At 45.0% G+C, this 70,394-nt stretch overlaps 6 protein-coding genes across 7 annotated transcripts in view; 3 read left to right on the forward strand and 3 right to left on the reverse strand.

The window, feature by feature from the left end:
- Positions 1 to 3,459: 3,459 nt before the first annotated feature.
- armc8 (armadillo repeat containing 8) lies at positions 3,460 to 20,969 on the reverse strand. Its single transcript, XM_039014243.1, has 15 exons — positions 20,738 to 20,969; positions 17,717 to 17,793; positions 16,514 to 16,585; positions 16,170 to 16,399; positions 12,373 to 12,470; positions 12,146 to 12,238; positions 11,967 to 12,047; positions 11,467 to 11,542; positions 11,124 to 11,214; positions 10,903 to 10,963; positions 10,277 to 10,477; positions 10,021 to 10,116; positions 9,841 to 9,923; positions 3,707 to 3,788; positions 3,460 to 3,576 (listed from the first exon to the last, which is right to left on the reverse strand). The coding sequence occupies exons 1-15, from the start codon at positions 20,780 to 20,782 to the stop codon at positions 3,460 to 3,462; spliced, it is 1,503 nt and encodes a 500-aa protein (XP_038870171.1). The 5' UTR covers positions 20,783 to 20,969.
- A 297-nt stretch (positions 20,970 to 21,266) lies between these two features.
- On the forward strand, positions 21,267 to 28,936 carry dbr1 (debranching RNA lariats 1). Of its 2 annotated transcripts, XM_039014658.1 has the most exons (9): positions 21,267 to 21,307; positions 21,640 to 21,888; positions 22,170 to 22,294; positions 22,455 to 22,535; positions 22,633 to 22,718; positions 22,805 to 23,029; positions 23,280 to 23,357; positions 23,644 to 23,789; positions 27,749 to 28,936. In XM_039014658.1, the coding sequence occupies exons 2-9, from the start codon at positions 21,692 to 21,694 to the stop codon at positions 28,467 to 28,469; spliced, it is 1,659 nt and encodes a 552-aa protein (XP_038870586.1). In that variant the 5' UTR covers positions 21,267 to 21,307; positions 21,640 to 21,691; the 3' UTR covers positions 28,470 to 28,936. The 2 variants fall into 2 exon arrangements, with proteins under 2 accessions (XP_038870586.1, XP_038870585.1); XM_039014657.1 differs by having other exon boundaries at positions 21,297 to 21,888.
- A 360-nt stretch (positions 28,937 to 29,296) lies between these two features.
- LOC120064233 (ras-related protein Rab-5B-like) lies at positions 29,297 to 37,403 on the reverse strand. Its single transcript, XM_039014666.1, has 6 exons — positions 37,277 to 37,403; positions 34,455 to 34,716; positions 34,109 to 34,260; positions 32,073 to 32,195; positions 31,847 to 31,940; positions 29,297 to 31,641 (listed from the first exon to the last, which is right to left on the reverse strand). The coding sequence occupies exons 2-6, from the start codon at positions 34,615 to 34,617 to the stop codon at positions 31,514 to 31,516; spliced, it is 660 nt and encodes a 219-aa protein (XP_038870594.1). The 5' UTR covers positions 34,618 to 34,716; positions 37,277 to 37,403; the 3' UTR covers positions 29,297 to 31,513.
- Positions 37,404 to 42,689: 5,286 nt separating this feature from the next.
- On the forward strand, positions 42,690 to 52,793 carry lcmt2 (leucine carboxyl methyltransferase 2). The gene is given in 12 exon segments (XM_039014244.1): positions 42,690 to 42,762; positions 48,531 to 48,624; positions 48,740 to 48,830; positions 48,909 to 49,089; positions 50,025 to 50,059; positions 50,061 to 50,224; positions 50,621 to 50,778; positions 50,875 to 50,954; positions 51,619 to 51,723; positions 52,299 to 52,356; positions 52,626 to 52,638; positions 52,640 to 52,793. Coding segments are annotated over 12 exon segments (1,206 nt in total).
- Positions 52,794 to 63,239: 10,446 nt separating this feature from the next.
- tbccd1 (TBCC domain containing 1) lies at positions 63,240 to 68,902 on the reverse strand. Its single transcript, XM_039014655.1, has 8 exons — positions 68,421 to 68,902; positions 67,526 to 67,860; positions 67,118 to 67,273; positions 66,446 to 66,583; positions 65,944 to 66,172; positions 65,544 to 65,730; positions 64,903 to 65,406; positions 63,240 to 64,681 (listed from the first exon to the last, which is right to left on the reverse strand). Exons 2-8 carry the CDS (start codon positions 67,856 to 67,858, stop codon positions 64,468 to 64,470), a joined length of 1,761 nt encoding a protein of 586 aa, XP_038870583.1. The 5' UTR covers positions 67,859 to 67,860; positions 68,421 to 68,902; the 3' UTR covers positions 63,240 to 64,467.
- An 85-nt stretch (positions 68,903 to 68,987) lies between these two features.
- The window catches only part of LOC120064229 (dnaJ homolog subfamily B member 11-like), a 12,243-nt gene continuing 10,836 nt past the window's right edge, over positions 68,988 to 70,394 (forward strand). The window contains exons 1-2 of the mRNA XM_039014660.1: positions 68,988 to 69,154; positions 69,698 to 69,854. Of these exons, the coding sequence (XP_038870588.1) occupies positions 69,081 to 69,154; positions 69,698 to 69,854 (231 nt within the window). The 5' untranslated portion in view covers positions 68,988 to 69,080. The remainder of the gene's footprint in view (positions 69,155 to 69,697; positions 69,855 to 70,394) is intronic.

Consider the following 70,394-nt stretch of genomic DNA (forward strand, 5'->3'; position numbering starts at 1 on the left):
GCCTGAAGGAGGTGGCGCTGTGTCGTTTCTATCCCTGTGCAACAGAGCCTGAAGGAGCGTGGCGCTGTGGTGTTCGTTCTACCCTGTGCAACAGAGCCTGAAGGAGCGTGGCGCTTGTCGTTTGTTCTATCCCTGTGCAACAGAGCCTGAAGGAGAGTTTAACACTAGTAGTGTTGTATTGCTGCCTGCCACTAGGTAACAGTAGTAGTGTTGTATTGCTGCCTGCCACTAGGTAACACTAGTAGTGTTGTATTGCTGCCTGCCACTAGGTAACACTAGTAGTGTTGTATTGCTGTCTGCCACTAGGTAACACTAGTAGTGTTGTATTGCTGCCTGCCACTAGGTAACACTAGTAGTGTTGTATTGCTGCCTGCCACTAGGTAACAGTAGTAGTGTTGTATTGCTGCCTGCCACTAGGTAACACTAGTAGTGTTGTATTGCTGCCTACCACTAGGTAACAGTAGTAGTGTTGTATTGCTGCCTGCCACTAGGTAACAGTAGTAGTGTTGTATTGCTGCCTGCCACTAGGTAACAGTAGTAGTGTTGTATTGCTGCCTGCCACTAGGTAACAGTAGTAGTGTTGTATTGCTGCCACTAGGTAACAGTAGTAGTGTTGTATTGCTGCCACTAGGTAACAGTAGTAGTGTTGTATTGCTGCCACTAGGTAACAGTAGTAGTGTTGTATTGCTGCCACTAGGTAACAGTAGTAGTGTTGTATTGCTGCCTGCCACTAGGTAACAGTAGTAGTGTTGTATTGCTGCCTGCCACTAGGTAACACTAGTAGTGTTGTATTGCTGCCTGCCACTAGGTAACACTAGTAGTGTTGTATTGCTGCCACTAGGTAACACTAGTAGTGTTGTATTGCTGCCACTAGGTAACAGTAGTAGTGTTGTATTGCTGCCTGCCACTAGGTAACAGTAGTAGTGTTGTATTGCTGCCTGCCACTAGGTAACACTAGTAGTGTTGTATTGCTGCCTGCCACTAGGTAACACTAGTAGTGATGTATTGCTGCCTGCCTCTAGGTAACAGTAGTAGTGTTGTATTGCTGCCTGCCTCTAGGTAACACTAGTAGTGTTGTATTGCTGCCTGCCACTAGGTAACACTAGTAGTGATGTATTGCTGCCTGCCTCTAGGTAACAGTAGTAGTGTTGTATTGCTGCCTGCCTCTAGGTAACACTAGTAGTGTTGTATTGCTGCCTGCCACTAGGTAACACTAGTAGTGATGTATTGCTGCCTGCCTCTAGGTAACAGTAGTAGTGTTGTATTGCTGCCACTAGGTAACAGTAGTAGTGTTGTATTGCTGCCACTAGGTAACAGTAGTAGTGTTGTATTGCTGCCACTAGGTAACACTAGTAGTGTTGTATTGCTGCCTACCACTAGGTAACAGTAGTAGTGTTGTATTGCTGTCTGCCTCTAGGTAACAGTAGTAGTGTTGTATTGCTGCCTGCCACTAGGTAACACTAGTAGTGTTGTATTGCTGTCTGCCACTAGGTAACAGTAGTAGTGTTGTATTGCTGCCACTAGGTAACAGTAGTAGTGTTGTATTGCTGTCTGCCACTAGGTAACAGTAGTAGTGTTGTATTGCTGCCTGCCACTAGGTAACAGTAGTAGTGTTGTATTGCTGCCTGCCACTAGGTAACAGTCGTAGTGTTGTATTGCTGTCTGCCACTAGGTAACAGTAGTAGTGTTGTATTGCTGCCTGCCACTAGGTAACAGTAGTAGTGTTGTATTGCTGCCTGCCACTAGGTAACAGTAGTAGTGTTGTATTGCTGCCACTAGGTAACAGTAGTAGTGTTGTATTGCTGCCTGCCACTAGGTAACAGTAGTAGTGTTGTATTGCTGCCACTAGGTAACACTAGTAGTGTTGTATTGCTGTCTGCCACTAGGTAACACTAGTAGTGTTGTATTGCTGCCTGCCACTAGGTAACACTAGTAGTGTTGTATTGCTGTCTGCCACTAGGTAACACTAGTAGTGTTGTATTGCTGCCTGCCACTAGGTAACACTAGTAGTGTTGTATTGCTGTCTGCCACTAGGTAACACTAGTAGTGTTGTATTGCTGCCTGCCACTAGGTAACACTAGTAGTGTTGTATTGGTGCCTGCCACTAGGTAACACTAGTAGTGTTGTATTGCTGCCTGCCACTAGGTAACAGTAGTAGTGTTGTATTGCTGCCTGCCACTAGGTAACACTAGTAGTGTTGTATTGCTGCCTACCACTAGGTAACAGTAGTAGTGTTGTATTGCTGCCTGCCACTAGGTAACAGTAGTAGTGTTGTATTGCTGCCTGCCTCTAGGTAACACTAGTAGTGTTGTATTGCTGCCTGCCACTAGGTAACACTAGTAGTGTTGTATTGCTGCCTGCCACAAGGTAACACTAGTAGTGTTATATTGCTGCCTGCCACTAGGTAACAGTAGTAGTGTTGTATTGCTGCCTGCCACTAGGTAACACTAGTAGTGTTGTATTGCTGCCTACCACTAGGTAACAGTAGTAGTGTTGTATTGCTGCCTGCCACTAGGTAACACTAGTAGTGTTGTATTGCTGCCACTAGGTAACAGTAGTAGTGTTGTATTGCTGCCTGCCACTAGGTAACACTAGTAGTGTTGTATTGCTGCCTGCCACTAGGTAACACTAGTAGTGTTGTATTGCTGCCTGCCACTAGGTAACACTAGTAGTGTTGTATTGCTGCCTGCCACTAGGTAACACTAGTAGTGTTGTATTGCTGCCTGCCACTAGGTAACACTAGTAGTGTTGTATTGCTGCCTGCCACTAGGTAACACTAGTAGTGTTGTATTGCTGCCTGCCTCTAGGTAACAGTAGTAGTGTTGTATTGCTGCCACTAGGTAACAGTAGTAGTGTTGTATTGCTGCCTGCCTCTAGGTAACAGTAGTAGTGTTGTATTGCTGCCTGCCACTAGGTAACAGTAGTAGTGTTGTATTGCTGTCTGCCACTAGGTAACAGTAGTAGTGTTGTATTGCTGCCTGCCACTAGGTAACACTAGTAGTGTTGTATTGCTGCCTGCCTCTAGGTAACAGTAGTAGTGTTGTATTGCTGCCACTAGGTAACAGTAGTAGTGTTGTATTGCTGCCACTAGGTAACAGTAGTAGTGTTGTATTGCTGTCTGCCACTAGGTAACAGTAGTAGTGTTGTATTGCTGCCTGCCACTAGGTAACAGTAGTAGTGTTGTATTGCTGCCTGCCTCTAGGTAACACTAGTAGTGTTGTATTGCTGCCTGCCTCTAGGTAACACTAGTAGTGATGTATTGCTGCCACTAGGTAACAGTAGTAGTGTTGTATTGCTGTCTGCCACTAGGTAACAGTAGTAGTGTTGTATTGCTGCCTGCCACTAGGTAACAGTAGTAGTGTTGTATTGCTGCCTGCCACTAGGTAACACTAGTAGTGTTGTATTGCTGCCACTAGGTAACACTAGTAGTGTTGTATTGCTGCCTGCCACTAGGTAACACTAGTAGTGTTGTATTGCTGCCAGTCTCACCTCTTTGCTGGGTGAGAACTCCAGCAGCAGGTTGCATAGTGTAGAAGAGGCCATGACCAGCACCTCTTCTGGAGCGTTCTGTAACAACTACACAAACAGAGAGAGAAGAGTCCATTCAGTCTTAATAATAGCCCCACATATTGGCCATTTCCTCTGCAGCTTACACAAACATGATGTGACTATATAGAGATGTAGAGGGTAATACTAGAGTACAGACCTTCATAAGGGGTTTCCATACTGCGTGGTCATGAAAACTAGTCCTCAACTGCTGGACTGACCGGGACAGACTGTGAAGACACCTGGACACATAGCGAGACAGAGGAAGAGTCAGATATCTTAGGTTCAAGGAGATCTTCATACGCTAAGAGGGAAACAGTTTCAATATATGTTCTATGACTCTATGGACCAACTGGACCCTGGTAGCTTCCTTGTACAAAATAGTTAGTTGGTTTTATAGTGGAAGGGCCTCTATACTACATTAGGCGTATTTTGTATTTTACAGACTACAACCACACATTTTGTGACAGTCAAATTAATAAAAGGCATGAAAGGAAAATAAAAATGGGTCGGGGTAATGAAAGAAAGACGGGCAGGGGTAATGAATGAAAAACGGGCAGGGGTAATGAATGAAAGACGGGCAGGTGTAATGAATGAAAGACGGGCAGGGGTAATGAATGAAAGACGGGCAGGGGTAATGAATGAAAGACGGGCAGGGGTAATGAATGAAAGACGGGCAGGGGTAATGAATGAAAGACGGGCAGGGGTAATGAATGAAAGACGGGCAGGGGTAATGAATGAAAGACGGGCAGGGTCAATGAATGAAAGACGGGCAGGGTCAATGAATGAAAGACGGGCAGGGGTAATGAATGAAAGACGGGCAGGGGTAATGAATGAAAGACGGGCAGGGTCAATGAATGAAAGACGGGCAGGGTCAATGAATGAAAGACGGGCAGGGTCAATGAATGAAAGACGGGCAGGGTCAATGAATGAAAGACGGGCAGGGGTAATGAATGAAAGACGGGCAGGGTCAATGAATGAAAGACGGGCAGGGGTAATGAATGAAAGACGGGCAGGGGTAATGAATGAAAGACGGGCAGGGTCAATGAATGAAAGACGGGCATGGGTAATGAATGAAAGACGGGCAGGGGTAATGAATGAAAGACGGGCAGGGTCAATGAATGAAAGACGGGCAGGGGTAATGAATGAAAGACGGCAGGGGTAATGAATGAAAGACAGGTAGGGGTAATGAATGAAAGACGGGCAGGGGTAATGAATGAAAGACGGGCAGGGGTAATGAATGAAAGACGGGCAGGGGTAATGAATGAAAGACGGGTAGGGGCAATGAATGAAAGACAGGTAGGGGAAATGAATGAAATACATGTGGGGGCAATGAATGAAAGACAGGTAGGGGTAATGAATGAAAGACAGGTGGGGGTAATGAATGAAATACAGGTGGGGGTAATGAATGAAATACAGGTAGGGGCAATGAATGAAAGACGGGCAGGGGCAATGAATGAAAGACAGGTAGGGGCAATGAATGAAAGACGGGCAGGGGCAATGAATGAAAGACGGGCAGGGGTAATGAATGAAAGACGGGCAGGGGTAATGAATGAAAGACGGGCAGGGGTAATGAATGAAAGACGGGCAGGGGTAATGAATAAAAGACGGGCAGGGGTAATGAATAAAAGACGGGCAGGGGTAATGAATGAAAGACGGGCAGGGGTAATGAATGAAAGACGGGCAGGGGTAATGAATGAAAGACGGGCAGGGGTAATGAATGAAAGACGGGCAGGGGTAATGAATGAAAGACAGGTGGGGGTAATGAATGAAAGACAGGTGGGGGTAATGAATGAAAGACAGGTGGGGGCAATGAATGAAAGACAGGTAGGGGCAATGAATGAAAGACAGGTAGGGGCAATGAATGAAAGACAGGTAGGGGCAATGAATGAAAGACAGGTAGGGGCAATGAATGAAAGACAGGTAGGGGTAATGAATGAAAGACAGGTGGGGGTAATGAATGAAAGACAGGTGGGGGTAATGAATGAAAGACAGGTAGGGGCAATGAATGAAAGACAGGTAGGGGCAATGAATGAAAGACGGGCAGGGGCAATGAATGAAAGAAAGGCGGGGGTAATGAATGAAAGACAGGTGGGGGTAATGAATGAAAGACAGGTGGGGGTAATGAATGAAAGACAGGTGGGGGTAATGAATGAAATACAGGTGGGGGTAATGAATGAAATACAGGTGGGGGTAATGAATGAAATACAGGTAGGGGTAATGAATGAAAGACATGTGGGGGTAATGAATGAAAGACAGGTGGGGGTAATGAATGAAAGACAGGTGGGGGTAATGAATGAAAGAAAGGTGGGGTAATGAATGAAAGACAGGTAGGGGCAATGAATGAAAGACAGGTAGGGGCAATGAATGAAAGACAGGTAGGGGCAATGAATGAAACACTGTCTAGAGGTAATGAAACATTAAGCACAGAGAACTGAAAGGCATAAATCTTATTGCTTATATATGTTTTTGTTTCCTGTCATTGTGTTGGTGTTTGTTGGTTATTACAATTAGAAATTCAGATACATGTACTATTTGTTTATGATGTTTACCTGAAAAAAGGAAATTATATAATTGAAAAATTATATATAAAAACACACACGTCAAAGGTTTGGACACACCTACTCATTCAAGGGTTTTTCTTTATTTTTACTATTTTTTACTTTGTATAATAAAAGAAGACATCAAAAATATACATATGGAATCACGTAGTAACAATGTTTTTTTTTAAGTGTTAAACAAATCAAAATATATTTTATATTTGAGATTCTTCAAAGTAGCCACCCTTTGCCATGATGACAGCTTTGCACACTTATGGCATTCTCTCAACCCGCTTCATGAGGTAGTCACCTGGAATGCTTTTCAATTAACAGGTGTGCCTTCTTAAAAGTTAATTTGTGAAATGTATTTCCTTCTTAATGTGTTTGAGTCAATCAGTTGTGTTGTGACAGGGGAGGGGTGGTATACAGGAGATAGCCCTATCTGGTAAAATACCAAGTCTATATAATGGCAAGAACAGCTCAAATAAGCAAAGAGAAATGACAGTCCATCATTACTTTTAAGACATGAAGGTCAGTCAATAGGGAAAATTTCAAGAACTTTGAAAGTTTCTTCAAGTGCAGTCGCAAAAAAACATCAAGCCTTATGATGAAACTGGCTCTCATGAGGACCACCACAGGAAAGGAAGACCCAGAGTTACCTCTGCTGCAGTGGATAAGTTCATTAGAGTTACCAGCCTCAGATTGCAGCCCAAATAAATGCTTCACAGAGTTCAAGTAACAGACAACTGTTCAGAGGAGACTGCGTGAATCAGGCCATCATGGTTGAATTGCTGCAAAGAAACCCCTACTAAAGGACACCAATAAGAAGAGACTTGCTTGAGCCAAGAAACACGAGCAATGGACATTAGACCGGTGGAAATCTGTCCTTTGGTCTGGAGTGCTAATTGTAGATCTTTGGTTCCAACCGCTGTGTCTTTGTGAGACGCAGAGTAAGTGAACGGATGATCTCTGCATGTGTGGTTCCCACCGTGAAGCATGGAGGTGGTGGTGTTATGGTGTGGGGGTGCTTTGCTGGTGACACCGTCAGTGATTAATTTAGAATTCAAGGCACACTTAACCAGCATGGCTACCACAGTATTCTGCAGCTATACACCATCGCATCTGGTTTGGGCTTAGTGGAACTATCATTTGTTTTTCAACAGGACAATGACCCATCACACCTCCAGGCTGTGTAAGGGCTATTTTACCAAGAAGGAGAGTGATGGAGTGCTGCATCCGATGACCTGGCCTCCACAATTACCCGACCTCAACCCAATTGAGATGACTTGGGATGAGTTGGACCGCAGACTGAAGGAAAAGCAGCCAACAAGTGCTCAGCATATGTGGGAACTCCTTCAAGACTGTTGGAAAAGCATTCCAGGTGAAGCAGGTTGAGAGAATGCCAAGCGTGTGCAAAGCTGTCATCAAGGCAAAGGCTGGCTATTTGAAGAATCTCACATTTATTTTAATTTGTTTTACACTTTTTTGGTTACTACATGAGTCCATATGTGTTATTTCATAGTTTTGATGTCTTCAATATTATTCTACAATGTAGAAAATAGTAAAAAATAAAGAAAAACCCTTGAATGACTAGGTGTCCAAACTTTTGACTGGTACTGTGTGCGTGTGTGTGTCTGTGTACACACACACACACAGTCAAAAAAACAGGCTCTAGCCAAAATAGAAAGAGGAATGGGAGGCCCCAGTGCACAACTGAGCAAGAGGACAAGTATATTAGGGTGTCTAGTTTGAGAAACAGACGCCTCACAAGTCCTCAACTGGCAGCTTCATTAAATAGTATCCCGCAAAACACCAGTCTCAACGTCAACAGTGAAGAGGCGACTCCGGGATGCTGGGCTTCCAGGCAGAGTTCCTCTGTTCAGTGTCTGTGTTCTTTTGCCCATCTTAATCTTTACTTTTTATTGGCCAGTCTGAGATATGGCTTTTTCTTTGTAACTCTGCCTAGAAGGCCTGGAACACGTCACCCTGCGACGAACCATCAAACAGGCAAAGCGTCAATACAGGGCTAAGATTGAACCATACTACACCGGCTCCGACGCTCGTCTTATGTGGCAGGGCTTGCAAACTATTACAGACTACAAAGGGAAGCACAGCCGCGAGCTGCCCAGTGATACGAGCCTACCAGACGAGCTCAATCACCTCTATGCTCGCTTCGAGGCAAGCAACACTGAGGCATGCATGAGAGCATCAGCGGTTCCGGACGACTGTGTGATCACGCTCTCCGTAGCCGACGTGAGTAAGACCTTTAAACAGGTCAACATACACAAGGCCGCAGGTCCAGACAGATTACCAGGACGTGTGCTCCGGGCATGTGCTGACCAACTGGCAGGTGTCTTCACTGACATTTTCAACATGTCCCTGATTGAGTCTGTAATACCAACATGTTTCAAGCAGACCACCATAGTTCCTGTGCCCAAGAACACAAAAGGAAACCTGCCTAAATGACTACAGACCCGTAGCACTCACATCCGTAGCCATGAAGTGCTTTGAAAGGTTGGTAATGGCTCACATCAACACCATTATCCCAGAAACCCTAGACCCACTCCAATTTGCATACCGCCCAAACAGATCCACAGATGATGCAATCTCTATTGCACTCCACACTTCCCTTTCTCACCTGGACAAAAGGAACACCTACGAGAGAATGCTATTCATTGACTACAGCTCAGCGTTCAACACCATAGTGCCCTCAAAGCTCATCACTAAGCTAAGGATCCTGGGACTAAACACCTCCCTCTGCAACTGGATCCTGGACTTCCTGACGCGCCGCCCCCAGGTGGTGAGGGTAGGTAGCAACACATCTGCCACGCTGATCCTCAATACTGGAGCTCTCCAGGGGTGCGTACTCAGTCCCGTCCTGTACTCCCTGTTCACCCACGACTGCATGGCCATGCACGACTCCAACACCATCATTAAGTTTGCTGATGACACAACAGTGGTAGGCCTGATCACCGACAACAATGAGACAGCCTCCTCCAACCCCAACCCCTCTTTTTACGCTGCTGCTACTCTGTGTTTATCATATATGCATAGTCCCTTTAACTATACATCCATGTACATACTACCTCAATTGGGCCGACCAACCAGTGCTCCCGCACATTGGCTAACCGGGCTATCTGCATTGTGTCCCACCTCCCGCCAGCCCCTCCTTTTACGCTACTGCTACTCTCTGTTCATCATATATGCATAGTCACTTTAACCATATCTACATGTACATACTACCTCAATCAGCCTGACTAACCGGTGTCTGTATGTAGCCTCGCTACTTTTATAGCCTCGCTCGTCTTTTTACTGTTGTTTTATTTCTTTACCTACCTATTGTTCACCTAATACCTTTGGACTATTGGTTAGAAGCTGTAAGTAAGCATTTCACTAAGGTTTACATCTGTTGTATTCAGCGCACGTGACAAATACACTTTGATTTGATGGTTGCTGATAATGGGCCTCGGCAGATTTTCCATTTTAAAAAATATGCCATTTCCAGCTACAATAGTCATTTACAACATTAACAATGTCTACACTGTATTTCTGATCAACTTGATATTATTTTCATTATTATTTAATTATTATTTAATTATTATTATTATTTTTTTCTTTTCTTTCAGAAACAAGGAAATTTCTAAGGGACCCCAAACTTTTGAACGGTAGTGTATATCTATAAAAAAGAGGAACAGAATGTGACAGGACACTCAGTGGAGAGCAGAGAAGTAGAGATGTTATGTGTTATCCGTACCTGACGGCTGCTAGCCGCACCTTGATGCTGGATTCTGACAGGCCGCTCACTATCCTGTCCATCATGTTCTCGGTCTCTGTGATCTGAGGAGGGAGAAACAGGAGCGGGGGGTTATGAGAAGGACACACACACTTCTAAAAGTGGCTGGGTAGGGGTGGGTGTGTGTACTGTTGAAGTCACCTTCTTGCGGATGTCTTCATCGTTGGAGCCCAGTGAGGCGTACAGCTTGAAGGCAGCTTGCCTCAGCTCATGTGCCTGCTTCATGTCGTGATCCAACTACAGAAAAATACAAAAGGAAATAAACTATTTTTTTTTAGGTAAAAGAGATTTTGGTCCAAATGAAGGACTGTGGTGTTCTCTTCTCATGATGGTCACTGTTTTCTCTGCCTTGTAAGACTATCTGGCTAGGTTCAATGACTATAGTCCAGTGTCTCACCCTCTTGATGTCAGTGATGGCGCTGACAGAGCTGGGGTATTTGAAGTAGTCAGCCAGCATGGCCACTAGGTGGTCTGTTACACTGGCGATCCTCTGCAGCTCCACATCAGGCTCCATCAGGTAGGCCAGGGTCTCTGCCCCCTCCACACGCTCCTCCAACAGACGCTCCTTACTGCACATCCTCACCAGGCACGGCAGGGTCTACAGACAGGGATGGAACCAGAGTTCTACATACAGGTTGGCACTTGTTGGGATGACTCATGTACTGGAGGCAGCTCTGCAGGGTGGTCACTAGCTGGCACAGCCACAAAGTCAGAAAACCTGATTTTAACCCTAACCACACTGATAATCTTGTGCCAAACCCTAAACTTAAATTACCAAAAAGCTACATTTTGTTTCCATAAATGCTTTACATTATAGACAATTTTGACATTGCATTCTGGCCCATCTAGTGGAAAACGCTCTGCCTCCAGGACAAGATCCATCCCAATAAAAGTCCACACACACACCAACATAGACAGGGCAGACTATACACACAATAGGCAGCATAGACTCAACACACATATCAGTTTTAGACTGAGTCGTTAGATGAGTGCACAATGGTACAAGCAAAATAGTATAATCACCTTTAAAACAATGCACCTGTCATCTGTTCTGATGGCTCCCGCTCGACACATGTATGTTAGACTGGGGGGGGACAGAAAGAGAGAGAGGGAGAGAAATGTCACCTTAAGAAAGAAAAACACTATCGACACGTAACTTCAGTCCGCAGATTCACACCTACAGCACTTACGTCGACATGGTCAATCACAGCACACTTAGTTTAATAGTCAAGTGAAACACTCACCACTTGGCTGCTGTGAGCTGCATTTCAATGGGCTGATCCCTTTGCAACATTCTGACAAATACCTGAGAGAGCAGATCTCCATCAACAAGCACTGAGAACAGAGAGGAGAACATAGATTGTATAGTAGCATCATAATACTATATTATCACCATCTGACAACATGTCTGCTACCATGACGATAACAATGTAATGGCAATAACAGAACACCTCTGACACAGAGTAAACAACACAACTGGAAGCTGTCCCAGTTAGGTCTCAGAGCAGGCAAGAATGAAAGAGAGGGCGAAAAAAGACAGAGAGAGAGAGGCAGGGAGAGAGAAATAAAAGGGAAAAGTAGTCTTACCATTCACCAATGTCATGGAGACCTGAATGTTCTCATAGGCCAGGACTGAGAAGCATTTTAATGCCTGCATACGTACCTGTATGGCATGAGAGAACCAAATAAAGAGAGGTAGTGAGATAAGAGGGAGGAAAGGGGAGAGAGAGGGTGAGAGAGAGGTAGTGAGAGAGAGGGGGGAAAGGGGAGAGAGAGGGTGAGAGAGAGGTAGTGAAAGAGAGGGGGGAAAGAGAGGGTGAGAGAGAGGTAGAGAGAGGGGGGGAAAGGGGAGAGAGGGTGAGAGAGGTAGTGAGAGAGAGGGGGAAAGAGAGGGTGAAAGAGAGGTAGAGAGAGAGGGGGGAAAGGGGAGAGAGAGGGTGAGAGAGGTAGTGAGAGAGAGGGGGGAAAGAGAGGGTGAGAGAGAGGTAGAGAGAGAGAGGGGAAAGGGGAGAGAGAGAGGGTAAGACATGTTAATACATCTAAGGGTGAGAGATGGTTGAACTGAGACAATGGGTTTCAAACAGTACCTTATAGGAGGGAGAGATGAGCATGGGAGCAATGTTCTGGATCGCCCCGTGGTTAAACAGAACCGTCTGATGCTCTGGACTCTACAGAACACACACCCGCACATAACTGAGTCATTCCTCAGACAGACTAATTAACATTCTACTATATGACTGTTTTAAATGTGTACTGCTGTACTGACCTTGCAGCAGTGGGAGAAGATCTGGGTGGTGTAGTCCTGCGTCTGCGGAGACCGACTCAGCAGGGACATCAAGTGGGGAATCACAGTGGGGTCCTGAAGGAGACAGACACTGTTACTGTCCACACAGCTCAGAACACTCGGCTCAGATGAGTGCTAGAGATAGCATGTTGTAATATTACATTACACCCCTATGAATGTGTTTCAGAGAACAAGTGACTAAGACTTACAGTGTAGAGCAGCTGCACTGGGGTGACTGGACTGATGAAGACTGTCCTGAGGCAGCGAAGACAAGCCTCGATGAAGATCAGGTCTGGACATACGAGACCTGCATATACACAGAGAGCATAAGTCACTGATACTTCAAATCAAATCACATTTTATTAGTCACATGCGCCAAATACAACAGGCATTTCACCTCACAGTGAAATGCTTACTTACAAGCCCCTAACGAACAATGCAGTTAAGAAAAATAAGTGTTAAGTAAAAAATAAAAATGTATAATTGTAATTGAAGAGCAGCAGTAAAATAACAGTAGCGAGGCGATATACAGGGGGTACCGGTACAGAGTCAATGTGCGGGGACACCGGTTAGTTGAGGTAATATGTACATGTAGGTAGAGTTAAAGTGATAATGCATAGACAATAAACAGAGTAGCAGCAGCGTAAAAGAGGGAGGGGGGACAATGCAAATAGTCTGGGTAGCCATTTGATTAGCTTTTCAGAAGTCTATGGCTTGTGGGTAGAAGCTGTTAATTAGCCTTTGGGACCTAAACTTGCAGCTCCGGTACCACTTGCCATGCGGTAGCAGAGAGAACAGTCTACGACTAGGGTGGCTGGAGTCTGACAATTTTTAGGGCCTTCCTCTGACACCGCCTGGTATAGAGGTCCTGGATGGCAGGAAGCTTGGCCCCAGTGATGTATTGGGCCGTACGCACTACCCTCTATAGTGCCCTGCAGTCGGAGGCCGAGTATTTGCCGTACCAGGCAGTGATGCCACCAGTCAGGATGCGCTCGATGGTGCAGCTGTATAACTTTTTGAGGATCTGAGGACCCATGCCAAATCTTTTAGTTTCCTGAGGGGGAATAGGCTTTGTTGTGCCCTCTTCACGACTGTCTTGGTGTGCTTGGACCATGTTAGTTAGTCGTTGATGTGGACACCAAGGAACTTGAAGCTCTCAATCTGCTCCACTACAGCCCCGTCGATGAGAATGGGGGCGTGCTAGGTCCTCCTTTTCCTGTAGTCCACAATGATCTCCTTAGTCTTGATCACGTTGAGGGAGAGGCTGTTGTCCTGGCACCACACTGTCAGGTCTCTGACCTCCTCCCTATAGGCTGTCTCATTGTTGTCATTGATCAGGCCTACCACTGTTGTGTCATCAGCAAACTTAATGATGGTGTTGGAGTTGTGCCTGGCCATGCAGTCATGAGTGAACAGGGAGTACAGGAGAGGACTGAGCACGTACCCGTGGGGCCCCCGTGTTGAGGATCAGTGTGGCGGACGTGTTGTTACCTACCCTTACCACCTGGGGGCGGCCCGTCAGGAAGTCCAGGATCCAGTTGCAGAGGGAGGTGTTTAGTCCCAGGATCCTTAGCTTAGTGATGTGCTTTGAGGGCACTATGGTGTTGAACGCTGAGCTGTAGTCAATGAATAGCATTCTCTCGTAGGTGTTCCTTTTGTCCAGGTGGGAAAGGGAAGTGTGGAGTGCAATAGAGATTGCATCATCTGTGGATCTGTTGGGGCCTTTCAACCTTTCAAAGCACTTCATGGCTACAGACGTGAGTGCTACTGGTCGGTAGTCATATAGGCAGGTTACCTTAGTGTTCTTGGGCACAGGAACTATGGTGGTCTGCTTGAAAAATGTTGGTATTACAGACTCAGTCAGGGACAGGTTGAAAATGTCAGTGAAGACACTTGCCAGTTGGTCAGCGCATGCATGAGTACACGTCCTGGTAATCCGTCTGGCCCTGCGGCCTTGTGAATGTTGACCTGTTTAAAGGTTTTACTCACATCAGCTGTGGAGAGCGTGATCACACAGTCTTCCGGAACCGCTGATGCTCTCATGCATGCTTCAGTGTTGTTTGCCTCGATATGAGCATAGAAGTAATTTAACTTGTCTGGTAGGCTCGTGTCACTGGGCAGCTCTCGGCTGTGCTTCCCTTTACAAGAATATTTTGAAGATAAATACACAACGCAGAGGATGAGAGGACAAGAGTACTAAACTAAATATAGTACTAATGGTCAATAGGGAATTGTCAATGTAAATAGGAGTTGGGTTTCAGTTCAACAAATGTTTAAAATCTGTGGAATGTCACTCCTGAACTCAGAGCTACGTGCGTTACATTCCGTACATTGAGTCGGGAACAGGATAGTTGTTATTTGGCCATGTGGTACTGCAAGGACTTCTCATTGGTTAACCCCAGACTAGGGTGGGGGGTTATAAATGGGAGACTGAACATCTACCTTCCAGCACATCATCTTGATTTGTTCTTTTCAAATAAACCAATTTTTCTCCCCCTGATTTGCTTTGGAGTTTGTGTTATTGAAGAATAACATCAACATCAATTGCTAACACCTTTGTCGTCTGTAATAGTTTGCGAGCCCTGCCACATCCGATGAGCGTCGGAGCCGGTGTAGTACGATTCAATCTTAGTCCTGTATTGATGCTTTGTCTATTTGATGGTTCGTCACAGGGCATAGCGGGATCTCTTATAAGCTTCCGGGTTAGAGTCCCGCTCCTTGCAAGCGGCAGCTCTACCCTTTAGCTCAGTGCGGATGTTGCCTGTAATCCATGGCTTCTGGTTGGGGTATGTACGTACAGTCACTGTGGAGACGACGTCATCAATGCACTTATTGACGAAGCCAGTGACTGATGTGGTGTACTCCTTAATGCCGGAAGAATCCCAGAACATATTACGGTCTGTGCTAGCAAAACAGTCCTGTAGATTAGCATCTGCGTCATCTGACCACTTCTTTATTGACTGAGTCACTGGTGCTTCCTGCTTGAGTTTTTGCTTGTAAGCAGGAATCAGGAGGATAGAATTATGGTCAGATTTTCCAAATGCAGGGCGAGGGAGAGCTTTGTACACGTCTCTGTGTGTGGAGTAAAGGTGGTCTAGAGTTTTTTTCCCTCTGGTTGCACGTTTAAAATGCTGGTATAAATTAGGTAAAATAGATTTAAGTTTCCCTGCATTAAAGTCCACGGCCACTAGGAGCGTCGCCTCAGGATGAGCGTTTTCCTGTTTGCCTATGGCCGTATACAGCTCGTTGAGTGCGGTCTTAGTGTCAGCATCGGTTTGTGGTGGTCAATAGACAGCTACGAAGAATATAGATGAAAACTATTTTGGTAAAGAGTGTGTGGTCTACAGCTTATCATGAGATACTCTACCTCAGGCAAGCAAAACCTAGAGACTTACTTACTATTAGATTTTGTGCACCAGCTGTTGTTTACAAATATACACAGACCGCCACCCCTTGTCTTACCGGAGGCTGCTGTTCTATCCTGCCGATACAGTGTAAAACCCACCAGCTGTATGTTATTCATGTCGTCGTTCAGCCACAACTCTGTGAAACATAACATATTACAGTTTTTAATGTCCCGTTGGTAGGATATACGTGATTGTAGTTCGTCTATTTTGTTATCCAATGATTGTACGTTGGCTAATAAGACCGATGGTAAAGGCAGATTACCCACTCGCCGTCGGATCCTTAAAAAGGCACCCCGACCTACGTCCCCGATATCCCTGTTTCTTTCTCCTTCGAATGACGTCCGACTCGTTAAAGAAAAAATCTTCTTCCAGTAGGGGGTGAGTAATCGCTGGCCTGATATCTCGAATCTCTTTTCAGTCATACGAGACGGTCGCAGAAACATTATGTACAAAATAAGTTACAAATAACGTGAAAAAACACACTCAATAGCACAATTGGTTAGGAGACCGTAAACGGCAGCCATCTCCTCCGGCGCCATTATCTGTTCGTTGTTTCCCTATTGTATGCAGTGTGTGTGTGTGTGTGTGTGTGTGTGTACCTTGCAGTAAAGCAGGGATGATGTGACAGTCCACCAGGGACTTGATGTTGTTCTCGGTGCCCATGGCCAGACTGCCCAGCACCACCACACACTCTGTACTCAGCACCACCGCACACTCTGTACTCAGCTCTGAGCCCAGCACCACCGCACCCTCTGTCCTCAGTTCTGAGCCCAGCACCTCTGTCCTCAGCTCAGAGCTGGATAAGCCCTGCTGGAGCAGGTACAGTAACCTGGGGGGAAGGAGGGACAGACTCCGTGAGAGAGAAAAAAAAGAAGACAGGGAAAGCAGGAAAAGAGGGGAGGTGAGAGAGGAGAAAGAAGGTAAGAGGGAAAGCGAGAGATACCTGGGCACAGCTCCCAGGACAATCAGGTTGGTTTTCTGTTTGTTGTTTCCGATGACAGCATTCTTCATGTCACTGTGAACACACACACACACGTGTGGAGCTCCCTCAGCATGTTACTAACAGCCACAATAACGACACTTGTCATAGTTCATCCACAGTATAATTCATATCACCAGCGCTAAACAAGTCGAAACACTAGGGCTAACGTCTACAGGCTCAGCTGAGAAACATCAGTGCTGCTCAAGCTTGGTAACGTATTGCTTTGAGAGGATAGAATACTGATTATAAACTGGGTGGTTTGAGCCCTGAATGCTGATTGGATGAATGCCGTGGTATATCAGACCGTATTCCATGGGTATGACAAAACATTACATTTTTACTGCCCTAATTATGTTGGTAACCAGTTTATAACAGCAATAAGGCACGTCGGGGTTTGTTGTATATGGCCTGTATACCATGGCTAAGGGCTGTATCCAGACACTCCGCGTTGTGTCGTGCATAAGAACAGCCCTTAGCCGTGGTATATTGGCCATATACCACACCCCCTCGGGCCTTATTGCTTAAATATCACACACCATTTATATAAGCCAATAATAACATATGAAAAGTTATCCAGAGTACAGAATTCTAACTGTGGTTCGCCAACTGATGAGACCCTATAGAACGTAATGCATGCGATATAAAGATACTAGTAGTTAATGGAATGAAATAGCCATGAGCTGGCGGGGGCCAGTGGAAAAGAACAGCTGCACCAGTCAGGTAGCGATGCGGCCAGCTGCCTAAAACCGTAACCAGAGCTGGGCCTCGGAGTAAAAAATAAAGATGAAGCAGACTGACTGATCACACACAGGTCGTACAGCCACATGTAAACAAAGTGGTCTAAGCAGCTCTCACTGAGCTCACACTGGGCATGCTCACATTGCACTCAAACAACCAATCACTGACAGACAGCTCCCTCCAGAGCACCAAGAGCTACCTGCTCAATGGGCATTCAGACTTGCACAAGGACAGACACAGAGGCTATGTCCCAAATGGCACCCTATTTCCCATAAGGCTCTGGTCAAAAGTAGTGCACTAAGTAGAGGAAAGGGTGCCATTTGGGATGCAAACAAAGAGGGACAGTGACAGGACAAATATAAAATGTTCCTATAGTAAGACATAGGCTAATACAACACAAGGTCATGTAAATTATAATGTACTTACATGACTCCCTGCAGCACTTTCTGTGGATCGGGGTGGAACAGCCGGTCAACATAATGGCGGCTGGTGGCTGTGACCTCCTGCATGGTGACACGAGAGAGAACAGTGAGTCGGTGCTGGCCTCCCTCCTCATCCCACCGCTGACACCAACCACACACACACACACACACACACACACTCCGCAGTCAGGACTGGTCTGGGCCAGACAGATACACCATCCCAGAAAAGCTCCTCCTAACTGTACGACTGGTCAACAGGCGCTAGGCTACTCTCGTCAAGCTGTAAACTCATCCAGAGCACGAGACGGTCGTATGTCACTTAATACGTTTATCATCGAGTGGTGGGGACTGTCCAGAACTTTCCGCACTGCTCACGATGTGAAATACACTACATGACTAAAAGTATGTGGACACCTGGGCCCAAATTCACAAACTCTTAACAAGAAACGTCTTCTTAAATGCAATTTTTTCCTTAAGAAACTTCTTACGTTTTTTCGTAAGTAGTGTTTTGTGAATCCAACCCCTGCTCGTCAAACATCTCATTCCAAAATCATGGGCATTAATATGGAGTTGGTCCCCCCTTTCCTGCTATAACAGCCACCAATCTTCTGGGAAGGCTTTCCACTAGATGTTGGAACATTGCTGCGGGGACTTGCTTCCATTCAGCCATAAGAGCATTAGTGATGTCGGGCACTGATTTTGGGCCTGGCTCGCAGTTGGCGTTCCAATATTTACTTTTCTTATTTTTTCTTAACAACAAATCAATACAAAAAGTACATGGGAACACAAGTATATATAAAGAATATAAAAAGGACATTTGGACTAGTGGCGGGGCTAGGGGATACAATATCACATTACACAAGGACCTTAAAGGACATACACACATTTATAATTCTAACAGCTTTTTTGTTGACAGAAGTTTTAATTGTCTTAAAATATAGTTCAAATTCTTTTTGCAAGGTAATAAAATGTGGTGTTTTGTTTGTAAATGTATATTTGTGAATATGAAATTTGGCCAAAAGAGTAATGAAATTAATTACATGAAATTGTTTCAACTTATTTCTATCGTAAGTAAAGAATCCAAGCAGTACATCTCTCCATAATAGTGTAAAATCTTCATAAATGTGTTCAATTATAACTCTACTGATGTCTTGCCACAGATTCCTTACATGAATACAATGCCAAAAAAGACGCAACACTGTTTCTGGGTGGTAATTACAAAAGGTACAATTTGAATTCGTGTTTTTCATATAGTGGTTGGAAGGATAATATTTATGTATAATTTTTAAATAAACTTCCTTAAGGATCGGACCCTGTTTTTTCCAAATTTCGCCTAAAATTACATACCCAAATATAACTGCCTGTAGCTCAGGACCTGAAGCAAGGATATGTATATTCTTGATACCATTTCAAATCAAAACAAATTTTATTGGTCACATACACATCCAAAGGACACACTTTGAAGTTTGTGGAATTGTGAAATTAATGTAGGAGAATATAACACATTAGATCTGGTAAGAGACAATACAAAGAAAAAAAGTGTTTTTTGTGTTTTTTTTTGTTCCATCATCTTTGAAATGCAAGAGAAAAACCACAATGTATTATTCCAGCTTAGGCACAATTTATATTTTGGCCACTAGATGCCAGCAGTGTATGTGTAAAGTTTTAGTTTCCTGCATGATAACTTAAATCTCAAGCCATCTTACTAATGTTAACTTTATAAAGTTGTGGCACTAACAATAACATATCGATATGTTAGTGCCACTGAATGAATTTAAAATATTTATGGGAGACTGTTACAGAGGAGTGTAAATGCTTTTTTAGGCTGGATCAGGTTGTATGTTTTAATTCTGTAATGTATTGATTTTTGCTGCCTTCTTGGCCAGGTCTCCCTTGAAAAAGAGACTCTGGGTCTCAATAGGCTTTTCCTGGTTAAATAAAAGTTTTTTTATTTTAAATTTAATAAGGCAAACCCAGCGTTTCATTGGAAATGAATGTAATTCTGGTGTACCAAAATGCAATGACGCTGTCGGTGTGTTCGAAGCGTAAGCAAAGTGCTAACTTTAAAGTTTTAAAAAGTTGACAGTAGCGTCTCGATCACAAAACTGACAGCAGTTGGCACCGACAGGATCATTTCATTTTGGTACACCAGAATTACATTAATATCCAATGAAACACTGTGTTTGCCTTGCAGTGGCAGTGCGTTCATTGTAGTACATAATTGGATTTATCGAACGTATGCGTTAAACTGCATGCGTAACACCGCTTGACAGAAATGGTAGCAGAACGTGAATGTTGAACTTTTGTGGCATACATATCCAGATGATGCTGCGTACTATTTTGCGCAAATACACTGTCGGTGTGATCGAAGCGTAACGCCCAGGAAGCTCAGATTCAAACTCCCATTTACCAGCTCTGCAAACGTTATAATGTCAAAATACGTTCGTTTACACCAAATAGGGAGTTTCGCTGTACTTTCAAAAATCGTCTAAAGATAAAATGTACAAACAACCGGGAAAAAATCCTCTTCGGCACCTCCAATGTATTGAGCTGTTCTAGACTTCCAACCTGTGCGTGGCAGTAATGAGTGATTTTCAGATAGCAGTTGAACCAGTGTCTATGTAACTAGAGTAACTATGGTTATTTACAGGTAGCCAATTAGCTAACTAACTAGCGGTTGGTTCCAGTTAACTAGCATAACCTTTTGATTGCATCGTTAACGTTTTGTGCAATAAAGTTGTTAGCTACAGGTTTGGGATTTTTCATTTTAATTGGATTCACATAAAATGTGTCACCGGTTGCTAACTAACTCATTCCGGGTGACAATCGGGAGACCGCCCTTGCTAGCTAGCTAGATACAGTACATGTTGCAAAGCCTGTGCTAGCTAGCTAGCAGCAACTTCAGTGCATGTCGTCAAAGACATTGCTATTGATGAGACACACAAAAAGCGTTTCACTATCCAATGTACTGAATAATGCACAGAAAACGTTCGTATTTATTTCATAGTATAAGTGGGGCACTCACAGATAACACGCTGATGCGGAGAGGGGACTCCAACAAGCACGCCATCTCTTCCCCAATCGGAGCAGCACTTTACGAATACTCCGCCCTCCAAACCAGCTGCTCAGATTTAAAAAGTAAATATAGCTTAATCACCCAACCCTTCAGAATAAGTTAGTATATCATGGGTTATGTGGAGTTAATATGTGTGTCTTTGGTCTGTTTGAGCCACAAATAACGTTTCCTTTTCTAATGAAACTAGTATTTATATTTACCAACTGGCTACATTGTAGATGATCGAATGTCAATTTGTAAATCAACTCAATCAAGTACATTTTGCTTCTAAACGCGCAGGTTTGACATTGAAGCATGGCTGATTAAGACATATGATTGTTATAAGCATTAATGTGCATACAACAAATATTTGTATTCATAAAGAAGTGCTGGTATTAGGAAGTATTACAGTTCGGGATATTGTATAGGTGTTTGACTATTTGTAAATTATTTTGATTGTGGAAAGTGCTACCTACGAATCCATCAGTCGATTTACTTTGGTGAATGTTTGAGCATGCGCTGAGGTCAAACTACGCGGAGGTGGGAAAAACGTTCGAGTCATACATTTTGGTTGAGATAAACAGAACAAACCAACATAACCATGGTGTCTAGTTAGCTAACTCTATCGTAACTTCAAAGTGCAAAAGGCGAGAAACAATTGAACATGTTAGTTAGATTTGACTAGTGATTGCATTGCATGTATCTCTTAGCCAGGACAAGTCTACAACCCCGGACAGCGGACGTGTGATAGCTAGCAGTTATCTACAGGAACTAGTAGCAATCAATTAACACAAATTATTGAGCTAATATGCTAACTTGCTACATTGTATTTTATTCAATTATATAATTGTCTTCCTCGTCATATAATTCAGCTCAGCACAGAAAAAGAATACCCTTACGGGAGTCTACAGCCAATCATCAGCCATGAAAATAGCTGTGGAAGGGTGTTGCCATGGAGAGCTGGATAAGATCTATGAGACGATTGGCTACCTGGAGCAGAAGGAGGGGGTGAAGGTAGACCTGCTGCTGTGTTGTGGAGACTTCCAGGCTGTGAGGAACGAGGGGGACATGAAGTGCATGGCTGTGCCGCAAAAGTACAGGCAGATGCAGACCTTCTACAAGTTAGTACCTTCCTATCACCTCTGCTCTCTCTCGTTCTCTCTCTAATGTTGGGCCAGGAGTTTTTCCTGACCCCCGCATGACCTGATCCTGGAAAAAATCTAGACCCTACCTTACTCTGAGAGATAGATGGCTGTTAACCCCTATGGCTTTAGATGCCATAGGAATCAACAGCCAGGTGGGTTAAATTGGTTAAGCCCAACCCTGTCAGTACTACTTATGGTTCCTTTAGTTTAAGGGACAATCTGTTGTATTTCTGATGGTTGTATCTTGGTTCGTGCAGGTACTACTCTGGAGAGAAGGCGGCTCCGGTCCTGACTATCTTCATCGGTGGGAATCACGAGGCCTCCAACCATCTCCAGGAGCTTCCGTACGGGGGCTGGGTGGCTCCCAATATCTACTACATGGGTAAGACCTTACCTTCACACTCTGGCTACAAAGCTAAAACGCATATTACAAGTTCCACGGATTGCCCTCTCAAGGCCACTTGTCAATCAGGAAATTCGGGAGCTTTCACTTGCCTGAAAATGTGCATCCAATAACAACAGTGTATATGGTCTTCCATCAGGTTATGCTGGCGTTGTGCGCTACAAAGGAGTAAGGATAGGTGGCTTGTCTGGAATCTTCAAAGGGCATGATTACAGGAAAGGTGAGGTCAGAAAGCTCTAGTAGATATGTTCTCCTGTCTCTGCAAAGGTGTTGCAGCTCAACTGTCTTTAAAATGTAATCAATGCTCTTTTTTTCAGGACATTATGAGTTCCCTCCATATAACCCAGAAACTCTACGCAGTGTTTACCACATCAGGAACATCGATGTCTTCAAAATCAAACAGGTGACTACCACTCACAGGGTTAATACGTCATATGTCCCCCTATTATTATCATATGTCATATTATGTCCCCCCTATTTTACCACTAGATCCAGATGCCTGTGGATGTCTTTCTGACCCATGACTGGCCTCGTGGAATCTACCATTACGGCAGCACGGGGGAGCTGCTGAGGAAGAAGAAGTTCCTGAGGCAGGAGGTGGAGTCCAACACACTGGGTAGTCCTGCAGCAGCAGAGCTCCTGGCCCACCTGCAGCCTAACTACTGGTTCTCTGCGCACCTCCACGTCAAGTTCGCTGCCCTAATGCAGCACCCGGTGAGCTGAACTGAAGACAGTTGAGAGAGAGACTGCTGTGCATATTCAAAGTTTGGATTCTTTCTGATTAATTAGAATTTAAGATTCTTTGATTGTCGCAGGATGTGTTGATTCAGCACCAACATTGACATATTCCCACACCAACATCTTCTTTCTCCTGATTGTATATCTAATGTATGTGCTGCTAGATCACATAACTGATCTTGTCTATGCAGCACTGGTTATATCACTGCTCTGTTTGTCTCTTTAGGCCAAAGTTGATGCTGCCCCCCGCACTACCAAATTCCTCTCACTGGATAAGTGCCTTCCATACAGGGACTTCCTACAGGTGAGGGTGATATAGAGAGAGGGTGCTATATAGAGAGAGGGTGCTATATAGAGAGAGGGTGCTATATAGAGAGAGGGTGCTATATAGAGAGAGGGTGATATAGAGAGAGGGTGCTGACATAGATGTGAAGGGATTATGTTCTGGTTTCAGAGATCCAGATTATCTGTTCATATTGGTCTGTGAAACAGCTTGCGTGCAAGACTTATTTTGGGCTAGTATTTGCTATAGGCGTGTTCTCTGTAGTGCATGTCTGAGTTGATGCTGACTTGTAGGGTGTGTGTTTCAGATTGTAGAGGTAGCAGACAGACCAGGATCGTCCCAGGGTCTGGAGTATGATCCAGAGTGGCTGGCCATCCTCAAAGCTACAGACAGTCTGCAGACTGTCAGTCCTAATTACTGGAACCCCCCGCAGAACAACGGCTTGCACACAAGGTCAGACGCACACCTCTCTCTCTCACTGGCTCTCTCACATACTACACACACCTCTCTCTCTCACTGGCTCTCTCACATACTACACACACCTCTCTCTCTCACTGGCTCTCTCACATACTACACACACCTCTCTCTCTCACTGGCTCTCTCACATACTACACACACCTCTCTCTCTCACTGGCTCTCTCACATACTACACACACCTCTCTCTCTCACTGGCTCTCTCACATACTACACACACCTCTTTCTCTCACTGGCTCTCTCACATACTACACACACCTCTTTCTCTCACTGGCTCTCTCACATACTACACACACCTCTTTCTCTCACTGGCTCTCTCACATACTACACACACCTCTTTCTCTCACTGGCTCTCTCACATACTACACACACCTCTTTCTCTCACTGGCTCTCTCACATACTACACACACCTCTTTCTCTCACTGGCTCTCTCACATACTACACACACCTCTTTCTCTCACTGGCTCTCTCACATACTACACACACCTCTTTCTCTCACTGGCTCTCTCACATACTACACACACCTCTTTCTCTCACTCTCTCACTGGCTCTCTCACATACTACACACACCTCTCACTCTCTCACTGGCTCTCTCACATACTACACACACCTCTCTCTCTCACTGGCTCTCTCACATACTACACACACCTCTCTCTCTCACTGGCTCTCTCACATACTACACACACCTCTCTCTCTCACTGGCTCTCTCACATACTACACACACCTCTCTCTCTCACTGGCTCTCTCACATACTACACACACCTCTCTCTCTCACTGGCTCTCTCACATACTACACACACCTCTCTCTCTCACTGGCTCTCTCACATACTACACACACCTCTCTCTCTCACTGGCTCTCTCACATACTACACACACCTCTCTCTCTCACTGGCTCTCTCACATACTACACACACCTCTTTCTCTCACTGGCTCTCTCACATACTACACACACCTCTTTCTCTCACTGGCTCTCTCACATACTACACACACCTCTTTCTCTCACTGGCTCTCTCACATACTACACACACCTCTTTCTCTCACTGGCTCTCTCACATACTACACACACCTCTCTCTCTCACTGGCTCTCTCACATACTACACACACCTCTTTCTCTCACTGGCTCTCTCACATACTACACACACCTCTTTCTCTCACTGGCTCTCTCACATACTACACACACCTCTCTTTCTCACTGGCTCTCTCACATACTACACACACCTCTTTCTCTCACTGGCTCTCTCACATACTACACACACCTCTTTCTCTCACTGGCTCTCTCACATACTACACACACCTCTTTCTCTCACTGGCTCTCTCACATACTACACACACCTCTTTCTCTCACTGGCTCTCTCACATACTACACACACCTCTTTCTCTCACTGGCTCTCTCACATACTACACACACCTCTTTCTCTCACTGGCTCTCTCACATACTACACACACCTCTTTCTCTCACTGGCTCTCTCACATACTACACACACCTCTTTCTCTCACTGGCTCTCTCACATACTACACACACCTCTCTCTCTCACTGGCTCTCTCACATACTACACACACCTCTCTCTCTCACTGGCTCTCTCACATACTACACACACCTCTCTCTCTCACTGGCTCTCTCACATACTACACACACCTCTCTCTCTCACTGGCTCTCTCACATACTACACACACCTCTCTCTCTCACTGGCTCTCTCACATACTACACACACCTCTCTCTCTCACTGGCTCTCTCACATACTACACACACCTCTCTCTCTCACTGGCTCTCTCACATACTACACACACCTCTCTCTCTCACTGGCTCTCTCACATACTACACACACCTCTCTCTCTCACTGGCTCTCTCACATACTACACACACCTCTCTCTCTCACTGGCTCTCTCACATACTACACACACCTCTCTCTCTCACTGGCTCTCTCACATACTACACACACCTCTCTCTCTCACTGGCTCTCTCACATACTACACACACCTCTCTCTCTCACTGGCTCTCTCACATACTACACACACCTCTCTCTCTCACTGGCTCTCTCACATACTACACACACCTCTCTCTCTCACTGGCTCTCTCACATACTACACACACCTCTCTCTCTCACTGGCTCTCTCACATACTACACACACCTCTCTCTCTCACTGGCTCTCTCACATACTACACACACCTCTCTCTCTCACTGGCTCTCTCACATACTACACACACCTCTCTCTCTCACTGGCTCTCTCACATACTACACACACCTCTTTCTCTCACTGGCTCTCTCACATACTACACACACCTCTTTCTCTCACTGGCTCTCTCACATACTACACACACCTCTTTCTCTCACTGGCTCTCTCACATACTACACACACCTCTTTCTCTCACTGGCTCTCTCACATACTACACACACCTCTTTCTCTCACTGGCTCTCTCACATACTACACACACCTCTTTCTCTCACTGGCTCTCTCACATACTACACACACCTCTTTCTCTCACTGGCTCTCTCACATACTACACACACCTCTTTCTCTCACTGGCTCTCTCACATACTACACACACCTCTTTCTCTCACTGGCTCTCTCACATACTACACACACCTCTTTCTCTCACTGGCTCTCTCACATACTACACACACCTCTTTCTCTCACTGGCTCTCTCACATACTACACACACCTCTTTCTCTCACTGGCTCTCTCACATACTACACACACCTCTTTCTCTCACTGGCTCTCTCACATACTACACACACCTCTTTCTCTCACTGGCTCTCTCACATACTACACACACCTCTTTCTCTCACTGGCTCTCTCACATACTACACACACCTCTTTCTCTCACTGGCTCTCTCACATACTACACACACCTCTTTCTCTCACTGGCTCTCTCACATACTACACACACCTCTTTCTCTCACTGGCTCTCTCACATACTACACACACCTCTTTCTCTCACTGGCTCTCTCACATACTACACACACCTCTTTCTCTCACTGGCTCTCTCACATACTACACACACCTCTTTCTCTCACTGGCTCTCTCACATACTACACACACCTCTTTCTCTCACTGGCTCTCTCACATACTACACACACCTCTTTCTCTCACTGGCTCTCTCACATACTACACACACCTCTCTCTCTCACTGGCTCTCTCACATACTACACACACCTCTCTCTCTCTCACTGGCTCTCTCACATACTACACACACCTCTCTCTCTCACTGGCTCTCTCACATACTACACACACCTCTTTCTCTCACTGGCTCTCTCACATACTACACACACCTCTTTCTCTCACTGGCTCTCTCACATACTACACACACCTCTTTCTCTCACTGGCTCTCTCACATACTACACACACCTCTTTCTCTCACTGGCTCTCTCACATACTACACACACCTCTTTCTCTCACTGGCTCTCTCACATACTACGCACACCTCTCTCTTTCTCACTGGCTCTCTCACATACTACGCACACCTCTCTCTCTCTTTCTCACTGGCTCTCTCACATACTACGCACACCTCTCTCTCTCTTTCTCACTGGCTCTCTCACATACTACACACACCTCTCTCTCTCTTTCTCACTGGCTCTCTCACATACTACACACACCTCTCTCTCTCTTTCTCACTGGCTCTCTCACATACTACACACACCTCTCTCTCTCTTTCTCACTGGCTCTCTCACATACTACACACACCTCTCTCTCTCTTTCTCACTGGCTCTCTCACATACTACACACACACTTCTCTTACTTACTCATTCACTCAATCAATCTCTTTTTTTGTCGCTATCTCTCTCACGCACACACACATTAAATCCTGCTATCTCACATACATACACTGCACACATGCATACATACACACCATCCCTCACTTACGCATGCACCCCCACACACACGTGTAATGTGCTGCTCATGATCTCTGTGTCTACCTACTTCTGTATGTTGTCTAGGTGGGACTTCAGTGCTTCTGAGGCAGCCATGATGGAGGCTGTGGGTGACCTGGGGGGTGAACTGTCCATCCCTGACAACTTCTGCCTGACCGTGCCAGCCTATGACCCTGCCCGGCCACAGCCCCATGCCCACCCCAGCTACAGCACCAACCCGCAGACCACCGAGCTCTGTGCCACCCTGGGTCTCAGAGACATCTATGCCCAGGTTGGGCAGGGAGGGTATGGGGGCCAGATAGGCACAGGCGCCCCAGAGCTGGAGGATGATGAAGTCCAGAGTGGAGATGACCCCAGTGAGTACCCTAGTGACACCTCAGGCCTGTCCAGCTCCTACAACCCTGATGAGATCACCATAGAGGATGAGTGGGAGGAGGAGGGAGGAGAGAAAGAGGGAAGGGGGAAGAGCCCTGATGCAGTGGTCCCAGAGGGGGAAGCAGGAGGGAGACGGGACTCGGGGCCCCCCTCTAGAGAGCTGCCCCCCAGCCGCATGGTTCTGACCATGCCTGAGCCCAAATCAGACCCCGCTCCTCCCTCACGCCTGTCCCTCAATCTGCCTCCTCCCTCTCACTCCTCACCCCCGGAAAGGGAGGAGCCCCACGTCCGGATCCCTAAGCGCACCAGTGGGGAGACGGGGGAACCTATCAGTACAGGCAGCACCCCTAGGATCAAACGCAGGAACCAGGTCATCTACACTGCAGTGGACGATGACGAGAGTGAGGACTAGGGCTGGAACTTGACCCAGGTTTCAGGGGGAAGTCAGTGGGAACTGTTGTCAAATAGAAGATTCTTATTATCTCCTTTTTATATTGATATTGTCCGTCAATGCAAACCTATTGTCCTTCTTCAATGCAAACCAACAGAGATGTTTTTTTTAGTATAGGGAGAGTGGAGAATCCCATGATGGAAATGTATTTTTTTAAGTCTGTTCAGTTCCTTTTTTTAAATTATGAAATTATAAAGAAAGTTGTGATTTTAAGAAGAAAAATAACAAGTTGAATTTCAGATGAGGCACACTGTTTCCTCAGTAGTTTTCCAGGTTGGGTCAACTTCAAAAGGGCTGTGTTGGAAAACAAGAAAAGGTTGTTAACATGAATGTTTGTACACCAAATAGTCATAAACCAATTTTGAACATTAACCTTATGACATCTTTACTTTACTTTAGCCAGAAGTAAAATTCTTGCAAAAGGTTAATTTCCTATTCGCCGTTTAATCTGTCCATGAGATATGACTCTTCTATACAAATGCAGAGATAAGAGGGTCCATGGACAACTTTATAACTGACCAGGGTTTCCCAAACTCGGTCCTGGGGCCCTCCCTGGGTGCACGTTTTGGTTTCTGCCCCAGCACTACACAGCTGACTCAAATAATTAAAGCTTAATAATGAGTTGGTGATTTGAATCAGCTGTGTTGTGCTCGGGCAAAAACCAAAACGTGCACCCTGGTTCCTGAAGTCTTTAGCAGCCCCCCCCCCCCCCAAAAACCCAGTTTCAAGCCAAAACCCATGACAGGAGACAAGTATCACCACTGGACTAAACCATTTTGAGACATACCATCGGTTCATAGTCACTGACTGCACACATGGCGCAATAGCACATCTTTATTGAACAATGCTTTACAGAGGTGCTGATGGGAGTTTAAGTTTTTCCCCCACATTGTGTGAACTTCATTATTATTACACATAACCTGTGATCATAGAGTTAATGAATGAGTGACTTATGGATTCATCAGTTAATCATGATGAGCCCATGAAACAATTTGTTTTTAAATTAAGTAGAGCTCATCACATCGATTAGGGTCCTTAGTTAGCGATTAATTCCAGGATGACATAGGTATTCTAGTCAGTAAAATCAACAAAACAGGTTCAATACAATTAGGTGAAAATACATAGTGTATTTGACAAGAATTCCTCACAACTGTACAAAGAGCAGACTGACAGACAACGTGCAGTCAGTTAATGGTTACAGGGATATGCTTTACTTTGACTCCTACGTACTGAACACACCCCAAAGCAAACTCAAAAAGCATACAGGGGAATAAAACAGAGTAGGCACTTTTTTGTTGTTTTTCAAACCCCTTGTAAGCACCCTTATTCTTCTTAGCTAAACATGCGCAATTCCAAAATGATCCCCCTATCCCCTACCTACCTCCTGTAGATCTGAAACAAATGAAGAGTTAGAAGCAATATGGCAAAAATAAATCCACCCAGTCTATCAGTTGACAAGGTGAAGCAAATATCATGCCTTCTCTCATCCATCCAGATCTATATGGACTGTCTAGGGGTTATGTGTCAATGGAGTCCATCAACAGAGTGGGTAGCTCTGTCATCAAAGCTGTCTGTCTCCAAACCAGTGCTTTGAACAGCATCAGCTCGTTAGTCATTAAAAGCATTATTACATTGTTTTCATTTACATCAACTCTTACGCAGTAAGACACAGGACAAATGAGGAACAGCAGAACATAGCATGTATATCATGGCCCATGCAGTCACAACATGACAGGCAAGATACAATGGTTTCCTAACTACAGGACTTCATCCCTAGAGGGGTTTGAGTAGCCTGGTCCCAGATCTGCTTTTTCTGTCTTGCCAACTCCACGATCATTGTCAACCATAGGGACTTGGCAATGACAGCACAAACAGATCTGGGACCAGGCTAGGGTTTTGAGATCCTACTATAAATTATCACTCGGGAGAGGCAAGGATTTTCTCCTGACCAGGAGAATCTGCAGCCCTGGATATCGCTGTGCAGTAACCAGGGTTTTCCAAGCTCGGTCCTGGGGCCCTGGCTGTGTAGTGCTAGGGCACAAAACAAAACATGCACCCAGGAGGGGCCCAGGAAGGAGTTTGGGAAACCCTGCACTAGACAGTGGATTGATTGTTAGAAACAGCGGTAGTTTCCAGCGAGGGCCTAGCCAGACTCAGACATGGCATAGAGCAGACTAACTCTGTACTGTGGGTTCTTCAGTGTATATCTACTGTACAAATGTGGGTGGAGGTGAGGACGAGGGGTCTGGATGATACCAGACTGGCATTGGCACCATGATGTCTCACAACACCGCTGCTCTGAGGAGTATTAATAATAATAATAATATAGCCTAGGGGAAATAAATGAGGCCAGAGGAAATAAGGGCATCAGAAGAGACCATGAACTGTGTTTTCCCTCCCTCTCATGCGATTGTGGGTAAACCGTGCCAGCTAACATGGGTTATTCTATCTGTGGCAACCGGGAAGTGTCTGGAATGGCTCAGGCCAAGGCTTCAGGTTGTTCAGGCTGCCTGGGGCTCATGCTAGAGGGGGTGATGAGGGGGCATTCAGGACAGCACTAATGGGAATACTTTGAGGGAGTGTGGCCTGCATCCCATTCACTCTTTTCCCCCCTCATCCCTTAAGACTCCCTCGCTCCATCTCCTTTCTTCCCTCTCTGCCACTCAAGGACCGACACTGCAGCGATTGCATAATGAAATGGAACCATGATTGAAATGAATCGAGACAGACCGAAGGCAAAACAACATCCACGATTAGTGCTAAATACTATACAGTCTTGTCACACTCTTTTATTCTTCCTGTCTGTCAGTCTTTATCAGACCTCTCTCTCTCTGTCAGAAATCTATCTGGCTTCGCAAAAGACAACCGTCCTGTTCCGACTCTTTCTTCCCCCATGTCTCTCTCTCTGTGGCTGTCTGGGTGGATGGGAGGGAGGGTGGAGGTTTGAAGGGGGTGTCCCCTTGCCCGACCCCGGAGGTTGGGAGCAGGGTGGAAGTGGAGCGGTCCTAGTTCCCTCCGCCGCTTCCTCCACAGCAGGATCGGGTGTTGTGGGCATCAGGGTCCTGTAGGTTCACTCCCCGGTGTCGTGCTGCGTGTGTAGGGTTCTGGGTGTCAGTTTTTGGCATCTTTTTGGCTGCAGAGACAGTGGAACAAACTTTGTTATCATGTTATTCTTCTGACCTAGTTCTAACTAGGGCCTGGAGTTTTTCTTGGGCAGGTCATGTAGTCATGAAAACATTTGTTAACAGTTTTTGTTATTAGGTCAACAATTGAAATTAACAAAAATGGTGTTACCTATAAGTATCCCTATAGATTGATGGGGGAAGATGGAAGCTTACCAATGGCCAGGAACAGTTCGTTGACATTCATGGCCGTCTTGGCAGAGGTCTCCATGAAGAGAAGCCCAGTGTCTTCAGAATAGGTCTGGGCCTCCTGTCAGACAGGAGGCAACAATCCATCAGTATTGGGAATCCCCAGTGTTTTATAATTAATATTTGATATAGTATTATGTCAGTGTATAGTGACGACCATAACATGTTACTGAGTCGGTGTTGAGTACAGTACCTCGTACTCCACTAGTCTCTTCTCAGCCAGGTCAGCCTTGTTCCCTGCCAGAGCGATGACAATGTTGGGGCTTGCCTGCCTCTGTAGCTCCTTCACCCAGGCTTTGGCTCGCTCAAACGTCTCCTACAGGAGGGCAAAGCAGAGGCCATAGGAGAGGGGCGAGTTGGTGAGAAAGAGGGAGTCAGATACAGTGCAACATTTAAATAACATGGCAATGTTCACATGATAGAGAGGGCTAGAGCATCTATACAGTACAATGGGGCGATTCCACGGCAGCAGAAAATATTGGTATCTCAGATTGTTCTGGCAGTTCTCACATAGAAGGGAGGAAGGGTCTTTTTTTTTTAAACATGATGAAAGTGGCCATTTTAGGCCCTTTTTAGACCTATACATTACTCCTGTCAGACCTTATGATCTGTGAACCGTACATGATAGACAACAGCTTGGTGTCATTACGCGCTGCTGCCATGTGTTGCCATGTTGCTACCATGTTGTGTTGATGTCAGGCTGTGTTGTCTTAGGTCTATCTTTATGTAGTGTTGTCTCTCTTTTCGTGATGTGTGTTTTATCCTACATTTTTATTTAGAATCCCAGCCCCCATCCCCTTAGGAGGAATTTTGCCTCTTGGTAGGCCGTCACTTGCCTAGTTAAAAAAAGGTTAATAAAATAATTATACTCCTTATAGTGTGCTCTAAAATGTCTTGATTATGAAATATAATTTTGCACATTCATTTATTCAACATAAAAAATATGTAATCTCAAAATGACCCCTTTTAATTTTAAGACATATTGTGTGGAACAATAACCTCTACAAGTACATCACACTTCCAGAGTGGCCTCTGCTAATTCTGAAGGTAGGATACACTTACATGGACACCAGCAATACAGTGAATGGTAAAGGGATTCAAAGGGAACTCCCTCCCACTGCTGGTGATTTGCTGAATGTGCAATCGTAAAGGAGGGCTGTGATAGGTCATTAACCAATGTCAATTTCTATGTAGAAAATGAGTCATATCATTAATAGTACCAGAGAGCCACTCTGGAAATGTGATGTGTTTTAAGAGTGTACTGTTAAAATGTGTCTAAAAATAAGCTACATCAAAAAAGGAAGTTGAGATATTAATATTTGTAATGAGTAAATGAATGTGAACATTTTTATTTCTGTATCTTGACACTCCATATTTGAGAGAACACTATAAGGAATATATTGACTCCAAGATGTTGTCTGTATCATGTACGGTTCACACATCATAGGGTCTTACAAGAGGCATGTATACACTTAGCATACAAAACATTAAGAACACCTGCTCTTTCCATGACAGACTGACCAGGTGAATCCAGGTGAAAGCTATGGTCCCTTATTGATGTCACTTGTTAAATCAACTTCGATCAGTATAGATGAAGGGGAGGAGACAGGTTAAAGAAGGATTTTTAAGCCTTGAGACATGGATTGTATACGTGTGCCATTCAGAAGGTGAATGGGCAAGACAAAAGGTTTAAGTGCATTTTGAACAGGGTATGGTAGTAGGTGCCAGGCACACCGGTTTGTGTCAAGAACTGCAACGCTTCTGGGTTTTTCACACTCAACAGTTTCCCACATGTATCAAGAATGGTCCACCACCCAAAGGACATCCAGCCAACTTCACACAACTTTGCATTGGAGTCAACGTGGGCCAACATCCCTGTTGAATAATTTTGACACCTTGTAGAGTCCATTCCCCGACGAATTGAGGCTGTTCCGAGGGCAAAATGGGGGGGTGAAAATCAATATTAGGAATGTGTTCCTAATGTTTGGTATAGTCAGTGTATGTCTAAAAAGTTCCTAAAATTGCCCATTTCATCATGATTTTCTCAAAAATGGTTTGTGATAGAAATGTAAAAGCATGGTAAATATCCTTCCACCCAATGAAGTTTCTATCAGATACCGAACATATTTTCTGTTCCTGCTGGCATGGAATCACCCAATACATTTATTGTTTACTCCTTAAGTTAGCTCTGAAAATGCAGCTCTGTGGTGCGCCGATTGATGACTGTACCGGCTTGGTGATATCAAAGACCACAATAGCTGCCTGTGCCCCGCGGTAGTACATGGGAGCCAGACTGTGGTAGCGCTCCTGTCCCGCCGTGTCCCAGATCTCAAACTTCACAGTGGTGTCGTCTAGACACACAGACTGGGCCAAGAATGCAGCTGAGAGAGAGAAGAGAGAGTGAATGTAAAAGTAATTATGTAAAACTCAATCCTTTCATCTCAGCAAACCCTCCCTTCTTGGTCCAGGAATAAAACTCTGTTTTTAACAGAAGATTTTGTTACGGCACTCCAGGAACAGAGTTGCCTAACCCTGATCTGGGGCCAACAGTGTGCTAGTCAACTTCTCTCCTCACCTCCAATGGTGGTCTCCTGAAACTCATCAAACTGTCCCTTGACGAAGCGCAGCACCAGGCTGGACTTGCCCACAGCCATGTCTCCCAGCAACACCAGTTTAAACTGGCATATCTTTGTCTGGGGCAGCATGGAATTGGGCCGGCCACTCCCTCTGGTAGCCATGGTGACAGAGATGAGGGCGGGAGCCTCCCAGTGATGGGAGCTCAGACTACAGGGGACTCTGGGACGTGAAGTCTTTCTCCACCTCTCCTCTTTTTCTCTCTGCAGATGAGAGAAGATTTTGTATTTGTATTTATTAAAGATCCCCATTCCTGGGGTCCAAACAAATGAAGGCAAAAACATTATTACACCACTACACATCTGAAATACAACATTTATAATACCACTATATATATATATATGTGTGTGTGTCCTCACAGTCCACATTGTTCCATAAGGTGCGGATTTATTTATTTGATCTGATTTTACTGCTTGCACGAGTTACTTGATGTGGAATAGATATGACAACAGAACAGAGGGAACTGGTAATGGACAATGCTGGTAATGGAAAAAGGAAAGTGGCTCAAATGACAGCAGTCTGGACAGGTGGGTCATTTTTTCATCAGTTCAGATAACCATTCATATCATGATCTATTTATGACATCATTATTGCATGTTCTGCAATAATGCCCATCCACACAAATCTAGGATGACTGACAAAAACACATGCAGAGGATGTTTGAGCATGACAATCATATTTCATTGTGTGTTGCATATTTCATTTTGTGACGTCTTCTTGTCACCAGCCTACGGATGTGCTATGTAAATAAACTCAGTAAAAAAAAGAAACGTCCCTTTTTCAGGACCCTGTCTTTCAAAGATAATTCGTAAAAATCAAAATATCTTCACAGATCTTCATTGTAAAGGGTTAAAACACTGTTTCCCATGCTTGTTCAATGAACCATAAACAATTAATGAACATGCACCTGTGGAACGGTCGTTATGACACTAACAGCTTACAGACGGTAGGCAATTAAGGTCACAGTTATGAAAACTTGGGACACTAAAGAGGCCTTTCTACTGACTCTGAAAAACACCAAAAGAAAGATGCCCAGGGTCCCTGCTCATCTGTGTGATCGTGCCTTAGGCATGCTGCAAGGAGGCATGAGGATTGCAGATGTGGTCAGGGCAATAATTTGCAATGTCCGTACTGTGAGACGCCTAAGACAGCGCTACAGGGAGACATGGCGGACAGCTGATCGTCCTCGCAGTGACAGACCACGTGTAACAACACCTGCACAGGATCGGTACATCCAAACATCACACCTGCAGGACAGGTACAGGATGGCAACAACAACTATCCGGGTTACACCAGGAACGCACACTCCCTCCATCAGTGCTCAGACTGTCCGCAATATGCCGAGAGAGGCTGGACTGAGGGCTTGTAGGCCTGTTGTAAGGCAGGTCCTCACCAGACATCACCGGCAACAACGTCGCCTATGGGCACAAACCCACCATCGATGGACCAGACAGACCTGGCAAAAAGTGCTCTTCACTGACGAGTCGCGGTTTTGTCTCACCAGGGGTGATGGTCGGATTCGCGTTTATCGTCAAAGGAATGAGTGTTACACCGAGGACTGTACTCTGGAGTGGGATCGATTTGGAGGTGGAGGGTCCGTCATGGTCTGGGGCGGTGTGTCACTGCATCATCGGACTGAGCTTGATGTCATTGCAGGCAATCTCAACGCTGTGCGATACAGGGAAGACATGCTCCTCCCTCATGTGGTACCCTTCCTGCAGGCTCATCCTGACATGACCCTCCAGCATGACAATGCCACCAGCCATAATGCTCGTTCTGTGCGTGATTTCCTGCAAGACAGGAATGTCAGTGTTCTGACATGGCCAGCGAAGAGCCCAGATCTCAATCCCATTGAGCACATCTGGGACCTGTTGGATCGGAGGGTGAAGGCTAGGGCCATTCCCCCTAGAAATGTCCAGGAACTTACAGGTGCCTTGGTGGAAGAGTGGGGTAACATCTCACAGCAAGAACTGGCAAATCTGGTGCAGTCCACAAGGAGATGCACTGCAGTACTTAATGCAGCTGGTGGCCACACCAGATACTGACTGTTACTTTTGATTTTGACCTCCCCCTTATTCCATTTCTGTTAGTCACATGTCTGTGGAACTTGTTCAGTTTATGTCTCAGTTGTTGAATCTTGTTATGTTCATACAAATATTTACACATGTTAAGTTTGCTTAAAATAAACGCAGTTGACAGTGAGAGGATGTTTATTTTTTATTGTTTATTATAGCGATATAAATGAACCGCCATGGGGGTCATTGAGAGGTCGAAACATGGGGCTGGCTTCTGGTGTTCCAGGTCCATTTGATAGAACGAATGGACCTGGTCATGTCAGTCGCATGCACCAACAACGGCGAGTTGATGTCCCACTCACCACTGTCACATTCATCCAAACGCTGGAATTTCGCCAGGCAGCGAGCTATTGTCATTTCAGTGGAGTGACAGCACGCAGTGTTTTCACTTTCATTACCACGAGAGCTCAAACCACGTATGCCATTGTTTTTCATTATCTGCTACGCATCTAGCTTTATATTTTATTTTACATCGGGGTATGAATATTAAAATAGGCGCTATGCAGGTATCGTCAGTTTTATCTGTTAACTGCTGTATCTCCGTACAGAATGGACGTTGAAGCCCAGTCATTTTGCTGCGGTTAAGCCAAATCCGCCCCAGCTCTGGTTCGACGGCCGTCTCACTTTCATTCTTGCAGCTCCACATCCCATATGTACACTCGGGGAGTAGAAAAATATGAATACATACCAGTGACAATATCAGCGCTCTCTGAAACGATCAGAGGTCCCCGTCTTGAGACTGTTGACAATTTATCAGCTGGTAAAACGACTATTAACACTTCCTGCAAATTCGCGCAGTCGCAGTCAGTGTCGCATTCTCGATTTTCTTAAACGGATATATAACCGCATTCCTCCACGTTTTAGTTCGTCAGGTGCAAAGGCCCGCAGTCTCAAAACAGACTGTCTTTCATTATCAAAAATATTTGTCTTTAAACTGTTTCTTTACAACCGCATCAGAACAGAACTGCAGTAGCTAATACATATAGGTTGGGTTGTAATTTGATGTCTCTGTATGTGAATGGTCTATTGTGACTATTATGGAAATGTTTAATCACAACAAAATAATTCAACGCTAAATGAGGACCACTGATTATTGTACATGAGGTGTACAAATGTAGAGAATGGACTTTGACTAGGCTACCTACCTTTAATCAGACGCAGCGGAAAACGACTGCCCCCTCGCATTGAAGATATCAAATTGAAGGCTGACCGCGGTACTGCAGGCATTGTTTTCAGAAAACAGGTTGCCCATTATATTAAATTGTGAAATTATAGTGAATGGACATGCCGAATTTCTTTAGCATCCTGAGGTTGTTGGTAATCAGGACTACTACTGTCGTGTCTTCAGGGAACTTGATGATGGAGTTGGAACTGTGTGAAGCCATGCAGTCGTGGGTGTACAGGAGGGGACTGAGGAAACAACGTTGTGGGTCCTCCATGTTGAGGATCATTGTGGCAGAGTTAATGTTGCCTACCTTCATCACCTGGGGGCGGCCCATCAGGAAGTCCAGGACCCAGTTGCATAGGGAGGAGTTCAGTCCCAGGGCCTTTAGCTTTGTGGTGAGTATTCCCCACATTTTGGGGAATTTTCAGAGGTGGAAACTTTCTGTGGGAATTAACGGAAGTATATGCAAATTAATATGAATACCTTTTTACAATGTAGATGTTTTTTGCATTGGATATATTTACCATATCATATCAAGACAGAAACAGAAACATTTTACCTTATCATAAGTAGACATAATTGCAAGTTATTAAATCCTTCCAATAGAAAAAATAATAGTTACAAATGGAACTTTGATTAAATGAGTTGACTCTTCACATGGGATGATTTCACTGAACAACAAAAGAAAGGGAATATTGAATGATCCCCAATGATCCATCGCATCTCCCAAAAACATAATCTGTAAAATGATAGTCAAGAAACTAAAGCTTTGGTTGTCTTCCTCTCAGGCTTCCATGTCTTCTCCCTAGAGCTCCTCAATGTCCACCTCTTGAACATTAGACTCTGACATCTTCACTGTCACTTTTCAACCTTGTTGAGGATGGCTCGTGGTCAGGCTCAAAAAGCCTCAAATTTGCCCGTATGGCCACCAATTTTTCAACCCTTGTATTGGTCAGCCTGTTGTGTGCTTTGGTGTGTGTGTTCCCAAACAAGGACCAGTTGCACTCTGAGACGGCTGATGTTGGTGGGATTTGGAGGATGATGGAGGCAACAGGGGAAAGAGCCTCAGATCCACAAAGTCCCTTCCACCAGGTGGCTGATGAGATATGTTGGCACGACTGCCATATTGCATCTCCATCCCAAAGCCCTTGCTTGGAAGTGCACTTCGCCAGACTGCCAAGAACCTTGCCCTCATCCAGGCCAAGGTGGCGAGACACGGTAGTGATGACACCATAGGCCTTGTTTATCTCTGCTCCAGACAGGATGCTCTTGCCAGCATGCTTGGGGTCCAACATGTACGCTGCAGTGTGTATGGGCTTCAGGCAGAAGTCTTCATGCTTTTTGATGTATTTCAGAACTGCAGTTTCCTCTGCTTGGAGCAACCGGGAAGTGGGCAGGGCAGTACGGCTTTCTTCTCTTACATCTGCAAGTAGAGTCTGAACATCAGACAGGTTGGCATTGTCTCCCTCAATCCGTGCAGTGGCTACTGCTATAGGTTTCAGGAGAACTGGGGCGGCAGGTGGGCTAGTGGTTAGAGCGTTGGACTAGTAACCGAAAGGTTGCTGGATCGAATCTCTGAGCTGGCAAGGTAAAAACCTGTCGTTCTGCCCCTGAACAAGGCAGTTAACCCACTGTTCCTAGGCCGTCATTAAAAATAAGAATTTGTTCTTAACTGACTTGCCTATTTAAATTAAGGTAAGAAAAAAAACTGTGCTTATCACTCTCTCCCAAAATATATCCAGGTGGATCCTCTTGATGGGGCTGTCCATATCGGCAGACTGTGATATGGCCATTTCTTGGAGAGACTCCTTCCCCTCCAGGAGACTGTCAAACATGATGACAACACCACCCCAACGTGTATTGCTGGGCAGCTTCAAAGTGGTTCTCTTATTCTTTTCACTTTGCTTGGTGAGGTAGATTTCTGCCATAACTTGATGACCCTTCACATACCTAACCATTTCCTTGGCTCATCAACAGGTCGCTGTATCCATTGTTTTCAGTGCCATGATGTCCTTGAGGAGCAGATTCAATGCATGAGCAGCACAGCCAATGGGTGTGATGTGAGGGTAGGACTCCTCCACTTTAGACCAAGCAGCCTTCATGTTCGCAGCATTGTCTGTCACCAGTGGAAATACCTTCTCTGGTCCAAGGTCATTGATGACTGCCTTCAGCTCATCTGCAATGTAGAGACCGGCGTGTCTGTTGTCCCTTGTGTCTGTCATGATGTTGCCTGCTTGGGTACTGCAAACCCCATCCCCCTCTCCCTGCCTCTCCCTTTCCACCACAACCCATGCGGTGATCACAGAGAGATGTCGTAAATTCCTGAGAATCCCCCCACCACAAACAGTATTAAGAGAGAGGGTAAACTTTCAGGACAAAGGAATTCTCTTCCACCTCACAGAACTTGGGGTACGAACATATTTCATATTCCTGCAAAAGTATGAAATATCGGTGGACAGTCCAGCTATGAACCGGTCCATTTGTCACCACGTGGGAAACTCATGTGAGACTGTGGGACCACATTACCATACCGCTGTTTATATAATAACCTCAGATATGAGGTTTACATCTGTGTGTTGTATAAAATGAATGAGTGAGTATGATACTGTTTGTATAATTGTGTAATATGATTTTGAACTGTTTAATGAAGGAAAATACAACTCCCTGTTGTATTTGAACTAAATCCAAGGACCGCCCCTGAGCCAGTTGGGTCAGAGACCATGGTACCACCCCTCTCTGCTATCTGAATAAAAGTCAACTCTAAGAAATTACCATTTAGACCATGCTTTTCTCCATTAGGAGGAGAACGAAGGTTAAAGTACCATTGGTGCATCTTTAACCATACCACGTGGTTAAACTCTTAAGACGAATGAGAAAAGTCTTTGATAGACTACTAGTCTGCAGCTAGGAATTCGGTATCATTGAACGCGAAGAAAGACAACCGCCGAAACATCCATTCTATAACGAATGTCACTCTGAACAATCCACAATAACTACGACAGAAGGAGCTCCAACAAAACGAACTTCTCTCCGACGATCAAGACGACACAAACAATGAACGTAAATATATATATATTGATTGCAATTGTTCCCGAATGAGTGAGCGTTCATGTGTAAGGATTAGCATGTCAATTGTTATAAAGAGTATACTCTGTAGTGACTTCTGAATCGACCCCCCATCCATCCCTTTTGTCTAACAGCCGCCATGCCGGTTCAGCCCACTAGGGCATATTGCTCCCATCATTTCATGTAACTATTTTAAGTTTGTTTGTTTGTTTATGCATTTCTGTGAATTAATTAGTTAGTAATAAATAAATGATTTAAGACAATTGATGTATGGATGACTCATAGTGAAGACTGGGTTCGTGCAGATAATCAACGATTTACGACGTTTGGAATGAGACTGACGTGAGGTACAGTAAATAAATCATTAATCAGAAGACTATTGATCAGATATGAAAATATCTGAAAGGTTATATTGGGAAATTATAACTTTGTAATCTAATAACTTTCCCTGGTGCCCTCGAATTCATAGTTAATTAGTTACGTTATTACTCAAGTGATAGCGTAATCCCTAATTACAGGAATCTATGATAAAAACTATAAATCTTCAATTTAACGATAGCAAAGACACGACATGTCTGTGCTCTTGTAGAATACTGGTTGAGGGGTGGCGATGATGTAGTTAATTATTCCTTGCCCACGAACATTCGACCACCCATCAGAGATGATTGCAATACAGTCTGCTTTCTCTATGATTTGCTTGACCTTCACTTGAACTCTGTTGAACTCTGCATCCAGCAAATGAGTAGATAAAGCATGTCTGGTTGGAGGGCTGTATGCTGGGCGAAGAACATCTAGAAATCTCTTCCAATACACATTGCCTGTGAGCATCAGAGGTGAACTAGTTTCATACACAGCTTGAGCAAGACATTCATCAGCATTTCTCTGACTACGCTCCTCCATTGAGTCAAATAAACTCCTGATTCCAGGAGAACCATGAGCTGTTGCTATCGATAAGGTGTCTGATTCCTAATTTTCACCTCAAATAGAAGTAGAGGGACTTTTGTCAGAGGTTGCTTGTTGTGAGCGCTGAGGGAACTTTATGCACTTGGCCATATGATTCTGCATCTTTGTTGCATTCTTCACATATGATTTGGCACAGTATTTGCAAATGTATACAGCTTTTCCCTCTACATTAGCTGCAGTGAAATGTCTCCACACATCAGATAGTGCCCGTGGAATTTTCCTGATTAGATTAGAAAAAAAATGGTAATAAAAAAAAACAAATACAATTCCGCGTACAGATAAATAGTTAAGCAGTTGGATTAAACAACTCCTTTGTAAGATAAATGTTTTAAAATGAAACATGTATGGAAACAGGTGAATTAACACTCAGTTAGCGGGCTCAAGCAAGCTAAAACCCACATGGTAGCAAAAACGAACTAGCAGAAATGGTTAACAAGTTAGACATTTTTTAAACACACTTTGCTGTAGGCTACTATTTACTAGTTAACAAAAAATCATGTATGTCATATAAAATATATTCACCCCATCCAGTATTGTAATCAAAACTTACCAGAAAGATTGTAGTTCTTGTCTCAGACAGTGTAGTAGTGTTGGCTCAATAGTATCTCATTAGTGTGCAAGATCTTGAGAATCAGCTGCACATGTGATGGAAGAATGCACTGTGCATGCAGAGGGTTGCAATTCCATTGAATTGGGGATAGTTTAACCAAAATATGCCACAAGACCTGGAATTGCCTTATGTATATCCCACAAAAAAGGTTCACTGTTATAAGGTAATTTTTTTGATGAATTTAAGCAAAATTCCCCAAATTCCCGGGCTTAACTTCCAATGGAACATTTCAGACCCTTTGCAACACTAGTGGTGAGCTTAGAGGGCACTATGGTATTGAAGGTTGAGCTGTAGTCGATGAACAGCATCGTCACGTACGCATTCCTGTTGTCCAGTGTGGGTGAGGGCAGTGTGCAGTGCAATGGCGATTGTAACGTCCATGGATCTGTCGGGGCGGTAGTCGAATTGGAGAGGGTCGAGTGTGTTGGGGAGGGGAGGGAGGAGATGATTTGGTCTTCGACTAGCCTCTCGAAGCACTTCATTGGGTCGGTAGTCATTCAGTTCAATTACTTTCCTTTTCTTGGGCATTTTTATGAAAATGTCAGAAAACACAACAAGTAGCTGGTCTACAAATGCTCTGAGGGCGCATCTAGCGATGCTGTCTTGGCCGGCAGCCTTGCGAGGGTCAACACGTGGAGACCGTAAGCACGTATCCCTTGTTGTCCTCAGGGGCTCTCCTCGGTAGCTTAGTCGTTTTGCTTGAAGCGTGAGAAAAAGGTGTTTACCTCGTCCGGTAGGGCGGTGTTGGTGTCCGCGACGTGACTGGCATTCTTTTTGTAATCTGTGATTGTTAGAAGCCCTTGACACATGTGCCCCGTATATAACCTGCTGAATTGCTCCTCCACTTCTTCCCTATACTTGTGTCTCGCCATCTTGATCGATCTGTGTTGGTTGAATTTGTACTGTTTAACCTTACGATTGTCCCCGGTCACCTTGCCGTGTTTATAAACAGCGGTTTTTGATGCAGATACATTTTGAAAGACACCGTTGGTGTCACATCTATGCATTTTTTGATGAATCCGGTGACTAAGTTGGAGTAGCCATTGATGTTATCTCCAGAGGCGACCCAGATCATATTCCAGTCTACATGATCAAACAGTCTTGGAGCATGGATTCTGATTGTTCAGACCAGCGTTGTACTGACATGACTACAGGAACTTCCCTGTTGAGTCTTTGTGTGTAGATGGGGAGGAGCAAAATGGAGTCCTGGTCAGATTTGCCGAAAGGAGGACGGGAGATGGCCTTATACCCGTGTCGAAAGGCGTGTAGCAGTAGTCCAGCGTAGAATCTCCACAAGTTGGACAGTCAATGTGCTGATAGTCATTCGGGAGCATGGTTCTCAAATTACTTTTCTTCAAGTCCCCCGCGACAATGAATGCTGCCTCTGGGTACGCGGTCTCCAGTTTGTTCAGGGTCCAGTAAAGATCTTTGAGAGCATTTTTGGTGTCGCCTTGTGGCGGGATGTAAACAGCCGTGGCGATAATCACTGAGAACTCTCTGAAGGTAAAAAAGGGCGACATTTGGTGACCAAGTATTCCAAGTCGGGAGAGCAGAAGCTTGCAAGTTCCTGTATGTTTCCCTATCTCACCACTTGTTATTTGTCACAAAGCAGAGCCCTCTGCCTTTCTGCAGGCAGCACTGAGCTAGCCTGGAACGTCACTTTCTGGAGTATATCAAACTGCACATGCGATGTTTCCAAAAACTCCTCCATGTAGCAAGATGGTGACACGCTGAAATGACACTTCCTGATCTTCAAATGCGCCACTGAGCATTCTCATAGGAAACAATGGGGTGACGTCATCGATGGCTTCATCCAAAGTTTTCACATTATATGATCAGATTTCATTGTTGTCAAAAAAGCACAGCACTATACATGACCTTTCTCTTATGTCAACATGGATTTGATTCGGGTGAATGTATTATTATTATCCTGGCAATTTTTCATAGATAGGTAAGGTCACAGTTAATTTATCAATACCTTTACTTAGTGTTTTGCCAGAGGTTATAATGCCCTACATAGAAGTATCTGACCTGACTTTGAACAAAGACATTTCCCTCCATACCCCAGGACGGCGCAGTAGAGCTTTGATCAACATAACGGTGCTCTTTTCATCCCGAGAGAACCTAAGCGTCACAAAAGATTTGTATAACTAACCCTCGTTGTTCTAGCTCTGGCGTCATGTGACAAAGCTGCAAAATCAAAACACTTCTCTCTCTTCATCTGTATAAACAATGTAACTAGCTCCTGAATCCATTTACTAATTTATTTAATTTCAGGTGACGTAAGTTAAATAATCAATAGGTACATCTCTCTTCAAATCAAAATCAAATCAAATGTATTTATATAGCCCTTCTTACATCAGCTGATATATCAAAGTGCTGTACAGAAACCCAGACTAAAACCCCAAACAGCAAATAATGCAGGTGTAGAAGCACGGTGGCTAGGAAAAACTCCCTAGAAAGGCCAAAACCTAGGAAGAAACCTAGAGAGGAACCAGGCTATGAGGGGTGGCCAGTCCTCTTCTGGCTGTGCCGGGTGGAGATTATAACAGAACATGGCCAAGATGTTCAAATGTTCATAAATGACCAGCATGGTCAAATAATAATAATCACAGTAGTTGTCGAGGGTGCAACAAGTCAGCACCTCAGGAGTAAATGTCAGTTGGCTTTTCATAGCCAATCATTGAGAGTATCTCTACCGCTCCTACCGCAACTCTAGAGAGTTGAAAACAGCAGGTCTGTGACAGGTAGCACGTCCGGTGAACAGGTCAGGGTTCCATAGCCGCAGGCAGAACAGTTGAAACTGGAGCAGCAGCACGGCCAGGTGGACTGGGGACAGCAAGGAGTCATCATGCCAGGTAGTCCTGAGGCATGGTCCTAGGGCTCAGGTCCTCCGAAAGAGAGAAAGAAAGAAAGAAAGAAAGAAAGAAAGAAAGAAAGAAAGAAAGAAAGAAAGAAAGAAAGAAAGAAAGAAAGAAAGAAAGAAAGAAAGAAAGAAAGAAAGAAAGAAAGAAAGAGAAAAAGAGAGAATTAGAGAGAGCATACTTAAATTCACACAGGACACCGGATAAGACAGGAGAAATACTCCAGATATAACAGACTGACCCTAGCTCCCCGACACATAAACTACTGCAGCATAAATAAGGGAGGCTGAGACAGGAGGGGTCAGGAGACACTGTGGCCCCATCCGATGATACCCCCGGACAGGGCCAAACAGGCATGATATAACCCCACCCACTTTGCCAAAGCACAGCCCCCACACCACTAGAGGGATATCTTCAACCACCAACTTACCATCCTGAGACAAGGCCGAGTATAGCCCACAAAGATCTCCGCCACGGCACAGCCCAAGGGGGGGCGCTAACCCAGACAGGAAGACCACGTCAGCGACTCATCCCACTCAAGTGAAGCACCCCTCCTAGGGACGGCATGGAAGAGCACCAGTAAGCCAGTGACTCAGCCCCTGTAATAGGGTTAGAGGCAGAGAATCCCAGTGGAGAGAGGGGAACCGGCCAGGCAGAGACAGCAAGGGCGGTTCGTTGCTCCAGAGCCTTTCCGTTCACCTTCACACTCCTGGGCCAGACTACACTCAATCATATGATCTACTGAAGAGATGAGTCTTCAGTAAAGACTTAAAGGTTGAGACCGAGTCTGCGTCTCTCACATGGGTAGGCAGACCATTCCATAAAAATTGAGCTCCATAGGAGAAAGCCCTGCCTCCAGCTGTTTGCTTAGACATTCTAGGGACAATTAGGAGGCCTGCGTCTTGTGACCGTAGCGTACGTGTAGGTATGTACGGCAGGACCAAATCGGAAAGATAGGTAGGAGCAAGCCTATGTAATGCTTTGTAGGTTAGCAGTAAAACCTTGAAATCAGCCCTTGCCTTAACAGGAAGCCAGTGTAGGGAGGCTAGCACTGGAGTAATATGATCACATTTTTTGGTTCTAGTCAGGATTCTAGCAGCCATATTTAGCACTAACTGAAGTTTATTTAGTGCTTTATCCGGGTAGCCGGAAAGTAGAGCATTGCAGTAGTCTAACCTAGAAGTAACAAAAGCATGGATACATTTTTCTGCATAATTTTTGGACAGAAAGTTTCTGATTTTTGCAATGTTACGTAGATGGAAAAAAGCTGTCCTTGAAACAGTCTTGATATGTTCGTCAAAAGAGAGATCAGGGTCCAGAGTAACGCCGAGGTCCTTCACAGTTTTATTTGAGACAACTGTACAACCATCAAGATTAATTGTCAGATTCAACAGAAGATATCTTTGTTTCTTGGGACCTAGAACAAGCATCTCTGTTTTGTCCGAGTTTAAAAGTAGAACGTTTGCAGCCATCCACTTCCTTATGTCTGAAACACAGGTTTCTAGGGAGGGCAATTTTGGGGCTTCACCATGTTTCATTGAGATGTACAGCTGTGTGTCATCCGCATAGCAGTGAAAGTTAACATTATGTTTTCGAATGACATCCCCAAGAGGTAAAATATATAGTGAAAACAATAGTGGTCCTAAAACGGAACTTTGATGAACACCGATATTTACACTTGATTTGTCAGAGGACAAACCATTCACAGAGACAAATGGATATATTTCCGACAGATAAGATCTAAACCAGGCCAGAACTTGTCTGTGTAGACCAATTTGGGTTTCCAATCTCTCCAAAAGAATGTGGTGATCGATGGTATCAAATGCAGCACTAAGGTCTAGGAGCACGAGGACAGATGCAGAGCCTCGGTCTGACGCCATTAAAAAGTCATTTACTACCTTCACAAGTGCAGTCTCAGTGCTATGATGGGGTCTAAAACCAGACTGAAGCATTTCGTATACATTGTTTGTCTTCAGGAAGGCAGTGAGTTGCTGCGCAACAGCTTTTTCTAAAATTTTAGAGAGGAATGGAAGATTCGATATAGGCCGATAGTTTTTTATATTTTCTGTGTCAAGGTTTGGCTTTTTCAAGAGAGGCTTTATTACTGCCACTTTTAGTGAGTTTGGTACACATCCGGTGGATAGAGAACCGTTTATTATGTTCAACATAGGAGGGCCAAGCACAGGAAGCAGCTCTTTCAGTAGTTTAGTTGGAATAGGGTCCAGTATGCAGCTTGAAGGTTTAGAGGCCATGATTATTTTCATCATTGTGTCAAGAGATATAGTATTAAAACACTTGAGTGTCTCCCTTGATCCTAGGTCCTGGCAGAGTTGTGCAGACTCAGGACAACTGAGCTTTGGAGGAATACGCAGATTTAAAGAGGAGTCTGTAATTTGCTTTCTAATGATCATGATCTTTTCCTCAAAGAAGTTTATGAATTTATTACTGCTGAAGTGAAAGCCATCCTCTCTTGAGGAATGCTGCTTTTTAGTTAGCTTTGCGACAGTATCAAAAATAAATTTCGGATTGTTCTTATTTTCCTCAATTAAGTTGGAAAAATAGGATGATCGAGCAGCAGTGAGGGCTCTTCGATACTGCACGGTACTGTCTTTCCAAGCTAGTCGGAAGACTTCCAGTTTGCTGTGGCGCCATTTCCGTTCCAATTTTCTGGAAGCTTGCTTCAGAGCTCGGGTATTTTCTGTATACCAGGGAGCTAGTTTCTTATGACAAATGTTTTTTGTTTTTAGGGGTGCAACTGCATCCTAGGGTATTGCGCAAGGTTAAATTGAGTTCCTCAGTTAGGTGGTTAACTGATTTTTGTCCTCTGATGTCCTTGGGTAGGCAGAGGGAGTCTGGAAGGGCATCACGGAATCTTTGGGTTGTCTGAGAATTTATAGCATTGGCGAGAGAAGAACTGCACACATTTTAATGAATAAACGAACAAGTGAGCTAGCTAGCTAATTCGTTGACAGATGTTCTGATAATGCCAGTAACCAACAAAAGAAAAGCTAAATCAGGGGAGAGATGCTGCGTTATGTTCTGCTCATTGACTTTACATTGAATGCAGCAACTGCCATAATATTACTGGAGCAATAGTAGTATTGCAATAATATCAGTAGGATAGCAGTGTAATAACTGCTGTTATGCAGGTGGCCTTTCTGTTCATTTGTTTGTCTGTAATGTGGAAACTATGCGTTTGTGGCTACTAGCTATACGTCATTATACTGTTGTGACAGTGTTGTGTTGTTGCTGTGTCAGGTGCAGGGGAGGTGAGGTGAGGTGTCTGCTGTAGCTCAGGGTTACTTCCTGGATGACTACCTGAAGCAGTTTGTGTTTAAGGAGTTTAGGAGAGCCCCTCTCATCAACAGGTCGCTAAGATAGAAACATAACATGTGCGCACACACACACTCAATAGATTTGTATAGTTAGAATGACCTTCCTCTATGTATTTGTTTATGTGTTTCTACTATATCTCTGGTGCAGGGCTTACTATGTACGCTGGAGAGCTGTAGACCACTGTGTCAAGCCGTTTCTGTGGCTGACAGAAAGCTGCCCCAGGAGACAGCTTAGCCTGGTCCAAGGTCTGTTTGTGCTGTTTTGCCAAATCCTATGGTCATTGGCATGCCTAATATAACACAAACTTTGTTTCCAGGTGTTGTCTCTGGGAGCGGGGTTTGACTCCCTGTATTTCCGTCTGGGCGCAGAGGGGACTCAGTAGGGGGTGGTGGTGTTTGAGCTGGACTTCCCAGATGTTGCCCAGTGCAAGGCTTCTGTTATCAATAACAACACTCAACTCAATGAGGTGCTGGATACCCTTTCATCCTCACCCACAGGTATGTATCACACCACACACATGCACACAAACACACAAACACACAGTGGACGCTATATCTAGTGCTGGCCTGTGATTCATCTAACAGCTGTGTGTGTTTCCAGGCACTGCGTATGTCCATGGTGGCCATCAGTGGTATAACCTACTTTAGTAAAAATTATTTATAGTAATACTTAAGTAGTTTTTTGGGGTATGTGTATTTTACTTTACTATTTATATTTTTGACAACTTTAACATCACTACATTCCTAATGAAAATTATGTACTTTTTACTCCATACATTTTACCCGACACCCAAAAGTACTCTTCACATTTTGAATGCTTAGCAGGAGAGGAAATGGTCCAATTTGCACACTTATCAAGAGGACATTCCTGGTCATCCCTTCTGCCTCTGATCTGGCGGACTCACTAAACACAAATGTTTTGTTTTAAAATAATGTCTGAGTGTTGGAGTGTGACACTGACTATCTGTTACGGGTGTGTACTGGAGGCGAAGTCAGGTGCAGGAGAGCAGAGTGTAGTTAACAGGCGCACTTTTTATTCCGGTCCAAACGAAAGCACATAAGTACATAAACGTGCCCAAAACACGGAACATAAACAAAAGTCTGGCGCGTGACAATACTCACATAACATAAAACAATTTCACACAAAGACATGGAGGGGAACAGAGGACTAAATACATGCAGTGTGATTAGGGAATGAAAACCAGGTGTGTATGGAACAAGACAAAACAAATGGAAATATGACAAATGGAGCTGCGATGGCTAGAAAGCCGGTGACGTTGATCGCCGAACGCCGCCCGAACAAGGAGAGGAGCCGACTTCGGCGGAAGTCGTGACACTATCCGTAAATAAATAAAAATTAAAAATTGTGCCTCATGGTTTGCTTAATATGACAAATTTTTAAATATATTTCGATAATTTGATTTATCCTCGGTCGTATGATGTGATTGGCTGGGCTGCCAGGTTCCTCACCCCAGTCTCTGTTTGTGATGTACGAGCAGATCCGCCCCCACGATCCCTTTGGTCGAGTCATGCAGGACCACTTCCTGAAGCTCAACTCAACCTTGCACGTGCTCAGAGACTACCCAGAAACAACTGTACAGACACACAGGTTCCAGGACAAGGCATATGAAGGGTAAATGTATTTAACTGCGTCAGAGGGCTGAATGGATCTGACTGTGGTCAGATGGATCTGACTGGGGTCAGACGGGCTGAATGGATTTGACTGGGGTCAGACGGGCTGAATGGATCTGACTGTGGTCAGATGGATCTGACTGGGGTCAGACGGGCTGAATGGATCTGACTGGGGTCAGACGGGCTGAATGGATCTGACTGGGGTACTATAAGAGGTCAGAGTTTTACATCACTTCGATAAACTCTTGGCTCTAGGTATAGGCTAAAGGGCCCAGAGTTGTTCCTGATCAGGTTCTGTTCTCCTCCCAGGTGTCCGACTGTATCACATTGTACCATCTGTCCCTCGGTGGGGAGCTGTGGCGTTTGGTGGCCGCTCCTCCCCACTCCACCCAATCAGAACCCTTTTCAGAGTGAGCTATGACCCTTGTGACCTGCCTGACCCAGTTGCACCTGACAACCAGGCCTCATTGAGGCTCCCCTTGAAGGAGATGAGCTGCACTGGCAACCTGCCTCAACCAAGACGGAGGCACACTGCGACCATACTGAGGCAGGAAGGTGAGTATCTTTACAGGCTGATCTAAAGTCAGTTTGTCAGCAGCAGGGATTACTGATAGGACTTTGTTTTAGAGTCTTCTCCTGTCTCCCTCGCAGGTCAGAAGTTCCTGTTTGTGTTTGAAGGACAGAACGAGGCTGAGGATGCACTGTATTTTGATGACCAGCGTTGGACCGAGGTCTGTTTGTTTACTCAGCTGTTCATTATAGTATCTTCCTGCATTACCTAGCTGTGGGGAACATAGCCTGCCTACCACAGGATGTTGGTGGCACCTTCATTGGGGAGGATAGGTTTGTAGTAATGGCAGGAGCGGAATAGGTGGACTGGTATCAAATAAATCAAAAACATGGTTTGATGCCATTCCATTTTCTCCGTTCCAGCCACTATTCAAATCAAATGTTATTGGTCACATCACATGGTTAGCAGATGTTAACGCAAGTGTAGCGAAATGCTTGTGCTTCTAGTTCCGACAGTGCAGTAATATCTCACATGTAATCTAACAATTCCACAACAACTACCTAATACACACAAATCGAAGTAAAGGGATGGAATAAGAATATGTACATATGGAAGAGCAATGGCCGAGCAGCATAGGTAAGATGCAGTAGATGGTACACAATACAGTATATACATATGGGATGAGTAATGCAAGATATAAACATCATTAAAGCGGCATTAATAAAGTGACTATTGATTTGTTAGAGTGACCAATGATTTCAAGTCTGTATGTAGGCAGAAGACTCTCTGTGTTAGTGATGAGCCGTCCTCCCCTCAGCAGCCTCCACTGCTGCCTACATCAAAGAAATACCATATCACTGAACTTTGACTGTGTGTTTTATGAGGGCACCGCGCCTGAGCCTCGCTTCTCTAATTCAGCCTGTGCATCTAAAGGAGGGGTGGTGATCTGTGGAGGTCTGGGTAGAGGAAGTGTTCCACTGAGGGATACAGTCCTACTGGGGCCCACCACCACCACAGGCTTCTGCTGAGAGAGACTGCAGCTCCAACCCCCTCTAGTGCCCAGGTGTGGAGCTGCAACAACTCAAACAGGAAAACACTTCTTTTTTTTTTTTAACTAGGCCAGTCAGTTAAGAACAAATTCGTATTTACAATGACGGTCTACACCACCCAAACCCGGACGACGCTGAGCCAATTGTGCGCCGCCCTATGGGACTCCCAATCACGGCCGGATGCGATTCCGACTGGATTCAAACCAGGGACTGTAGTGACGCCTGTTGCACTGAGATGCAGTGCCTTAGACCGCTGTGCCACTCGGGAGATAATTGATTTCAAAGCATCGTGTCACTTTGTGTTTTGCATATTGTTTTAACATGGAGTGAATTAATGGACAGATAAGTTGTTTCAGACACCGTAGTCCTCCTCTAAATAAGCCCAGGATATTGTTCTGCTAAATTAAAGGGTTGCTTTAACGCTGGCACCATCCTCAGTTCGTTCTAGATAGTCCCACTGTGCCCATGTGATTTGTAATTGGCTGGTGTTGGTGGGAGGAGTGAGGATGTTCTAGGGGTTGCTGTTAGACTTGACCACAGGGGGCAGTGTGGAGCTCATCCTGGACACTGAGTAGGCTTTGACCCAGTTATATTACATCCCTGTATGTAGTGCACACACGGTCACAGATAACACACACAAAATGGATTCACTGTACACACTGTCATGGGCTACACAAAATAGATTCACTGAGTGCCAGCTGCCATATCTCTTATCCTCCCCTAGTCTGCCGTACCCCTGTTATGTTATACTCCTGCTTTCACTGCACACTGTCAACACAGACAATATAACATGGATTCACTGATTACCAACTGCCATCTCTCTCTGTCCCTCCTCTGGCCTGCTGTACCCTGGCCTCATGCTGCACTCCTTCTGCTCGGCGCTCCTGGACTCTAACGACTCTGACGGGTCAACAATGATGGCTCTGATTGGTGGAGGAGGAAACTGCTTCGCCTTTGGGACTCATCACAACCCTCACCCTGTCACTGTGGACCTCAAGCTTGTTCTATAACTATGAGACATGGTTGCTAGAAGTATTCTTTGTGAGGACATTTTTGTGAAGTATCAACTTGGTAATGGAAGCTGAGTCGACCTGTGGCAGTGGAACTGAAGCATCGATAAGCTATCTTGACACCTGTAGAACTCAAGGTCATGGTGACATTCTCTTATTGTTATTAGTTCCCTTGTTATTCGGGTGATTCCAACAGAAAAGATTGCTCCCTATGTAACAGTATAACTTTAGACCGTCCCCTCGCCCCGACCTCGGGCGCGAACCAGGGACCCTCTGCACACATCAACAACAGTCACCCACGAAGCGTCGTTACCCATCGCTCCACAAAAGCCGCGGCCCTTGCAGAGCAAGGGGAAACACTACTTCTAGGTTTCAGAGCAAGTGACGTAACTGATTGAAACGCTATTAGCGCGTACCCGCTAACTAGCTAGCCATTTCACATCCGTTACACTCACCCCCCCTTTCAACCTCCTCCTTTTCCGCAGCAACCAGTGATCCGGGTCAACAGCATCAATGTAACAGTATAACTTTAAACCGTCCCCTCGCGCGAACCAGGGACCCTCTGCACACATCAACAACGGTCGCCCACGAAGCATCGTTACCCATTGCTCCACAAAGGCCGCGGCCCTTGCAGAGCAAGGGGAAACACTACTTCTAGGTTTCAGAGCAAGTGACGTAACTGATTGAAACGCTATTAGCGCGTACCCGCTAACTAGCTAGCCATTTCACATCCGTTACACCTATAGCTTACACCAAAATGAGTCAGTGGCTGAGTTACACATACAGAAGTACATCTTCCTTTGGGTTGCAGCAGTTCAGGGTCATGTCTTTCTGACAAAAGAATGCTACCTTCCAGCTCTACACACTCACTCACTCACTCACTCACACAAAGAAGTCCCAACATATCAGATCTGCTTACCAGACACATTTTTGTTTCAGGTGAGACCTCAGTTAAGTCACAAAGGACTCACAGTAATAGGATAGGACTCACAGTAAAAGGATAGGACTCACAGTAAAAGGATAGGACTCACAGTAATAGGATAGGACTCACAGTAAAAGGATAGGACTCACAGTAATAGGATAGGACTCACAGTAAAAGGATAGGACTCACAGTAAAAGGATAGGACTCACAGTAAAAGGATAGGACTCACAGTAATAGGATAGGACTCACAGTAAAAGGATAGGACTCACAGTAAAAGGATAGGACTCACAGTAAAAGGATAGGACTCACAGTAAAAGGATAGGACTCACAGTAAAAGGATAGGACTCACAGTAATAGGATAGGACTCACAGTAAAAGGATCAAATCAAATTTTATTGGTCACATACACGTGTTTAGCAGATTCCTTCCCCAGTCGTCATTGTTTTTGTTTCATGTCTGTGTGTTGTTAGTGTTTCGGTTTATGTTCCGTTTATTTTATTAAAACACTCACTCCCTGAACTTGCTTCCCGACTCTCAGCGCTCAGCGTTACAGAATGACGACTCAACAAAGGGAAGCATCAGGGAGTGTTTTATTTGTTTTTGTGTTGGAGGCGATGTCGGGTCCGGGTGTTGGAGCCGGAGCTACCTGGGAGGCCTCAGCCGTTTGTAGGCTCCCATGCCTCAGCGGGTTCTATAGGCTTCCATTACTAAACTGGATGAACAGGTTCCCATGCCTCAGCCGAGGCAACCGGGGAAGTCTCAGCTGGCTCATCAGGCTCTTACTCCTCAGCCGGTTCGTCAGGTTTCTGCATCTCAGCGGAGGCGACCGGTCCACTCCGGATCCCCGGGATCGTCCCTGTGGTTGGCGTCCTGCGGCTGGAGCCGACTGCGCCGGGTAGGGGATACTGTCACGTATGCTCTCTCCGGCGCTCTAGGTCGTCATGCTCCCGCGCCTTAGCAGAGGTGACCGGTCCGCTCCTGATCACCGGGATTGTCCACTTGTCGGCGTCCTGCGGCAGGAGCCGCGCGTCGGGTAGGGGGTACTGTCACCTGTGCTCCCTCTCCGGCCTCTAGGTCACCAGGCTGCTCGTTTATGGCTCACACCTGTCACCAGCTCTACGTGCATTTGCGCATAATGACACTCACCTGGACTCCATCACCTCCTTGATTACCTACCCTATATATGTGACTCCCTTTGGTTTCTTCCCCAGTCGTAATTGTCCCTGTCATGTCGGTACGCTGTTTGTGTTTCTTGTTTTGTTTATTAATTAAATGTATTCACTCCCTGAACTTGCTTCCTGACTCTCTACAAGTAATAGACATCTTTACAAGTAATATCTAACAATTTCACAACATATACACACAAATCTAAGGAATGGAATTAAGAATATATAAATATTTGGACGAGCAATGTCAGAGCGGCATAGACTAAGATACAGTATATACATATGAGATGAGTAATGCAAAATAGGTAAACACATTAAAGTGACTAGTGTTCCATTTATTAAAGTGGCCAGTGATTTCAAGTCTATGTATATAGGCAGCAGTCTAATGGGCTAGTGATGATACAGTCCAACAGGATGCTCTCAATTGTGCATCTGTAAAAGTTTGAGAAGGTTTTAGGTGCCAAATTTCTTCAGCCTCCTGAGGTTGAAGAGGCACTATTGCGGCTACACCACACTGTCTGTGTGGGTTGACCATTTCAGTCAGTGATGTGTACAACGAGGAACTTGAAGCTTTCCACCTTCTCTACTGCGGTCCCGTTGATGTGGATGGGGGGGGGGTACCTCCTCTGCTGTTTCCTGAAGTCCACGATCATCTCCTTTGTTTTATTGACTTTGAGTGAGAGGTTATTTTCCCAGATCCCTCACCTCCCTGTAGGCGTTCTCATCATTGTTGGTAATCAAGCCTACTACTGTTGTGTCGTCTGCAAACTTGATGATTGATTTGGAGGCGTGCGTGGCCACTCAGTCATGGGTGAACAGGGAGTACAGGAGGGGTCTGAGCACGGACCATTGTGGGGCCCCAGTGTTGAGGATCAGCGAAGTGGAGGTGTTGTTTCCTACCCTCACCACCTGGGGGCGGCCCGTCAGGACGTCCAGGACCCAGTTGCACAGGGCGGGGTTCAGAAACAGGGCCTCGAGCTTAATGATGAACTTGGAGGGTAATATGGTGTTGAATGCTGAGCTATAGTCAATGAACAGCATTCTTACATCGGTATTCATTCCTCTTGTCCAGATGGGATAGGGCAGTGTGCAGTGCAATGGCAATTGCATCGTCTGTGGATCTATTGAGGCGGAAAGCAAATAGAAGTGGATCTAGGGTGTCAGGTAAGGTAAGAGGTGACATGATCCTTGACTAGTCTCTCAAAGCACTTCATGATGACAGAAGTGAGTGCTACGGGGCGATAGTCATTTAGTCAGTTACCTTTGCTTTCTTGGGTACAGGAACAATGGTGGCCATCTTGAAGCATGTGGGGACAACAGACTGGGATAGGGAGAGATTGAATATATCCGTAAACACCAGCCAGCTGGTCTGTGCATGCTATGATGCAGCTAGTGATGCCGTCTGGGCCGGCAGCCTTGCAAGGGTTAACATGCTTAAATATTTTACTCTTGTCGGCCACGGAGAAGGAGAGTCCACACTCCTTGGTAGCGGGTCACGTCGGTGGCATTGGATTGTCCTCAAAGCAGGTGAAGAAGGTGTTTAGCTTGTCTGGAAGAAAGACGTCGGTGTCCGCGACATGGCTGGTTTTCCTTTTGTAGTCCGTGATTGTCTGAAGACCCTGCCATACACACTACTGTTCAAAAGTTTGGGGTCACTTAGAAATGTCCTTGTTTTTGAAAGAAAAGCTATTTTTTTGTCCTTTTAAAATAACATAAAGTTGATCAGAAACACAGTGTAGACAATGTTGTATTGTAGCTGGAAACGGCAGATTTTTTATGGAATATCTACCTAGGCGTACTGTGGCCCATTATCAACAACCATCACTTCTGTGTTCCAATGGCATGTTGTGTTAGCTAATCCAAGTTTATCATTTATAAAGGCTAATTGATCATTAGAAAACCCAATTATGTTAGCACAGCTGAAAACTGTTGTTCTGATTAAAGAAGCAATAAAACTGGCCTTCTTTAGACTAGTTGAGTATCTGGAGCATCAGCATTTGCGGGTTCGATTACAGGCTCAAAATAGCCAGAAACAAAGAACTATATTCTTAGTATAACTCTATTCTTATTCTGAGAAATTAAGGCTATTCCATGCAAGAAATTGGCAAGAAACTGAAGATCTCGTGCAACGCTGTGTACTACTCCCTTCACAGAACAGCGCAAACTGGCTCTAACCAGAATAGAAAGAGGAGTGGGAGGCCCCGGTGCACAGCTAAGCAAGAGGACAAGTACATTAGAGTGTTTTGTTTGAGAAACAGATGCCTCACAAGTCCTCAACTGGCAGCTTCATTAAATAGTACACGCACAACACCAGTCTCAACGTCAACAGTGAAGAGGCGACTCCGGGATGCTGGCCCTCTAGGCAAAGTTGCAAAGAAAAAGCCATATCTCAGGCTGGCCAATAAAAATCAAAGATTAAGATGGGCAAAAGAACACAGACACTGGACAGAGGAACTCTGCCTAGAAGGCCAGCATCCCGGAGTCGCCTCTTCACTTTTGACGTTGAGACTAGTGTTTTGCGGGATACTATTTAATGAAGCTGCCAGTTGAGGACTTGTGAGGCATCTGTTTCTCAAACTAGACACCCTAATATACTTGTCCTCTTGCTCAGTTGTGCACTGGGGCCTTCCACTCCTCTTTCTATTCTGGTTAGAGCCTTCTAGGCAGAGTTGCAAAGAAAAATACATATCTCAGACTGGCCAATAAAAAGAAAAGATTAAGATGGGCAAAAGAACACAGACACAGGACAGAGGAAGATTGGAAAAAAGTGTTATTGACAGACGAATCTAAGTTTGAGGTGTTCGGATCACAAAGAAGAACATTCGTGAGATGCGGAAAAATGTAAAAGTTGCTGGAGGAGTGCTTGACGCCAACTGTTAAGCATGGTGGAGGCAATGTGATGGTCTGGGGTGCTTTGGTGGTGGTCAAGTGGGAGATTTGTACAGGATAAAAGGGATCTTGAAGAAGGAAGGCTATCACTCCATTTTGCAACGTCATGCCATACCCAGTGGACAGCGCTTAATTGGAGCCAATTTCCTCCTACAACAGGACAATGACCAAAAGCACAGCTATAATGGAGTGGCCAGCAGAGTCAACGGATCTCAACCCTATTGAGCTGTTGTGGGAGCAGCTAGACCGTGTTGTACGTAAGAAGTGCCCATCAAGCCAATCCAATTTGTGGGAGGTGCTTCAGGAAGCATGGGGTGAAATCTCTTCAGATTACCTCAACAAATTGACAACTAGAATGGCAAAGGTCTGCAAAGCTGTAATTGCTGCAAGTGGAGGATTCTTTGACGAAAGCAAAGTTTGAAGGACACAATTATTATTTCAATTAAAAATCATTATTTATAAACTTGTCAACGTCTTGGCTATATTTCCTATTAATTTTGCAACTAATTTCATGTATGTTTTCATGGAAAACAAGGACATTTCTAAGTGACCCCAAACTTTTGAACGGTAGTGTACGTCTCGTGTCTGAGCCGTAGAATTGCGACTCCACTTTGTCTCTATACGGACGTTTTTCCTGTTTGATTGCCTTGCGGAGGGAATAACTACACTGTTTGTATTCTGCCATATTCCCAGTCACTTTGCCGTGGTGGGGATGGGGGTGAGGGGTGGTGGTAGTAGTGGAGGTGGAGGTGAAGGCAAGGGATTGGGAAAGAAGGGGGAGGGGATGTGGGGTCAGAGAAAGAGAGGAGAGATATGTAGGGAGATTCTTACTCAGATTGTAGTTTAGTTTGGGGGCTACAATGTAAGGTTTGTATTGTTCTGTTTTTGTCGATGTTCTGTTCAATCTAAAAATCAATTTGTCTACCGATCCATCACCAATACAATGTTTTTATATTCTTGAGAAACTAAACATCTCTTTTTATAACAATGTCTGTTGTATCCCCCCCCCCCCCCCCCGCTTCTGCTGTTTGCATCGTTTATGGCTTCTGTCGTGGAAATATTCAGTCAATCATATTTCACAAATACCGGAGCCTGTGAGTTCAAATATATATATACAACATAACAACTCCCTTCCATTCTTGGCACACACGTTTTATACATTACTCCTCTTTACGTCACACTCAGAGTAACTCCTCTTAATGACTCCTCCCCTCTGGCATTTAGCCACCGTTATCTTATTGCCTTGCACTAAGTTTAGTTTAGTTTCATATTAGGGCATGGAACCCGTAGAACCACAGAAGTAGTTCAAATAGACAGACATTTTTTCAACTAAGACAGGTGCATACATGTAGGACCCTAGCCACCATACTTTACAAAAATAACCAGACATGTCATCCTGCTAACTCCCCCTAAAGGGACACCCATGTTCTGGAAAAAACCCAAGAGGTGTAACCATAGCAACAGTACATAGTAGGCCATAACACAATTACAGGAATAACCAGTCGTGTCCAACCCCAGACAGGTGCATGTCTAATGGTGTCTAATGACCCAGAACACATATGGAGTGCACTAGTTTTGCTGGCTCCTTCTGAAATAAATAATTGCCACATATCTCTGTAAAATTCACAATACTTCCTGTGTTATAGAGAATATATCCACCACTATATTCTGCAGAATTGTTGTGTCAAAGTTGCAAAATGTATTGATTCTACAGTGGAAGTGTATGTCTGATTCTGCCAGCACTAGGTCAGCGCATAGCGATCACTCGATCAGTGTGATCAGTGCTATATGCTGGTATTGATCTTCATTGGCCAAGCTCTGAGGCCGGGGGGAACTGTCACTGTCCTGTCCTGTGCTCGGCTTCATTGGCATTGGGATGCCTAATATGCCCATCTTGCATATGCCCTCTAGGACTGAGATGGAGGCAGTGGCTGACTTACAAAGTGGATCATCTTGCAGGAGCCGAGACGGTCGTTGAGGCCCATCCAGCGCAGGTATTCAGGGTACCCCTCCCCCCCCCCGGTAGCCCATGTAGTTGGGCCGCTCGTAGACCACCCAGGCACCACTCTCCACACAGAGGGAGTTACAGCGGCTCAGGTAGGAATGGAAGTCTGTGCAGTCGCTTTCACACTCAACAATGGCTCTGTAAGTTCTTATACTCGTAAAAAGACAATCTGAAAGAAAGCAAAAGAGATCAGAGGGGAGAGAGTGGGTTGACTTTAGGTTCTTATGCTTGTTAAATGCTCTGGATTGCACTGTAGGACACATTTACCTTTTCACACAATTAATGGCTTTTTCCAACCTAAAATATTGAAGTAATATGGTCCTTGCTCAAATCATCCAGAAGACTCCAACCCTCCCAGTGCCTGGTGATTACCAAAGAAGTCAATCCACTCAATACATTCCTGATGCTTTCTTTGCAGCTAGTACTGAACAAAACAATAAACGCAACATGCAACAATTTCAAGGATTTTATTGAGTTACAGTTCATATAAGGAAATCAGTCAATTGAAATAAATTCATTAGGGCCTAATCTATGGATTTCACATGACTGGGCAGGGGTGCAGCCATGGGTGGGCTTGGGAGGGCATAGGCCCACCCACTTGGGAGCCAGGCCCACCTGCTGGAGAGCCCGGCCCAGCCAATCAGAATGAGTTTTTATCCACAAAAGGGCTTTAATACAGACAGAAATACTCCTCATCAGCTGTCCAGGTGGCTGGTCTCAGATGATCCCGCAGGTAAAGAAGCCAGACGTGGAGGTCCTGGGTTGGCGTGTGTACACGTGGTCTGCGGTTGTGAGGCCGGTTAGACGTACTGCCAAATTCTCTAAAATGACGTTGGAGGTGGCTTATGGTAGAGAAACTGTGCCATTGTGTTGTGTGACAAAACTGCAAAATTTGAGTCGCTTTTTATTGTCCCCAGCACAAGGTGCACCTGTGTAATGATCATGCTGTTTAATCAGCTTCTTGATATGCCACACCTGTCAGGTGGATGGATTATCTTGGCAAAGGAGAAATACTCACAAACAGGGATGTAAACAAATTTGTGCACAAAATTTGAGAGAAATAAGCTTTTTGTGCATATGGAACATTTCTGGGATCTTTTATTTCAGCTCATGAAACATGGGACCAACACTTTGCATGTTGCGTTTATATTTTTGTTCAGTTTAAAAGCCATGGACGGGGGTAAACCCATCTGTTTGAGTTAGTTTTTCCAGCACAGGAAAACTTTCATGTAAATATTTTCAATGGCACTTGAATGCCAAATAGAAGACTGGATTTCCAATCACGTTAAGTGTTTAGGCCAGGTGTCTGTAGGACATCAGTGCTGACAAGCTTTTACCCACATTCCAGTTCACAGATGGGGTTGAGCTGTGATGTCTGGCAATAGTGCCATCCACTTACTGTGTATATCCCATGGCATCACACACAATTACTCTGTAAATATTACACTTCCATGACAATCTTTAGACTATTACATTGTTATTACTATGGCTGGCAGGATAAATCAGTCAAGTTTGACAGAAAATATTCAAATGGACCATCCCATAACTAAACCAAACACACCACAGAAAATCACTGCTATACTACTGCCACAATACAATCTATGTGGCAAACCTGAGTGTCCTGTCCACATCTGCATTAACACCTATTCTGATGGAGCCGGTGGCAGCCCAGAGCCAAGCGGCCATATCTGTTACTCACCCTGCCCATTTTGGACATTGTATGTGGGCTAGGCTTGATAGATAGCAGTGGTCTGATGGCCCCCCTGAAGTCTGGATGTCTCTGGTCGTACCACCCAATCCCTTTTATATAACCAGCCTCCCAGTTTTATAAACTATGAGGGGAACAATTGCTGTCATGAAAATTTGATTCAAAAAATGAGTCAGTGATTCTAGTTCTATTCAGTTTTTCCAGAAATGCAAAGTGGGATTACAGCATAATGGCAACATGGTGACAGTGCCCTTTGACCCCCTCTCTGCTGGTTTGCTGAAATGCCCCCCAACTCACCTCAACCGCCATACCCACCACAACACAGACCCACCCTGTATGCCACCCTGCTCCCCTCACCCCCACCCAGCCTATGCCCACTGTGCCCACCACCTCATGCCAACAGTCTGCCAAGTGTGACAAATTCTGCCCAGATGCAGGAGGATATTGTCCTCCCAATAGTTGAAGTGGCACAAGTTCTCTCCAGGCGTAGTCACGTCTTCAACTAACAACAACAGGGCAGAGAGGTGTGTGGGTGTGCTTGGAGGTGTACATCAGACACAAGTTCCATTACACTAGAAGACCATTTAGAAGCATGGAAATCTGAAAATATGTCAAGTATGCAGGCCAATCTATCTCTTCCATTCCTTCTCTGGGGCCAATGAATGTTCAAAAGAGACGAAGGAAGGAGTGACACTGAGGTGGAATTGTGCCACATCTGTTCCCCTCCAGTCTTAGCCAAAAATAGTTGATGTACCAGTTCACAGTCCCTTGGCCCTGAATTGGCAAAATATAGTCAAGCTATATCATGAGCCCGAACAGAGCCAAGACAGTTTGGTTGGGAACGTTTCCAGGTAGTTCATAAGTAGAGAGCATTTTAAAAGGGTATTATGGGATTGCTACACACATTTGACTTTTAAATTCATGACATATACCCATTGATTCTTGAACTGTCACGCCCTGACCTTAGAGATCCTTTTTATGTCTCTATTTGGTTTGGTCAAGGCGTGAGTTGGGGTGGGCATTCTATGTTTCTATGATTTTCTATTTCTATGTTTTGGCCGGGTATGGGTCTCAATCAGGGACAGCTGTCTATCGTTGTCTCTGATTGGGAACCATACTTAGGTAGCATTTTCCCACCTGTGTTTTGTGGGTAGTTATTTTCTGTTTAGTGTTCTGCACCTGACAGGACTGTTTCGGTTACGTTTCTCACTTTATTTATTTTGTTCGAGTGTTTGTTGATTTAATAAATATCATGAACACTTAACACGCTGCGCTTTGGTCCAATCCTCCTTCATGCAACGACGACCGTTACATGAACAATATAACTTGTAAAGGCCTCATGAGCTTAGTTCAACTGTCATACCCCATCAAAACCCCAAACATCAGCTTGTTTTACTCCAATGTTTGTAAACAATGTAGTTCAGATATATTTATATATTAAACATTTAGTAGTGAACAACCACTGTATAGCCTCAAACATGGTTAAAACTATCATTTTGATCTTACAGATGGTCAGTCCTTGCCTCCAGCCCCATCCCTCAGCTCTTTACCAAATCAGTGGCGGGGTGGCCGCTTTATTGTTTGAACTGCAGATTCCCCCTTTAAAAGGTCATTGGCGTAATCTCTATACATGTTGACTGTGCTACAGCTAATTGTAATAGTGTGTGATTAGTCTAACAGTATAAGTAAACATTGAGGTCGATATACAGGGTCTCTAGGAAAGTACACTAATCATCAACAACACATAAAATGGCACGTCAAGGCAAAAAACGAATAGTTTATTGATGTCTAAAGAACACCTGAGAACTAAACAAAATTGTGCTCTTAGAAACCATTGTAAATGAATTCCATTGTAATTGTGTAGGTAGGGAAGCATAGTGCAATTGAATTGAAAGGCAAGTCACTGAGAACTAAGCTACAGCAGTAAGGCATAATAACCACAATATCATCCATCCTTCTACACACTGAAGGGAGAGGACTAACAAAGAAGGGATAGACTTAGGTTACCTAGCACATCAGCATCCTCTGGCGCATACTAGGCTAATTTTAACAGTACACAGATCTTTGCTTTAGGTCCACTGTCCCTTGACCCATATAATGGAATAGAACTGCTCCCTCAAAGGCATGTTTCTCTTCTCATTACACTAATGTGCCCTGTCATCCATCCTCTTAGAGGTGCGTGTTGTCTAAAGTCTAAAGGCTTCAAATACCCATCCCAGGGAAGTACTAGCCTGGTCCCACATCTGTTTGTGCTCTTGCCATCTCCATTGATCATTGTCAAGCCAAACATTTTGAAACAGTATTAAGGAGTTGACATGATAGCACAATAGATTGGCACTCAGGCTAGGAAGGTACTAAATTCATTGGAATTTGTTGAAGAGGCAGACCTTTAAATTCATCACACCCTCTCTCCTATGCTACCAGAAAAGGCATATTAAGACGTAATATCATACATACTGTACAATCACATGAATACATTAATTCATTTCTTCTACATACTGGACAAGGTGAATCTCTGGATTAACAGCACAACCTGATTCCCTATTATTTCAATAGTACAGTACCCACTACAGAGGTACCACACTACACAGATCTAACCAGTGTGGCTAACAATAGGTACCATGTTATTGTACCCCAAGTGCTCTAGGACCACTGGCTCTGTCCTGATTCTCTACCCTGCACATCCACACTGTTGTAAAATACATGAGAGGGAGTGTACAAGTACACACTTCAGGAGAAGGGTAGAGAATCGGGACGCAACAGTCTCAGCTGGATGAAGGGGACTAGAACAAAGCCAGTCGTCTATACCAGACCATCCTCCTTCTGTAGTCTACTGATCCTCAGATCAGATCCTGCTTGGAACTGTGGACAGACAGCAGGCAAACAAAGGGATTAGAAGTGCTAGTGGCTGTGAGGCAAACCGCTGACTGAGAGGCAAAGGCAAGAGCTTTGTATGGGGATCTCCATCAACAAGAACCCAAAAAGTCAGCAAGGCAGAAGGGTATGTCCCACTTCCCGTATAGATGTCCCTTCCTGTCTGGTGTCATTGGTCCTGGCCTCCAGGCTGTCGCTGTCCAAGGGGTCCTGGGATGCGATGCAGGGGGGGATAAGGCTATCAAGCTCCTGCCTGTGTCCCGACTCCAACAGCCATTCATGGAACTTCTGCTCCACGAGGGCCTGGAACTGACGCCGCTGCTCCCTGAAAACAGAGACGCATGACTGAATAGAGGAACAAGAGGAACATTACCAGACTCCTCAGAGCTCACAACCCTGTATAAAAATCTGACATTTTAAAGGGTTGCTTCATAATTCACATTGATCATGGAAACTGGGAAGCAGTTCATGTTTTCAGTCTGAGTCCAGGTCAAATTTCCATTGTTAATAAATCTAGCAGTTTGGTCTTCTCTGTTAATGACTCACTTGTTCAAGTGGGCATCCTTCACCATCTTCTGCCAGTCCTGTACACTCTTCTCCCTCTCCTCATGGGCCTTCTGGTACAGCGATGGCAGCCCACCTGGCACCTCACACGTATCCCCCTCCATCCTGAAGGGCACCACAAGGGGGCAGAACTCAGCCGGCGGCAGCAGCCTGTAGGATCCAGGGTCTGGGATGGTACCCTCCACTCCCACCAGTAAGGGCTGGTCCCAGGCATTGGGCACCACAGCTAGACCCACACTGGCCATGTGATCCTCCAGGGAGGGGTAATGTGTGTGGAAGGGCCCCAGGGTGAGTGCAGTGTTCCCAGGGAGCAGTAGAGGCCGGGTGGGGGTGAGGGCGTGGATGGTACAGTAGGAGGAGGACCCTATGGCTAGACGGCCAGCCACACACACCACCTTGACGTTCTCACAGCTCTGGATGTGGATACTGGTCTCGATGGGACCCAGGACTACCGTGCTGTTACGACACTTGTCCAGGCTCACTGACCTGAAACACACACCACGGGGAATGCCATCTCATCTAAGAAAAGGGATATTTCTACTGAAATGGATCTGTTTTTGTAGTTAGATGGGGCATGCTACAGGTGTAGTGTCCAGTCTGACTATGTGTAGAGAACCTCTCACCTGAGTGGAGAGAGGAGGTAGATAAAGGCGTCACTGCAGCGGTGTATTTTGACGTTAGCTCCTGCTAGCTTGTCTGAGTCCTTGGCCAGGGTCTGTCTGAACACCTGTGACATCAGCACCATCTTGCTGCCTGGGGGGGCCGTGTGGGTGTTCCGGGCGATCTTAGCTCTCTTCATGGCTCCCTCCACTAGAGGACAGGAGAACAGACAGTCACGAACAGACAGCCATGCTTCAATCCTGATAGCTCTCTAAATCTCCCACAGAAAAAGGTGAGCTAGAAAAGAGTTACAAGATAACGCACTCATTTCTATAAAACATACTAACACACCTTATTTGACTGTGCATCTAAATATAAATGAATGATCCACATTAGGGTTTACTTTGGGTGGTAGTAACCTACCTTGCTGAGCCCAGGCCAGCTTCTTCCCAGACCTCAGGCAGGTTGACATCCCAAAGGGGTTGGGGACGAGGGCCTGTCTGAGCCATGCCAGCAGGGGGTGCAGAGAGAAGGAGCGGCTGAGTTTGGAGTACCCTGCTTGGGCCTGGAGTGGGGCTCTGGAGAGCAGTTTGTGGATGGGGTGGACGGTCCGGCCGCGGGACACTGAGCCCTCCAGCAGCAGGCTGAGGCCCTGTAGAGAAAATATTTTATTGTATTGTTGTTTACTGAAAAGGCAAATTGTTGTATTGTAAAAATGTAATGAACACTGCAACATATTGGGCATGTTATGGAACCTTTCACTGTTTTATACAAGAATATATAGTTGAGGATGAGTGCATCCAAATGTCATCCATTTCCCTATATAGTGCACTACTACAGAGCCCAGATGGCTCTGGTCAAAAGTAGTGCACTGTATAGGGAATAGGTTTCTATTTGGGATGCGGACCATGTTCCCTCGCTTCACCTGTAGAGCCTCCAGAGAGACCTGGCTGTCCTTCACGGCTTGGCCGGACCCTGACAGCTGGCCTGGTTCTACTAGCAGCTCCAGCAGCTCACACAGGTGGGTCTGGAGGAAGGACAGGTGGGCCTGGTCGTCCCAGTTCTGATCACAGCAACAGGGGGAAAAGACTGAACAATGATACATTGCATGGATATGGGAGCTAATGCAATGGGGTAGTATATTTAAGCAATGAGGCATGAGGGGGTGTGGTATATGGCCAATATACCACGGCTAAGGTTGTTCTTATGAATAACGCATCGTGGAGTGCATGGACACAGCCCTTAGCCGTGGTATATTGACCATGTACCACAAACCCCCGAGGTGCCTTATTGCAATTATAAACTGTTTACCAACATAATTAGAGCAGTAAAAATAAATGTTTTGTCATACCCATGGTATACGGTCTGATATACCACGGCTGTCAGCCAATCAGCATTCAGGGCTCAAACCACCCAGTTTATAATAAAATGTCAGTAACTAGACCATCAGAATATGTTTTGCTTTGCATTTCAAGAAAGAAAACGAAATAATGTCCAAGTATAGAGATAGGTTAGAGACTTAATCGTAAAAACGGATTGTGTACATTTACACTCTCAGCCTGCCGTTAAACTTGTAAGCAATATAAAGCAACAGGACCTTGTTTTGAGAGCTGGTCTTTGCCTCGCGGTCCGAGGAGGGGGAGCGAGAGCGGGGGCTTGGCCACTCTTCACCAATCAGAGACGTACGCAGAGACACCCGGTTCAGCTGCTGAATGTAGAGGAAGAGGAGGAACTGCAGCGTGTCCACACACAACTAGAAAAGAGAGAAGAGGACAATACAGAGATTCTGAACACAAACCAATACATGACATAGGTCAATCTCACAAACAATACCTAAAAGGATAATAGACAGACTCTTGTATCAAAGTCTGTCTAAACAAAAAAAATGTGCAGGATACAACAGGATAGATATTATTACAGCCCAACTGACAACACATCCCTGGGGGACATAGTCATACAGGTCTCTGCCCTTTTCTCATCCCTCCTTAGTGTGCTCACAGCTCACCTTGCTCCTCTGGCGGTCCAGCTCTCTGGGGGAGGAGCACTGGGACAGGTTCTCAGCCCACTCCAGCCTCTCCTCTGCAGGGTGACCAGCCAGCAGGTCAAAGGTCTCAAAGTAGAGCCAGGCCAGGTCCTCAGGGAGCTGCAGCTTGCCACAGGCAATGTGCCTCCACATAAGCCAGCCTAGCATGGGGAAGCAGCCCTCTCGTGAGTGCACGTAGGCAGCCATCTTGCGCAGGTAGTGCAGGCTGAGTTTGGTAGGGGGTGCCACCTGCAGAGCCCCCAAGAGGAAGGGCTCCATGCGAGGCCACACCGCCACACCACCACCCTGGTCCATGGCTGTTAGTGGGCCAGGAGGAGGAGGGAGTGGAAGAACAAAATAACTGGGTGAGAGGTCAGACAGAGGGATGAGCATACAGTGAGTGTGGTGAGATATCTGAGCTATGGTAGTGCATTGAATTAAGAAGGTTGTAGACAAGAGTTCACCTATTCATTGGTGACTTCTGGTCTGCTGTTCAATATTCCAGTATTATTAGATAACTCGTATTTAAAAGGGTAACTAACTAGCTGTATTATAAAAACTGAATTTGAACCTTATGGGCAAACAGAATATCCCCTTTATAACTAGCTAGTGCACTAAAGCACTTTAAATAATGTTTTATTTTATATATGTGACTGCTTGTTCCATTGCAAATGTCTGTGTTGTCTGACTCTGCTGTTCCTTCCTGGCTAACAGAGTGGACGCCGGATGTTCCCATGACAACAACTGGCCACTAGAGATGATCTGTAGGTAGCTAACAGCATTTGCTTGATTTATTTATTTAGCAAGGGAACGTTAGCGAGCTAGTTAGCTAGCAACATGGCTTAGCAGCAGACAAAACACTTGACGCTTAGTTTACCTTGGCTTGTTCAGCAAGTTTCCACTAGTCCAAGCGATTTCTGGTCCTGCCTCGAAGTTCCAGGAAAAGTAACTGGTGATCAAGCTCCCTCATAAGTAAAATTAAAGTTTAGTACCTTACAGTATTTAGCTAGCTACCTGGCTTTTGGTATGGTTTGTTTACTATGCTGTGAATTTGATCAGCACGTAGCTAGCTGCAGAACGTTCGACGTTCTTCCTATTTGGCGCCCTTGCATGTTCTCATCTGTTGCGCGCGACTACACAGAGCGAAGGTCGCGCGCACAGTGCACTGCCTGGTGGTGCATCAAGTCCGACATACAGGGAGAATTGCTGAAAGGCACCAGGCATATTGTAAGAATCCGATGCACATTCTACATTCATCCACTAGAAAATATATTGCAAAGATATTTAAAAAGTGTACACCGGCTTTTATTGCTGTCGCTTTAAGAGCTATATATATAATTGGCAGTATATTTTCTAGTGGATGAATGTAGGATGTGCCTCTGATATATACGGTGGGCGGGCGTTAGCACGAGAGGCGGGACTTTCAGGCAGCATGTGGGCGGTTCTGATTTGACAGAAGGAAGAGGATCAGTGACAGAAAGGAACCATACCTCAAAAGCCGGGTTGTTCTGTTGGTTTCTTGAAGAAACTGGTATCTATGGCCGTTAAAGGGATGAATCTATGCAGTGTTTGCTGTCTTGCCCTTTATTTCGTTACAGCAGTGCTTGCAGGGTAAGTACGTGTTTCTATATAACCCGAACACACCGTCTCTGCAATGGTCAAACCGGTTCAAACGCGGTATCGCTAGCTGGTACACATGTTTCATTGTGATTGGTCTACGCTTCTGAAGCCCGTTCTCCATGTGTAAAATAGCTAACGTTAGCTAGCTACTATTTGAAGGGGTAAAGAAGCAATCTCAGCAATGTGAACAACACTTTAAATAAAGTCCTTGTTCATAGGGTAGTCAACATCACCCTGCCTGATCCTTTGTTTCCAGTATCGTGACTCGTGTGTATCTACTCGAGGGAATGACATGGAAGAGTGGGCTAACTTGCTCAACTGGCTTTGTACTCCAAAAATGAGAGCCGTTGATATCAAACTGAATTACTCTGGACTGGGTGATGCCCATTTAGAATGATTTACTTCACAAAGATTCTTAGTCTGATAAACCACACGTTTGTGAACCCTACTCCACTTGTCACTATCATGAAGGGGAACTATCTAAGATCCGGTAGGTAGCTAGACACCCCCTCTTATTTTCACCTCTATCTACAGGCGAGATTTCTACAAGATCTTGGGGGTGAGCAAGTCTGCATCTGTGAGGGACATCAAGAAGGCTTACAGAAAGCTGGCTCTCCAGCTGCACCCTGACAGAAACCCAGATGACCCAACTGCTGCTGACAAATTTGCAGACCTGGGGTCAGCCTATGAGGTAGGAAGTGAACCCCTGTATCACTTATCTCTCTGGTAATTGTTATTTGCATGGCACTTTTGTTTTACAATATGTGCTATAAATATCATGCCATGATGATCTTGTCTTGTGTAGCTAGTCTCAGAAACAATACCCATCAACATCATTGTCAGTCTCATGAAGAGATGCAAAAGATATGAATGGCAACTGAGTGTTGAGATGATAGTACTCTATTGTTATGTATAATTTATTAACCTTTTATAATAGTCATTTGATCTGGGTGTGTAATAATATTTGGCTTCAGCATGCTATCTCATTTTCGTTACGATCGAGGCACCGAAACGAAAGTATTTTGTAAGAAACTGAAGCGACCTATTTGGTTGTTGTTGGAAACGACATAGTGATTTTGATTGGCCAAGAAGACCGTGTGGCTGCCTCTGATTGGCTCATACTGTGGTCAGTGTTCTCTCATGAAAGCACGACGTGGAGCACTCGGAGCGGCTCAGTGAAACATCCCATGATGCGCACCTGTCATCATGATCACTGATAACGTGTAGATTT

The sequence above is a fragment of the Salvelinus namaycush genome, chromosome 19, assembly GCF_016432855.1.
Source record: "Salvelinus namaycush isolate Seneca chromosome 19, SaNama_1.0, whole genome shotgun sequence".
In the NCBI taxonomy this organism is placed as follows: Eukaryota; Metazoa; Chordata; class Actinopteri; order Salmoniformes; family Salmonidae; genus Salvelinus; species Salvelinus namaycush.

What these genes read in the sequence shown, in the direction of transcription:
- armc8 (XM_039014243.1), bottom strand. Translation starts at nt 20,782, where the DNA reads ATGGCGTGCTTGTTGGAGTCCCCTCTCCGCATCAGCGTGTTATCT. An exon ending in ACAGGTGCATTGTTTTAAAG is followed by an intron (nt 10,478 to 10,902) that starts GTGATTATACTA and finishes CCCTGTCTGTAG; the next exon opens with ACCCTGCCGTGCCTGGTGAG. An exon ending in ATGAAGACATCCGCAAGAAG is followed by an intron (nt 9,924 to 10,020) that starts GTGACTTCAACA and finishes CTCCCTCCTCAG; the next exon opens with ATCACAGAGACCGAGAACAT.
- LOC120064233 (XM_039014666.1), bottom strand. Translation starts at nt 34,617, where the DNA reads ATGGCTACCAGAGGGAGTGGCCGGCCCAATTCCATGCTGCCCCAGACA. An exon ending in TCAGGAGACCACCATTGGAG is followed by an intron (nt 34,261 to 34,454) that starts GTGAGGAGAGAA and finishes TCTCTCTCTCAG; the next exon opens with CTGCATTCTTGGCCCAGTCT. An exon ending in CGAACTGTTCCTGGCCATTG is followed by an intron (nt 31,642 to 31,846) that starts GTAAGCTTCCAT and finishes CTGTCTCTGCAG; the next exon opens with CCAAAAAGATGCCAAAAACT.
- dbr1 (XM_039014658.1), top strand. Translation starts at nt 21,692, where the DNA reads ATGAAAATAGCTGTGGAAGGGTGTTGCCATGGAGAGCTGGATAAGATC. An exon ending in CATACAGGGACTTCCTACAG is followed by an intron (nt 23,358 to 23,643) that starts GTGAGGGTGATA and finishes TGTGTGTTTCAG; the next exon opens with ATTGTAGAGGTAGCAGACAG. An exon ending in AACAACGGCTTGCACACAAG is followed by an intron (nt 23,790 to 27,748) that starts GTCAGACGCACA and finishes TATGTTGTCTAG; the next exon opens with GTGGGACTTCAGTGCTTCTG.
- tbccd1 (XM_039014655.1), bottom strand. Translation starts at nt 67,858, where the DNA reads ATGGACCAGGGTGGTGGTGTGGCGGTGTGGCCTCGCATGGAGCCCTTC. An exon ending in TGGACCGCCAGAGGAGCAAG is followed by an intron (nt 67,274 to 67,525) that starts GTGAGCTGTGAG and finishes TCTCTTTTCTAG; the next exon opens with TTGTGTGTGGACACGCTGCA. An exon ending in GCTGGCCTGGGCTCAGCAAG is followed by an intron (nt 65,731 to 65,943) that starts GTAGGTTACTAC and finishes CCTGTCCTCTAG; the next exon opens with TGGAGGGAGCCATGAAGAGA.